The following is a 72,089-nucleotide window of genomic DNA, read 5'->3' as shown; positions in this document are numbered from 1 at the left end:
ATGCCCTCAATAATTGTTCACTACAAATGTTCCTTTTGATGAAATAATCTGATATCTGATGTTTCCTTTCGCTCCACCTTTTGTTTTAGACTTGCAATATCGATTGTTTATCTTTTTCCACACACACTCTTTGTGGAATGTGCATTATCTCAACGGGCTTGAATGTCAATATTCCATTCTATTGAGACATTTCCTTCAATATTGCCCCAAAGTAGGGGGAATTTTCTGTTCCCGTTTTTGGCGGGCAGGAATGGCGCGGGGGCGGAGAATCGAAGGGGAGTCCCAAAACAGCCTTCACACTAATGGGATTTCCCCACTCAACTGTCCCTGCAGCAGCCCCTCCCCCCCACCTCTCCCCTGCCAGGGATATAACGGGTTTCCTGTCACGCAATGATGGTGAAGTGAAGTAACTGAAATAATTCGATATTGAAACTCATATTAAGATGTACCTCTACAGCTTTGGGAATAGGTAAATGTAGTTTGGATATTAATAATGTAGTGTCATGTGAGAGTACCTTTAAGAAATGGGTCTTTATAAATGGGTGTGTATATAAATATCTGTCGTGAGAGTACCTTTAAGAAATGGGTGTTTACTACTGCAGTGATGTCAGAGAGTGGGTGGGGCTGGGCTGTCTGTCAGCTTTTTACTTTCGTTTTTGAACAGGTTGCAGGGTGTGTTTTAGTTTCGTTTTCAGAGCTGGATAGCTGCAGTCACAGCCAGAAGGTGTATGAATCTCTCTCTGTAATCTAAAGACTGTAAATCGATCCTGGTGATTTAAAACTAATAGCAGTAGTGGCTTTAACCTGGTGTGCTTCTGGTAAAAGGTGCTTTAAGTCTTATGGATGTTAAAAGGAAAGCTTGAAGGATTACTTAGTGTTGTAGTCTTTGGGGGTTGTATTTGAGTTAATGGTTGCTAAGATGTTCACTGTATGTTTTTAAAAGGTTAACTTGAGTTCATAGAATAAACATTGTTTTGCTTTAAAAAATACGTTTCCATTTCTGCTGTACCACACCTATAGAGTGGGCCGTGTGCTCCCCATACCACAATCTATTAAAAGTTGTGGGTCAGATGAACTCCATGATACACTTTGGGGTGCTCGAAACCCTGGCGCATAACAAATTGGGGGCTCGAGCGGGATAAAAGTCTATCTATTGGATTGGCTTTGTGAACTTAAAGACAGTGAGAGGTGAGCATATGGTGGGTGCTTTTCAGGTATGGTATTCCAGTTTAAGTAGGGGTGTGTTGTGGACAATGGCTCTTTCGGAGGCTCATAAGTTTTTGGGGGTGGAGACAGTCACACGCAGCACCTTACGGACAGAGACTAAAAGCAGACTGTTAGATTTGGTAAAAACATGGCAGTTAACATTACCTGACAAAATGCGAAAGAATGAGGTAATTATGGCGGTAGCTAAGCATTTAAAGTTGCCTGAGATACAGTCTGACTCATTAGAAATGGCAAAGATCCAATTGCAGATTAAGCAATTTGAACATGAAAAAGAAGTAAAGCAGCTTGAATATGCAATGAGAGAAAAGGAAAGAGAAAGGAAGATACAGATCAGAGAAAAAGAAAAGGAGAAAGAAGAAAGAAACAAAGAAAGAATAGCCTTAGCAGAACGAAAAGAAAAAGATAGAGAGGGAAGGGAAAAAGAGAGAGTTTGAACTTCAGAAAATGGCTATGAAACATAACAGTCAGTTCAAATTGGCAGACGTAAAGGGATACTTACAGTTGGTGGATAGTGATGAGGATTGTGAGAAAGAGCATCAAAGTCGAAGGCTTGGTGGGGATCTATTTAAATATGTCCAAGCATTGCCAAGGTTTGATGAGAAGGAAGTGGAAGCCTTTTTCAATTCATTTGAGAAGGCAACTATGCAAATGAAATGGCCACAGGACATGTGAGTATTACTGATTCAAACAAAGGGGATAGGGAGGGCTAGTGAAGTGTTTGCATCACTACCGGAGGAGGTATCTGGGACAAATGAGGAGGTGATAATATCCATCTTAGGTGCATATGAACTAGTGCCTGAAGCCTACAGACAAAGGTTTAGAAATTTAAGGAAAGAATTTGGTCAAACATACATGGAGTTTGAAAGGCTCTAACAGAGTAATTTTGATAGGTCGATAAGGGCGTTGAAAATAGACCAAACGTATGAAGCTCTCAGAGAAATTATACTTTTGGAAGAGTTTAAAAATTCAATTTCTGATGTAGTGAGAATTCATGTGGAAGAGCAGAGGATTAGAACTGCGAGATTAGCAGCAGAAATGGCAGATGGTTATGAATTAGTTCCTAAATCGAAGCTTGGTTTCCGACATCAGTTTCAGCTTGTGAGGGATAGAAATTGGGGACATGAGAAATACTCAAGTGGTAACGGTAAAGGTGATCTGATGGGAGATAATAAGCAGAGTATACCTCAGATTAAAAAAGAAATCCAGGAGGATGGAAAAGAAATGAAAAATTTCCAATGTTTTCACTGTAATAAACTAGGCCATGCAAAGTCACAGTGTTGGTGGTTGAAGAAAAGCACTGGGAAGGCTGATGTGGTAAAACAGGATAAGACAGTAGGGTTTGTTAAAGTGGTAAAGGAAAGCCCAAGTGAAGCGAAGGAGATGCAAAAGATTGTACAGCCTGATCAAGAGGTGATTGATAAGAAGGTGCCAGATCTCTTTAAAGAGTTTACTTGTGTGCGTAAAGTTTACTCATGTGTATCAGGAGCAGCAGATAAAGAAGTCACAATTTTAAGAGATACGGGAGCTAGTCAATCTTTAATGGTAAGAGATGAGGAGTGATGTAGTTTGGGAAGAATGTTGCCAGAAAAGGTGGTAATATGTGGAATTCAGGGTGAGAGGAGTAGTGTTCCATTATATAAGGTGAGGTTGAAAAGTCCAGTGAAAAGTGATGAAGTGGTAGTAGGAGTAATAGAGAAACTATCTTGTCCAGGAATACAGTTCATCTTGGGCAATGATATAGCTGGATCGCAGGGGGGAGTGATGCCTACTATGGTTGATAAGCCAGTGGAAAATCAGACAACTGAAGAGTTGAAGGATAATATCCTGGGATCTTTCCGGATTGTGTAGTAACAAGGTCGCAAAGTCACAGGTTAAGACAAGAGAAGAAATCCAAGAGTGAATATGAAGTTGAGGTGCAATTATCAGAAACAATTTTTGATCAGATGGTTGAAAAAGAACAAGAACAGGTGGAGGATGAGGCGGATAGTTTTAGTTCAGGAAAATTGGCGGAGTTACAACAGAAAGATATGGAAATAAAATGGATGCACTTGAAAGCATGCACGGAAGAGGAATCTGAGTGTATACCAGAGTGTTATTACCGTAAAAGTAAAGTCTTTATGAGAAAATAGAGACCTTTACATATGCAGGCGGATGAAAAGTGGGCAGACGTTGATCAAGTAGTATTGCCGGTACGGTATTGAAAGGAGGTGTTGCAAGTTGCACATGAGGTACCAGTGGAAGGTCATTTGGGAATAAGGAAAACTCAAGCCAAAATCTAGAAACATTTTTATTGGCCTGGACTACATAAAGATGTAGTTAAATTTTGTCAATCATGTCACACATGTTAAGTGATAGGGAAACCTCAAGCAGTGATAAAACCAGAGCCCTTATTACCCATTCCAGCATTTGAGGAACCTTTTACAAGGGTCCTAATTGATTGCGTAGGACCGCTTCCCAAAACAAAAAGTGCGAATCAATACCTTTTGACTATAATGGATGTGTCTACTAGTTTCCAAAGGCCATTCCAGTATGTAATATTACAGCTAAAAAGATTGTGGAGGAGTTACTTAAATTCTTTATTCGATATGGACTACCCACAGAAATACAATCAGATCAAGGATCGAATTTTACCTCAAGGTTATTCAAAGAAGTTATGGATAGCTTAAGAATAAAACAATTTAAATCAACTGCGTACCATCCAGAATAGCAGGGAGCGTTAGAATGGTGGCATCAGACATTAAAGACAATGTTGAGGGCTTATTGTCATGATTATCCAGAGGATTGGGATAAAGGAATTCCATTCATACTGTTTGCAATTAGGGATATACCTAATGAGTCAACCAAATTTAGTCCTTTTGAACTAATATTTGGTCATGAGGTAAGAGGACCACTTAAATTGATAAAGGAAAAATTGGCGAGTGAGAAATCAGAACTTGCATTGTTGGATTACATGTCATATTTTAGGGAACGATAAATAGAGCAGGTGAATTGGCTACACAACATTTAAAAGTTGCACAAAATGTGATGAAACGGGTAGCGGACAAGAAATCCAAAGTTCGTAGTTTTGCCAATGGAGATAAAGTTTTAGTGTTGTTACCAGTGGGAGGTGAACATTTAAAAGCAAGGTTTTGTGGACCTTATCAAATTGAAAGGAAATTAAGTGAGGTGAATTATGTGGTAAAAACACCAGATAAAATGAAGACTCACCGAGTGTGTCATGTGAAAATGCTTAAAAGGCACTTTGAAAGGGAAGAAGAGAAAAAGGAGGAGGTTTTAATGATTCTAACTCAAAGTGATGAACCAAATCCAGATGACTGTGAATTTGACATACCTCAAATTAAATTGGTAAACGAGGATGTTCTTAAAAATTGGGATAAACTGTTGCGTTACCTTCCAGAGGAAAAACAAACTGGCCTGAAAGAGTTATTGATATCACATGGGCAAGTTTGCAGAGATAAATTGGGAAGTACTAAAATGGCTATACATGATGTAGATGTGGGAAATGCTGTTCCAATCAAACAACATCCATACAGAGTTAACCATTTAAAATTGGCACAGGTTAACAAAGAGATTGAGAGTATGCTTAAAAATGGCATAATTGAAGTGGGTTGCAGCCAATGGAGCTCACCCATAGTGATGGTACCAAAACCAGACGATTCCCAACGGTTGTGTGTGGACTATAGAAAGGTTAATGCAGTTACAAGAATGGACTCTTATCCTATCCCACGTTTGGAGGATTGCATTGAGAAAGTGGGACAATCAACTTTTATTTCTAAACTGGATTTACTTAAAGTTTCCTGGCAGGTACCTTTATCCGAAAGGGCGAAGGAGATTTCAGCTTTTGTGACTCCAGATAGTATATACCAATTCAAAGTTATGCAATTTGGCATGAAAAACGCACCAGCCACATTTCAACGGATAATTAACAAAGTAATTTCAGGATTACCCAATTGTGCGGTATACATCGACGATCTGGTAATTTTCAGCCAGACATGCACAGAACATTTGAAACATCTGATGGAGTTATTCGATCGACTTCAGGAGGTGGTTTTGGTGATAAACCTAGCCAAAAGTGAATTTGGAAAAGCCCAAGTCACTTTCCTTGAGGAGTTTCCGATGCCCTCAAGACGAAGGGAAATAATGCGATTTCTTGGCATGAGTGGATTTGATCGAACATTTGTGCAAAAGTTTTGAAGGATGAGTGCTCCACTGATGGACTTGCTGAAGACACGTCGAAAATTTCAGTGGACATCGGAGTTCTAACAGGCATTTGACTGCCTGAAAGCTGTGATAATCAATGCTCCTGTGTTGGAGAATTACAAGGGACTCTGTGATCAGTTTGAACTAAAGTATCTGACTTTGAAGAGACATGCCGAGGCGTAGAGGAATGGATGGATCGTGCAGAGACCTTCTTGTTCAAAGAGACTGTCAATCGAGAAGGATTTCAGTTGGAGGAAGAAAATGAAAAACAAGTGGACGATATTATTATACCTGTTTGTGTGTGTTGTTTTTTGAAACAAAAAAGTATATTTACTGTGTGCATTTCTTGAAGAATGGTTAAAAGTTGAAAAATGAAACCATCTTAAAGTTGATGGTTTATTTTCTTCTTGGGGGCAGGTGTCATGTGAGGGTACCTTTAAGAATGGGTGTTTATAAATGGGTGCGTATATAAATATCTGTAGTGAGAGGACCTTTAAGAAATGGGTGTTTGCTACTGCAGTGATGTCAGAGAGTGGGTGGAGCTGGGCTGTCTGTCAGCTTTTTACTTTTGTTTTTGAGCAGGCTACAGGTTGCTAAGATGTTCACTGTATGTTTTAAAAAGGTTAACCTGAGTTCATAGAATAAGCATTGTTTTGCTTTAAAAAATACGTTTCCATTTCTGCTGTACCACACCTATAGAGTGGGCCGTGTGCTCCCCATACCACAATCTATTAAACGTTGTGGGCCAGGTGAACTCCATGATACACTTTGGGGTTCTCTAAACCCTGGCACATAACAGTAGTTTGAATATTAATCATTTTAAAGTCAGCTATGAGAGCCTTTCAGGCATGATGGGAAAGCTATCCAAAGCAAAGCATTAAGGAGATAGTTGAGAAGAGATAGAATTATCCCTGCTGTGTGTCAGGAAGGCAACACTATGGAGATTAGGGACTGTCTGTGTAAGTTCTGTAACTGATTTATTGATGAATGTGTGAGGCCTCCTGTTGCTCTATAACCAAAATATATAAATATGTTCCACAGCCCTGGTATGCGATCTATCTGAATGGGATCAGAGTCCCAGAATGAGCTTGTTTAACGGGGTGTTTCCCAGCACTCAGAGTGCTGAGAAACCCCATGCAATCGAACAGGGACTCTGTTACCATTTGGGTAGATTCAGGGCCTCAGCGGGATACTCGCTGACGAGGTCACACTTAGTCCCGTTTCCGGCACTGAGGAGCTCTTCTCACTGGAACTCCTCAGTGTAGGAGGAGATTGAGATGCCATTTTTAAATTGCGTTCCGATCTCTCGAACTTCCCAATGCAACCCCGAATCCCCCACAGCCCCAACTGATCAAAAAGGAGCCCTCAGGTCCGGCCCCATCCCCCTGCAGCTGCAAGGGCACCCCTAGGCCCGATCCTCATTGTGGGAAAAATGCCAGCTTGCCAGCTTGGCACTGCCACCCTGTCCAGGAGCAAGCACCTGGGGGGCCTCCAATCCCCTGGGATACCTTCATGAGTGCCGTTCATCTGGTCCCCGTTTGCGGAGACAAGCACTGAACGGCATTCGCCCGAGATCTCCAAGGTGAGCGGGTTAGATCCCAACGCCTTGGTTAGATCATGGTAGTGCATATTAGAGTGAGACTAGCTGTCTCACTTTAATAAGCAGATTTGTTAAAAGGTGATCTGTGCACAGTGGGCGGGATTCATATTGCGACGACTCGCGAGATCACGTTAGATCACGTTAGAAGAGGGATCTTCCGGCATTTACCAACTGCGCTGCTTTTCAGCTGTAACGTGACCAGTAGATCGTTCCCTTGGGAACAGGCAGACATTTTGTTGGAGCAGGGCTATGTTTCCAGATATGGGGCGGGATTATTCCCTACCCGGCGGGGCAGGGGTTCCCGGCGGGATGGAGTGGCGTGAACCACTCCGGTGTCGGGCCGCCCCAAAGGTGCGGAATCCTCCGCACGTTTAGGGGCTAGACCCGTACCTTTACGGGCTAGGCCCACCCCGGAGTTGTTGGTGCCCCACCGGCTGGCATGGAAGGCCTTTGGCGCCACACCAGCCGGGGCCAAAGGGACTCCACCGGCCGGCGCGAGTCCGCGCATGCGCGGGAGCATCAGCGGCTGCTGACACCATCCCCGCGCATGCGCAGGGGGGATTCACCTCCACGTCAGCCACGGCGGAGGCTGATGGTCGGCACATAGGAAAAGAGTGCCCCCACGGTACAGGCCCGCCCACGGATCGGTGGGCCCCGATCATGGGGCAGGCCACCATGGGGGCACCCCCCGGGGCCAGATCTCCCCGCACCCCCCCCCAGGACCCCGGAGCCTGCCCGCGCCACCAGGTCCCGCCGGTAAGGGACCTGGTTCAATTTACGCCGGTGGGACAGGCATAGAAACAGCGGGACTTCGGCCCATCGCGGGCCGGAGAATCGCCGGGGGAGGGGGGGGGCGGGGGGGGGGGCCTGCCGACCAGCGCGGCGCGATTCCCGCCCCTGCCGAATCTCCGTTTCAGGAGAATTCGGCGGCCGGAGGGGGCGGGATTCACGCCGGCCCCCGCCGATTCTCCGACCCGGCGGGGAGTCGGAGAATCCCGCCCCATGCTTATGAATAACATCACAGTTAGTGCAACACACTGACTTGAGTGGTTTCAATCTTTGACCACAACACCGTGAAAACCATCATAATACATTAACATATACTTAGTGGGCCTCCCCACTCTGCCACCCACCATGTAGCGAATTCCCCTCACCGCCCCCGCCATCATGACGTCACATCAGGAGGGCTTGCAAAAGGTTTGGAAAAATGGGAAACTGGTTAACATAACCTGCTGGGCACGTACAGGTAATTGCGGCCCCCCAGGGGGAAGAGGGTCATGTCCTGGCGGTAACCTGGCAGTGCCCTGACATTGCCAGCAGAGGGGATTCAATTGGAGAGGTTTGGGGTGGGGGTGAGGGGCTTCTCTGGGTGAGGTGCGGGGGGGGTTTTCATGTGGGAGATTCCTGGGGGATGCGGCTGGTATGTGTTTTCTTTTAAATTTATTTTTAGATCAGAGTGCCCTTTTGTCAGGGGCCGAAGTTGCTGGCAGGGTAAGCGGGGTGGCATGGTAGCACAGTGGTTAGCACTGTTGCTTCCCAGCGTCGGGGTCCCAGGTTCGATTCCCGGCTTGGGTCACTGTCTGTGCGGAGTCTGCGCATTCTCCCCGTGTCTGGATGGGTTTCCTCCGGTTTTCTCCCACAAGTCCCATAAGAAGTGCTGTTAGGTAATTTGGCCATTCTGATTTCTCCTCTGTGTACCCGAACAGGCGCCAGAATGTGGCGACTGGGGGCTTTTCACAGTAACTTAATTGCAGTGTTAATGTAAGCCTACTTGTGACAATAAAGAATATTTTAAAAATTCAGTCTGCACCTCCCAGCGTGACACTGTGGGGCCTGCCTCATCTCTTCATTTTCACCCAAAGGAAATATGATGAAACCTGCCGCGCCTGGAAGCCCATCAATAAGGTTTGCCTGTGAGATGTGTTTTTGAAAACTCTCCACTATTCTTAGAAGTCCCCCTATACCAAAAAGGGTCAACATTCTAAATGGTGATCAGGGAGTCTCACTCCCCGACTCCGATGCAAGCTTCAGTGGGTGCTATTCAGGTCAAACTATGTTTTCAAGTTATCCCCGGTATAACCCATACCTTCACCGAAGATTTCATCTACTTGCCACTTCGTAGCATCGATCCTGGGTCCCGCATTGCTAAGTAAGTAAAGTAGACTTTGGAATAACCACTATTTCAGGTTACATTAAGTTATTTTATTATTATATTTTTTCTTTTAAAAGCTGCAATTACTGTCTTTACAGAAAGGTACAAAGATCTTGCTTCTGTATCCTTCTGGTTGGTTGAAGGGACCTTCAGGCCCACGTTGACAATCAATCTTCTTTAAAGTCTGGTCTTCTTTAGATGTATTCGCTGGTTAGCTCGGTTGCTGTGTCCTATCTTTCCCATGTACTGAGCTGTGAGAGCTGACTCTGCTGGCTGTCTCTGAGCTGACTCTGGCTCCTCTTTAAATTCTTGTCTTCCTTAGATGTATTCGCTATTTTAGCTCGGCTGCTATGCCCTGTCTCTTTCCCATGGCCGAGCTGACTGTAATCTGACTCTGAACTGCTTGTTCCTTCTCTGCTTCTCTCTCTCTCCCTCTGAGTTCTGGTTCTGGTTCTGGCTGTTGGTCCCTTTCTTTGGGTTTATATATTTTTCTAACAGTTATCTAGTTTTTATGACTTAATTGTAAAGTAACATGTTTCACTTTTATTGTAAAAAGTATCTTTGATCTAAACTTTCTAATCCAACTAAGTATTCATTTTGACATAACCTCAGCTCATAGATCTGATTATATTGTTTCCTTTGTGATGTTCAAAATGCTTTGACTTCAAGAGGTGTTACTTTTAATTCCTGTCATTTCTATAGTTTTATTTTCCAATTGTGTCCTCAGCTCATAATTTTGACTTTGATTTTGGCGTTAAATTATGTTTCTTGTAGACTGATAGTCTCCAGTTATCTTTAATTTACCTGGTATTAGCAAAATTTCACACCTAGAATTCAACTGAACCTCATCCTTTTTATTCCAGCTGCTAACTAAGATAGTTAATTTCAATTAAGGTGTGAGCCATTGTTTTTGGCTTCATTCAAAATAATGTTTGTCTTGTTGACCAAGGATATCTGCATTTTACAATCCTGCTCTTTGCAGCTGCTGTTAACCCTTTGTGGGATCTTTCCCTGCATCCTCTCATGTTTCTCTCAGACCTGATATTGCCAGACTTCCATGTTTCACATGACACATCTTTCCATATTTTCAATAACAGATGTCACTGACACAATCAATTTCATGAGTGGGATTTTCTGCACTCCATCTGCGGCATGTCTTGCAGCGGCTGGGGCGGCCGGTACCTGACAGCGGGATCTTCCCGCTGCTGTCAATGGATTTTTCTGTTGTTTGCAGACTCCACTGCCAGGGAAGTTTAATTGTCCAGTGACAATTCTGCACTGTGTATTTCTGTGATTCTGTGATGAAGATGCCCGAACATTTCTCACCATGGTACGAATAAAAGATGGCAGGAGCTGCCTTTAGTTGGAGAAAATGCAACTTTAACAACTGAAAAATACCATGGCCGGGATTCTCCGAAATCCCGGCGAAGTGTTGACGCCGGCATAAACACCGGAGTGGTGTACGCCGGCGTCAATAGGCCTCCTGGCCTACGATTCAGCAGCCCTCAGGGGGCCAGCATGGCGCCGGAGTGCTGCTCCAGCGCCGATACGCGGCCCTGCACTGCTGCGACGGTCGTCCCCAGGCTGGCGGCGCGCAAAATGGCGGAGCCCTACAGCGGGCCCGCGCGGAAGGAGGTAGATCGCAAGCGCCCGCCGATTGGTAGCCCCCGATCGCGGACCTGGACGCTGCAGAGGGCCCCTCCCAGAGTCTGATCCCCCCCCCCCCGCTCCCCCACCAGGACGGCCACCGCGGTCGTGGGTCCAAGCTCACGCCGGGTGGTACCAGGTTGGAACTACGCTGGCGGGACTTGGTGGAATTCGGTGGGAATTCGGCAAGTCGATCGCGGAGATTCGTCGCGGGGGCCTCTTTCAGCTGCCACCGACTTCCGCCGCGTTGACCGCGCGGGCCGATTGCCACCAATTCTCCGGCCGCCGGAGAATCGCGTCCCAGTGTCGGAGCGGTGTGTCGGGAATTTCCCGCATCACCGCCGATTCTCTGACCTGGCGCGGGCTCGGAGAATCCCGGGCCATGCTCCAAAATCACCATTTAAACTATACAGACGCTTATTCAACTTACAAAACATTCCCGCTACTTCTGGCACCTCTGGCTCCTCCTTGGGAGGCTTGAAAATCTCTTCCCTCTGGAGGTGATTCCCCTGAAGAAATGCAACTTTTATGGGTGCGATTTACCAGCCTCATCGCGTCCGACTTGGTGACGAGGAATCTTGCGATGGAATCTTTTGAGAATCGCAATCTAGATGGTGCCCTCACTGGGCATGATCCAGATTAGCATACTTAAATGAGCCATTTGGCTTATTTAAATATGTCTGAGCTGGATCCTCCTGGTGCCCAGGACTTAATAGCCACACAAACATGGACCAGGCTTGACGGCACCTGGGGGTGCCTCCCAGGTGTTTAGAGACCCTTGGTGGTGTGCCTCTGGGCAGGTTGGTACTCTGGCACTTCCGCTGGCACCCAATCACATTGGCATGACCAGCCTGGCACCTTGGCACCGTCATGTGGGCACCCTTTCAGTGTCACCATGGCAATGCCTGTGTGCCCAGGTGGCACAGCCAGGTTGACAGGGGTACTGCCAGGATTCCAGGCTTGCACAGCCAAGGTGCCCTAGTGGCACTGCCCATGTGGCAATCCCATGGTGCCAGCATGTCAGGGGTTGGGCCTGGGGTGCCATGCCCATAAGAGGTCAGTGAGGGGGCCTGAGTACCTCATTGGAGATAGTTGGGTGCAAATTCTCCTCCATTCGTCTGTCAGGAATTTCATCAGTGTTCCTAATCCAGTCCCATTTCGTTATTACCTAATCCACAGCGGTTTGCTTGCCCTTGCCATTTTTGCCGCAAATAGGATAAATCTAGTTGCCATATTTGAAAAGTGTAACAAAGATGTACCCTGATCCTGTCCCATACTTTTAAAATTTATTGCCACAATACAATTACATTCTCTGCCCGGTGTCATAGAACAGGTCAAGGTGGTGTCCTTCAATATTTAACACAAAAGTCACATTGAACCTTAACCTGTTCAATAATGGTATTGCAATCTTTATCAACTGTTCCAGCATCTTGCAATAGATCTTTCAATTTCTGTGACGCTGTATGTGCGAAGTGTCTGTGTAACTTCCAGATAGTCCTTTTCTTGTCCAACAAACTTTCATCCCCAAAGGTTAATAATGCTGCTTGGTCTCCCCGATGAGAAATATATGGCCTTCTCAATGACAGGCAATAATTGTATAAGATGCAGATCAGTGTTTTTCCAGAACACAATTGCTTTGTCATTCTCCATGTCCAATTTCATCTGCATTTTCTTCCATCGAAGATTTGCTCACCAATGAAGGCATCTCGGGCGGCACGTGGCACAGTGGTTAGCATTGCTGCCTACGGCACTGAGGACCCGGGTTTGAATCCCGGCCCTGGGTCACTGTCCGTGTGGAGTTTGCACATTCTCCCCGTGTCTGCGTGGGTTTCACCCCCACAACCCAAAGATGTGCAGGATAGGTGGATTGGCCACGCTAAATTGCCCCTTAATTGGAAAAACAAATAATTGGTTACTCTAAATTTAAAAAAAAACAATGAAGGTATCTCCCAAGAGATCACATCAGTATTGATGAAGAGACTGATTCCAGCTATTTTATATGGGACGGCTACTTTTCTGGATGACATTAGCGTGTTGTCATCCAAAAATCGAAAGCAATTGGAGCTTCCACACTCCATAACCTTCCACCCATCTGCCTTATCGAGAGATTTCAGGTGGCAGTGAAGCCAAAACCACCCACTCACTGGAAGTGCAACAGCTGTCTAAAACAAATCAACAACCAAAATCATCACCGCATTCAAAATCCCAGTGACCAACACAATTCCTCTGTGGCAAGCACCATCATCATTCACAGCATTAGCAAAACGGCTACCGATCCTCCCTTTTGCTGGGGGCTAGCAGGAAGGCAGCATAGAGCACCCGGCTCTAGCTGCCGATACGGCCCAGAGAATTGCCGGGTCCGTGGCCGCGCATGTGCACGGTGGCAGCCTGCAGCGGCCGTGGCGTGCAGCATGGCGCCGGACTGGCGCGGACCCAGCTTGCCAAATAGTGCCCCCCCCCTTTGGCCGGCTCACGAGCCCCGACCGACCTCCCAGCATGCCCCAAGCCCCTCCCAAATTCCCCCTATCCCCCAACTGTGGCGGCGCTGGACTGAGTCCGCAGCCGCCACGCCGAGTTCCCAACAGGTAAGACGTTGAGAGACCCATGCCGTTGGGAACTCAGCTAGTCGTGAGCGGAGCATCGGGCGGAGGGCCTCAGGTAACGTCCTGAGGCCGTCGATACGGCGTGCAGCGTACTCCTAGACTACGCCACTTTGGAGGGGGTGGAGCATTGCAAAAACGGCACCGTCCCCAATATCGTCAGAAACGGGATTCTCCGGCCGATCGTCCAATGTTTTCATTTTGTTCTAAACTTTTCAGGAAATTCATTGTATAATGATATTTAGAATCGCAATACCACCAATTAAGGCTGCTTGTGAGGATTCAGATGATGATCTTCCCAATGATGGGGAGTAGGGAGATTCTTCGGTAGTTTCCACACTCTGTGTGGAAACACCGTTTTGCCCCTTTCTTGAAGATGGGAACGATGAATGCATCTCTCATCGCATCCAATCCGTAAGCATCGCCTTCGGATGCCTAAGAAAGAGTGTTTTTGATGACCGTGACATCTGTGCTGATACCAAGATCCTCGTGCACAATGCAATCATCCTCCCAATTCTTCTACGTGGCTGAAAGACTTGGGCTACATAAAGACATCACAAGGCCTTGAAGAGGTACCATCAATGCTGACTGAGGGGGATTCTCTGCATTAGCTAGGAGGACAAGTGTACTAACATCAGTGTCCTTGATGCTTCCAAGAGCACCACCATCAAAGCCATGATCATCCAAAACCAACTCCGCTGGGCCGGCCATGTCAGAGTCCTGACTGCCAAAGCAAATCTTCACCCAGCCCAAGGAAGGCTCTCGAACAGGAGGAAGACAAAGGAAGAGCTTCAAAGGCACCCTGAACGCTTACCTCAAGAAATGTAACATAGACACCAGTGCCTGGAAGACCCTTGCATAGAACAGTCCTACTTGGAAGAACTTCCTGTTTGAAGGGACACAATTCATCGAAAACACCCGACAACAAGAGGAAGTCCGGAAAATGAGCCTGAGAAAGGAATACCAGCGATGTTGAATCCAAGGACCAATCGCACCTTACGGAAATACCTTCCAAGTCTACGGTTCAAGATGCGGCTCTAGGATTGGGCTCCTCAGCCTCGCAAGGACCCACAGAACCCATGACCAGTGACACGGATTTTCTCAAGTAGACAATCATAGTCGTTAGCAAGTGGTCGACAAAGAAGAAGCATTTATAAAACTCCTTAATATACCACTCCATGCACTAATCATCTGTTTTCTAAAATCCATAAAAAGGTGAATATGCTTCCAACAAATCATCCCTTTTGTAAAATTTTCCAAAAACTGGATTAGAAGGATTAATCTCTCTTCAGTGTCTAAGTCATCCACATCCAATTCTGAAAATACTTCACTACTGATCTTACTTTTGACAAAGCCAAGGCAACACACCGCTTCCTCCAGAGCAGTGAGGTAACTTGTGTCCACATTTCAACTTCATTTTCCCATTGCCAACGTGTTTCTTTCTCCAAACAAAAAGGTGAATAGCTAAAGTCTGAGATTTTGCATCGCGCTTCCGCCGTTCTGTAACTGAGGTTGTCGGGTGTGGTATGCTTCCCCTTCTCTCAGGGGATAGACACAAACACTTCTTATTCAACAATCAATCACCACAGGTTAATGTTCATCCTCTGGTACCATGTTAAATTTAGCAATCATGTGTTGAGGAAAGAATGAGCCTGAAGGCAACCTATACCTTAAGACAGGTTTATTTACAAGCCTGCAGGGTCCAGACAGAGGCCAAACTTTTCCTGCCCTTCGTTCCAGAGGGATAATCAGATCCTATTGACCACGAACCCTCACCCCCCACATTGGGTACCCAAGCAGCAGAGGGTACAGGGCTCGCAAAACCCCACAGACATTGGCGGGACTGGAAGATTCCGCCGCCGTCCAATAGCAAGCCACCTCTGCTACGATAAAACACACTTGGGGGGGGGGCGGCTGGAAAATCCCACACACAGACACGTGTGGGTGGAAAATTACCCAAAGATATTCAGGGCGGCATGGTGGCACAGTGGTTAGCACTGCTGCCGCATAGCGCCAGAGACCCAGGTTCAATTCCGACTTTGGGTCACTGTCTGTGTGAAGTTTGTATGTTCTCCCTGTGTCTGTGTGGGTTTCCTCTGGGTGCTCCGATTTCCTGCCACTTTCCAGAGATGTGCAGGTTAAGTGGACTGGCCGTGATAAATTGCCCCATAGTGTCCAGGGTGTGCAGTTTGGTTTACAGGAATAGGGTGGAGTAGACAGGGGACTGTACATGGGTAGAGTGCTCTTTCTAAGTGCTGGTACAGACTCGTAGGCTGAATGGACTCCTTCTGCGCTGTAGGGATTCTAACATTCTACCATTCTTCTAACATCCAATTCCGCACTCCCGCGACACCCAGTGTGAACAGCTTTTCGTACTGTAATAAAGCCCTCATATTTACTCAGTTGGGGAGAGCTGCTCTTGATTACCAATTTAAAGCATGTACTCAATTGCAGCACAATTCCAACTTGAATACACACTGCCCTACTTGTAAAATTGAAATCCAGGTCTTATTTCTTTATTGAATTTGAGAGTATGCTTTTCCTCAAAGAAGAAACATAACTCCTATGATCCAATCCTCTTGTGGAGTAATGGTCAAAACACTTGAGTTGTGAGAGAAAATGCAGATATATTAATAGAGGTAAATAAACACTCCAATAAATACAATGATTCATTTGTTTCTAGGATTAGAGTGGGCAGGAGAGTTTGGTGTCTCTTGAGGCAGCAGGGAAAATCATTGAATAGAATTTATGCAGGGATGAATAATGTCAATATTTTACTTAAGTATTTGTGGAGATCAAGAAATACTTATGGAGAGCCTTCCCAAGGACACTTAATAAGCAGACTCAGTGTACAATAGGCTTGATAATACAGGGGTTGTGGAAGGAACAAACATAATTTTCTGCTCTATGTTTTCTTATGTGTTTAGGTAAATTGGAGGAGGACAACTTGGTATTGGATCAGAATCTAACAAGTGAACACCACTTTCTTGATATAGAACCATTGAATCCTACAGTGCTATTCGCCCATTGAATCTGCACTGACCCTCCGAAAGAGCACCCCAACCCAGGTCCACTCCCCCCCTCCCCTCTCCCCCCCCTCCCGCACTGTCCCTGTATCTCCACCTAACCTTTGGATACTAAGGGGCAATTTAGCTTGGCCAATACACCTAACCTGCACATCTTTGGACTGTGGGAGGAAACCAGAGCACCCGGAGGAAACCCATGCAGACACGGGGAGAAAGTGCAAACTGTACACCAAGGCCGGAATTGAACCTGGGTCCCTGGCACTATGAGGCAGCAGTGCTAACCACTGTGCCTCTGCACCGCATCCCCCCCTCTTCCCCTTCCCCCTGGGTTACAGGGATATCTCTGTTCCGAATCTAATTACACTGGCATCTGTTAACATGCTGCTGCCATGAACATATCTTCCGAGTTTGATATTAACAAGACTTCTGCTTTGGGAGTTACGGCAAAGCTTCTCAGTTCAATTCCTTTTCTGCTCATGTACTTTGCCCTTTTATATAAGCAGTCCAGAAAAGGGTAATAGATATTACAAATGAGTTAGACAATATTTCATTAATAATATCCATTTGTGTAAAGTCCATGAGGTAATAAATAATTGTCACTGTCCCAAGGCACTGAGGCTGCAGAATATGAGTCATTTATTGTGAAGGACAGTCCAGAAAAATGGATGTTACCAATATTGTGCTTAATTTGTGAAATTGAGTGCGAGTAGCTTTGCGGTCCTGGAAGATTGAACTGGTACGAATCTAATTCTGTTGGATAATCATAATGTCATGATCACATGCAACACAATACTTGTCATTCTGCGATATCCTGTTCCTTACAATAAAACCTCTGATGCATGGAAATGATTGCACTTCAACACCTGATCCCAATACTTTACAATGATAGGCTCAACGTCATTCAATTGCTAAATATAACTTGAGATGAGCCTTAGGAAAGAAAATGATCGCGAACTGTCGACAAAAGAAATCATTGCAGGAAAGAACCTTTAGTATCAGTACCTAATTTCCATTGACGTGTAAGTTCAATTGCACTTTTCCAATAGGCAATGCCTTCAGGTCAAAGCAAAGATTGGCTTTGCTTTTATTCTGCTTCCTGATGAATATGTGCATGGGGTGCTAGCAATAGAGCTTTGTGCTGTTTGAAGCCCATGATGTGCTTTTTTTTTTACTCCCTGAGCTTCACCAAAATGTTATCTACGCAGCACAATCAGGATTATGCTTGGGTCAGTCTGGGCAACATTGTTAGAGCACTTTGCCTGAAACACAAAGGATTTCAGGTCTGTGATCTATTTGAGGACTTCAAAGCTATACCGATATTGACATGCAAGTGCAATACCCCATAGTGAGGATGGATATTGTTCAACGCGTGCTCCTTTGGTTCAGATGTTAAACTGAGTCCCACCTATCTGCTGAGCAGACATTAAAGATGTCTTCATGCCATTTGATGAGGAACATGTCATTCTCCTGCTCTCCTAGTCAGCCTCCCTCTGTCATTTGAAGGATGGATTAACTAGTTATTGCTGTTTGTAGGGTAGTCCTGTTACCAGAATGATTGCGATACCATGCCTACTGAGGTACCCTCAATAACGACGCTTGGAGTGTAAACGGTAAAGAAGGCTTTATTAGACTAAGAACTATGCTAGAGCTGAGACATGTGCTGACTGCTGCACAGCCCATGAGGCAGCCCTTTATATATGGCTCACAGACGGGCGGAGCCAGAGGCGGAATCCCCAGGGTTCCAAGCCCGGTCTTAAAGGGGACATCACCTTACATGATGATAAGGCAGTAACCGTTCATCACATTCACCCCCTGTCTAAAAAGAGTCTGGCGGGGGTGAAGTGCCATCATAGGTCCATCCGTCTCGGTGGCCGGATCGTCCTCATTGACCTCCTCAGTTCGGGCGGTGGTGCGGCGGGCACGGACGTCCCGGTTGAGGGCACATCCGGGAGCACAGCGGTCGGAGCTTCTGTCCGGGTCGGGGCAGGGGGACTAGGCAGGGCCGGGGGTAGCGGTGCCAGTGCCGGCAGGGTGTGTAAAGGGGGAAGCGCAAGGGGGGGCGTGCGGTAGATGCTCACCAACGGGGGGTAGGGCCGGAAGGAGGTGTGTTGTAGGGGGCACCGGGTCCTGCGGGAAGGGGCGTCTGTGGTGGGGGATCCTGCGGGTGCCAGATCCCGGAGGGAAACCGTATCTTGCCTGCTGTCGGGGTACTCAATGTAGGCGTAACTGGGGTTGGCGTGGAGCAGTCAGACCTTTTCGACCAGGGTGTCTGTTTTATGGCTCCTCACCTGCCTCTGGAGAAGAACAGGTCCCGGAGCCATCAGCCAAGGTGGAAGCGAGACCTCGGAGGTAGACTTCCTGGGGAAGACAAACAATCGGTTGTGAGGGGTCTCATTCGTGGCCGTGCAGAGGAGTGACCTAATGGAGTGTAGGGCATCGGGTAGGACCTCCTGCCAGTGGGTGGTTGGGAGACTTCTCGACCGCAGGGCCAGAAGGACAGCCTTCCACACTATCGCGTTCTCCCTCTCCACCTGCCCGTTTCCCCGTGGGTTATAACTGGTCATTCTGCTCGAGGCGATGCCTTTGCTCAGCAGATACTGACGCAGTTCATCGCTCATGAATTATGTACCCCGGTCGCTGTGGATATAAGCGGGGAAACCCAACAGGGTGAAGATGCTGTGCAGTGCCTTAATCACAGCGACTGAGGTCATGTCGGGGCAGGGAATGGCGAATGGGAAACGGGAGAACTCATCGATCATGGTGAGGAAATAGGCATAACGATTGGTGGACGGGAGGGGCCCCTTGAAGTCCACGCTCAGTCGCTCAAAGGGATCCGAGGCCTTCACGAGCCGAACCTTGTCTGGCCGGTAGAAGTGCGGTTTGCACTCCGCACAGACTTGGCAGGCCCTGACCATGGCCTTGACCTCCTTGGTTGAGTAAGGTAGGTTGCGGGACTTGATAAAATGGACGAGCCGGGTAACCCCCGGGTGGCAGAGGTCATTGTGGATGGCTTGCAGGCAGTCCTCCTGCGCGTTGGCGCATGTGCCGCAGGACAGGGCATCTGGGGTCTCGTTGAGCTCTCCTGGACGATACTTGATATCGTACGTGTAGGTGGAGAGTTCGATCCTCCACCTCAAAATGTTATTGTTTTTTATTTTGCCCCGTTGCGTGTTATCGAACATATAGGTGACTGACCGTTGGTCGGTGACAAGGGTAAACCTCCTACCGGCGAGGTAGTGTCTCCGGCGCCGCACAGCCTCCACAATGGCTTGTGCCTCCTTTTCGACTGCAGAGTGTCAAACCTCGGAGGCCGTGAGGGTTCGGGAGAAGAACGCTACTGGTCTGCCTTCCTGATTGAGGGTAGCAGCCAGGGCGATGTCTGATGCATCACTCTCTACCTGGAAAGGGATGGTTTCGTCCACCGCGTGCATAGCGGCCTTGATGATGTCGGCCTTGATGCGGTTGAAGGCCAATTGAGCCTCAGCCGAGAGGGGAAAAATGGTGGTCTTTATGAGTAGGTGGGCTTTGTCCGCATACTTGGGGACCCACTGGGCATAATAAGAGAAAAGCTCCAAGCACCGTTTGAGGGCCTTGGGGCTGTGGGGGAGAGGGAGTTCCTTAAGGGGGCGTATGCGGTCGCGGTCGGGACCTAGGACCCCGTCTTCCACGACATAGCCGAGGATGGCTAGCCGGGTGGTGTGGAAAACGCACTTGCCCTCGTTATAGGTCAGGTTAAGGGCTCGGGCGGTCGGGAGGAACTTTTCGAGATTAGCGTCATGGTCCTGCTGGTCATGGCCGCAGATGGTGACATTGTCCAAGTACGGGTATGTAGCCCGCAAACCGTACTGGTCCACCATTTGGTCCATCGCCCTTTGAAAGACGGAGACCCTATTTGTGACACCGAAGGCGACCCTGAGGAAATGGAAGAGCCGGCCGGCTGCTTCAAAGGCAGTATAGGGGCGGTCTTTTGGTCGGATGGGGAGCTGGTGGTAGGCGGATTTGAGGTCGACCGTGGAAAAGACTCGGTATTGGGCGATCCGATTTACCATTTCCGCGATGCGAGGAAGGGGGTACACATCAAGCTGCGTGAATCGGTTTATGGTCTGGCTATAATCCACGACCATCCGTTTCTTCTCCCCGGACCGGACTACCACCACTTGCGCTCTCCAAGGGCTGTTGCTAGCCTCAATGACCCCCTCTCCCAGTAAGCGCTGGACCTCTGACTTGATAAAAGCCATATCTTGGGCACTGTAGCGCCAACTCCTGGTGGCGACGGGCTTACAGTCGGGAGTGAGGTTCGCGAATAGAGAGGGGGGTGCGACTTTCAGTGTCGCAAGGCAGCATACCGTGAGGGGGGGGCAAGGGTCCGCCGAACTTCAGTGTCAGGCTTCGGTGGCTGCACTGGAAATCCAGTCCGAGCAGCAGGGGGGCACAGAGGTGAGGGAGGATATAAAATTTGAAACGGGTGTATTTGGCGCCCTGGATCGAGAGATCCGCAATACAGTACCCCTTGATTTGTACCGAGTGGGACCCGGATGCGAGGGCTATGGTTTGGGATGCGGGATGGGTGCGTAGGGAGCAGCGCCTTACCGTTTCAGGGTGGATAAAGCTCTCCGTGCTCCCGGAGACGAAGAGGCATGCAGTGTCACGCCCGTTGACCTGGACCTGCATCATAGAGTTCTGCAGGTGTTTTGGCCGAGTTTGGTCGAGGGTGATCGCACCCACTCGCGGGTAGTCGGAGTCCTCAGCCGAGTCGGACTCGTAAAATGGCCGCCGCCGTCGGTCGCACGTGTCGGGTCGAGAAGATGGCCGCCGACAAGATGGCCGCTCCCATGATTTGCACGAGGCTGATGATGCGTCAGAAAGGGGCATGTCGGGTCAGTGCGCAGCAGCATTGAGAGGCCTGCGGGCCTGAGAGCCTGATCTTTGGGCCAGCTGTTCTTTGTTTTTCTGGCCCCTGGGTCTGGCCAGGCCGACCCTCGCAAAATGTCCTTTCTTCCCGCAGTCGCTGCAGATCACGGAGCGGGCTGGGCAGCATGAGCGTGGGTGCTGGCCCTGCCCGCAGAAGTAGCACGGTGTGCCCCCATGGTGAGCGGGTCACCGCGTGGCGCAGGCCTGTAATACGGCTGAGTCTGAGGAAGTCCGGGGGGTCTCGCAGAGTCCGCGGGGTACGTACCCAAGTTATGTCAGGTCACCTCCAGCGAGGAGGCGAGCGTTAACGTGTCCTGGAGGTCTTTTGCCCCGTTTTTGAGCAGCCACTGCCGGATGTAGGTCGAGCGGATGCCGGACACAAAAGCGTCTCTGATGTGCAGGTTCATATGGACTTCCCCTGTCACATCCTGATGGTCATAGTCCCTGGCAAGCGCGGTGAGTTTCTCGACGAATTCGTCCAGCGATTGCCCCGAGCGCTGCCGGCAGATAGAGAGCAGATGCCTGGTGTGTACCTCATTGATGGGTTTGACAAACCGCTTGCAGAGTAACTCGACCGCCTCTTCATAAGTAGTCACCTTTTCGAGCGTGGCGGAGATTCTGTGACTCACCCGGGCATGGAGTAGACGCAGCTTGCGTGGCCCCAGGATGGGAGTCTCTGCGGAGTCCAGGTAGGCCTCGAAGCACCGTAGCCAGTATTTAAAAATTTCCTTCGCCTCCGCCGTCCGTGCTTCCAGATTGAGCTTCTCTGGTTTTAGGCCTGCGTCCAACCTGAATCTAGTTTAGTCTAATAAATTAAGGTACCCTCAATAACGACGCTTAGAGTGTAAACGGTAAAGAAGGCTTTATTAGACTAAGAACTATGCTAGAGCTGAGACATGTGTTGACTGCTGCACAGCCCATGAGGCAGCCCTTTATATATGGCTCACAGATGGGTGGAGCCAGAGGCGGAGTCCCCAGGGTTCCAAGCTCGGTCTTAAAGGGGACATCACCTTACATGATGATAAGGCAGTAACCATTCATCACACCTACAAACAAATCCTGCCTTAATCAAAAGTAATTTATTGGCTGTGAAGTGACTGGAGATGTTTTTCAGAGGGCTTTATGTCGATAAAGTCTCCTTGGTCCAGGAGTGGAGGCTAAGAATGGTTTGCAGGATGTACCATCTGTCCTCTGCACGAACAAACGACACAGCTACGTGTGGTGCATGGCTGTGTACGCAATACAAGGAAAGTGAACATATGGTTTAAATGTGCCTGTCAAGCTGTGAATAAACAGAGGCCAGAATTTAGTGCTATGCTCGATCTTGGGCTATTTTCAACTGGGCAGGACTTCAGCCAGCTGAAAGGATATGCCCCGACCCCAGCCAATTTTAATGCCTAGGGACACCTGCGTTTTTCAGGCAAGCGTCACAGCATCTGCTGAAGAATCTGTGAGAAGGAGGCAGAAACTGCCAAGAGGCAAGCATTAAGTACAACCACAAGCTTCCATGTGGCCTTGTAAGTTTGTCTTTTTTGTTTAATTACCGCCTAAACCCAAGAATATTGCAATGACTACCACAGGCCTTTGGTAATTTAAATTCCAAAAATCTCCTCTACTTCCTGTAGCGATGGTGAGCATCAGGATGAAATCTGTGCAAATAGATGGAAAACTTCAGATGCCACATTATGATTTACACAACATGCCCATCCATATATATCTGAGATGTTCTCTGCCCTCATCCAGCAAAGCAGTTCCACAAGAATTTCCGTCTAAGTCATTTGAGCGGCCAGCCTGAGCCAAGATACTTGTAACTGGTAAGTTTATAAAATGACACTGCCAGTGTAAGGAACAGGTCAGGAATTCAGGTGCTCAGCGACTTTTACCATGTCAGCTGTCAGTGGGTGAGAATTCGCACTGAAAGCCCCATTTCAGAAAATCATCTTTACCCATGGCAGATTTAACTTTTGTGAATATCTGTTTTGGTTTGCCTAATGTTATGGGCCAGGGTTTAGAGAGCCCCGAAGTGTATTACCTGACCCACAACTTTTACTAGATTGTGGTATGGGGACCACACGGCCCACTCTACAGGTGTGGTACAGCAGAAATGGAAAAGTATTTTTTAAAGCAAAACAATGTTTATTCTATGAACTCAAGTTAACCTTTTTAAAACAGTAAGAAGTCTTACAACAGCAGGTTAAAGTCCAACAGGTTTGTTTCGATGGCACTAGCTTTCGGAGCGCTGCTCCTTCCTCAGGTGAATGAAGAGGTATGTTCCAGAAACATATATATAGACAGATATAACATACAGTGAACATCTTAGCAACCATTAACTCAAATACAACCCCCAAAGAATACAACACTAAGTAATCCTTTAAGCTTTCCTTTTAACATCCATAAGACTTAAAACACCTTTTACCAGAAGCACATCATGTTAAAGTCACTACTGTTATTAGTTTTAAATCACCAGGATTGATTTACAGTCTTTAGATTACAGAGAGAGATTCATACACCTTATGGCTGTGACTGCAGCTATCAGGCTCTGAAAACGAAACTAAAACACACCCTGCAGCAAACAGCCTAAAACAAAAGTAAAAAGCTGACAGACATCCCAGCTCCATCCACTCTCTGACATCTCTACAGTAGTAATCACCCATTTCTTAAAGGTACTCTCACTACAGGTAAATATATACACACCCATTTATAAACACCCATTTCTTAAAGGTAATCTCACATGACACCTCCCCCCAAGAAAAAAAACACCATCAACTTCAAGATGGTTTCATTTTTCTCCTTTTCACCATTCTTTAACAAATGCACACAGTAAATAAACTTTTTTGTTTCAAAAAACAACACACGCAAACAGATATAATAATATAGTCAATTTTCTTTCATTCTTCTTCCTCCAAATGAAATCCTTCTCGATTGACAGTCTCATTGAACAAGAAGGTCTCTGCACGATCCGTCCATTTCTTTACACCTCAGCGTTTCTCTTTAAAGTCAAATACTTTAGTTCAATCTGATCACAGAGTTCCTTGCAATTCCCCAACACAGGAGCATTGGTTATCACAGCTTTCAGGCCGTCAAATGCCTGATGAAAGTCCACTGTCAATTGAAATTTTTGACGTTTCTTCAGCAAATCCATCAGTGGAGCAATCACGCGACAAAACATTTGCACAAATGTTCGATCAAATCAACTCATGCCAAGGAATCACATTATTTCCCTTCACCTTGAGGGTATCGGAAACTCCTCAAGGAAAGTGACTTGGGCTTTTCCAAAGTCACTTTTGGCTAGGTTTATCACCAAACCCCCCTCCTGAAGTCGATCGAATAACTCCATCAGATGTTTCAAATGTTCTGTCCATGTTTGGCTGAAAATTACCAGATCGTCGATGTACACCGCACAATTGGGTAATCCTGAAACAACTTTGTTAGTTAACTGTTGAAATGTGGCTGGGGTGTTTTTCATGCCAAATGGCATAACTTTGAATTGGTATATACCATAAGAAGTCACAAAAGCTGAAATCTCCTTCGCCCTTTCGGATAAAGGTACCTGCCAGTAACCTTTAAGTAAATCCAGTTTGGAAATAAAAGCTGATTGTCCCACTTTCTCAATGCAATCCTCCAAACGTGGGATAGGATAAGAGTCCGTTCTTGTAACTGCATTAACCTTTCTATAGTCCACACACAACCGTTGGGTAGCGTCTGGTTTAGGTACCATCACTATGGGTGAGCTCCATTGGCTGCAACCCACTTCAGTTATGCCATTTTTAAGCATACTTTCAATCTCTTTGTTAACCTGTGCCAATTTTAAAGGGTTAAGTCTGTATGGATGTTGTTTGATTGGAACAGCATTTCCCACATCTACATCATGTATAGCCATTTTAGTACTTCCCAATTTATCTCCACAAATATGCCCATGTGATATCAATAACTCTTTCAGGTCAGTCCGTTGTTCCTCTGGAACGTAACTCAACAATTGATCCCAATTTTTAAGAACATCCTGGTTTTCCAATTTAATTTGAGGTATGTCAAATTCACAGTCATCTGGATTTGGTTCGTCACTTTGAGTTAGAATCATTAAAACCTCCTCCTTTTTCTCTTCTTCCCTTTCAAAGTGCCTTTTAAGCATTTTCACATGACACACTTGGTGAGTCTTCATTTTATCTGGTGTTTTTACCACATAATTCACCTCACTTAATTTCCTTTCAATTTGATAAGGTCCACAAAACCTAGCTTTTAAAGGTTCACCTACCACTGGTAACAATACTAAAACTTTATCTCCACTAGCAAAACTACGAACTTTGGATTTCTTGTCCGCTGCCCGTTTCATCACATTTTGTGCAACTTTTAAATGTTGTCTCGTCAATTCACCTGCTCGATTTAATCGTTCCCTAAAATTTGACACGTAATCCAATAATGTAATTTCTGATTTCTCACTCACCAATTGTTCCTTAATCAATTTAAGTGGTCCTCTTACCTCATGACCAAAAATTACTTCAAAAGGACTAAATTTGGTTGACTCATTAGGTGCATCCCTAATTGCAAACAGTACGAATGGAATTCCTTTATCCCAATCCGCTGGATAATCTTGACAACATGCCCTCAACAGTGTCTTTAATGTCTGATGCCACCTTTCTAACGCTCCCTGCGATTCTGGATGGTATGCAGTTGATTTAAATTGTTTTATTCCAAAGCTATCCATAACTTCTTTGAATAACCTTGAGGTATTTCTGTGGGTAGTCCATATCTAGTAATGAATTTAAGTAACTCCTCCACAATATTTTTAGCTGTAATATTACGTACCGGAATGGCCTCTGGAAACCTGGTAGACACATCCATTATCGTCAAAAGATATTGATTCTCGCTTTTTGTTTTAGGGAACGGTCCTACGCAATCAATTAGGGCATGTGTAAAAGGTTCTTGAAATGCTGGAATGGGTATTAAGGGCACTGGTTTTATCACTGCTTGAGGTTTACCTATCACTTAACATGTGTGACATGATTGACAAAATTTAACTACATCTTTATGTAGTCCAGGCCAATAAAAATGTTTCTGGATTTTAGCTTGGCTTTTCCTTATTCCCAAATGACTTCCCATTGGTACCTCATGTGCAACTCGCAACACCTCCGTTCTATACCCTACCGGCAATACTACTTGATGAACTTCTGCCCACTTTTCATCCGCCTGCGTATGTAAACGTCTTCATATTCTCATCAAGACATCACTTTTGCGGTAATAACACTCTGGTCGATTTCGGCGGGAGAATCAGCTGGTGAGTCAGTTTCAGCGGGAGCATTGCGGAAGTGGCTGCTGGGAGGGGCAGGCCAGTCGATTTCGGCGGGAGAATCAGCTGGTGAGTCAGTTTCAGCGGGAGCATTGCGGAAGTGGCTGCTGGGAGGCGGGAACAGGAAGTCGACCCGCGGACGTCTGGGAAGACCCTCACCAATAAATTCTGGTGGAGAGGAAACCCGAGACACTACACATGTAGTGTCTCCCACCCGCCCTCCTCCTCTAACCTAATAATAAAACCCATTGGTCTGAGGTAAGTACCATATTTTATTATATTATTATTTTTTATAAAAATTTAATTTAGTTGTTAGCCAGATCTTGGTAGAAAGTAAGAGGAATGGCAGGGAAGGGAGTGCAATGTTCCTCCTGCAGGATGTTTGAGGTGAGGGATGCAGTTAGTGTCCCTGCTGATTTTACCTACAGGAAGTGCTGCCATCTCCAGCTCCTCCAAGACCGAGTGAGGGAACTGGAGCTGGAGTTGGAAGAACTTCGGATCATTCGGGAGGCAGAAGGGGTCATAGATAGCAGCTTCAGGGAATTAGTTACACCAAAGATTGGAGATAGGTGGGTAACTGTAAGAGGGACTGGGAAAAAGCAGTCAGTGCAGGGATCCCCTGCGGTCGTTCCCCTGAGAAACAAGTATACCGCTTTGGATACTTGTGGGGGGGACGACTTACCAGGGGTAAGCCATGGGGTACGGGCCTCTGGCACGGAGTCTGTCCCTGTTGCTCAGAAGGGAAGGGAGGAGAGGAGCAGAGCATTAGTAATTGGGGACTCTATAGTCAGGGGCACAGATAGGAGATTTAGTGGGAGCGTGAGTGACTCACGTTTGGTATGTTGCCTCCCAGGTGCAAGGGTACGTGATGTCTCGGATCGTGTTTTCCGGGTCCTTAGGGGGGAGGGGGAGCAGCCCCAAGTCGTGGTCCACATTGGCACTAACGACATAGGTAGGAAAGGGGACAAGGATGTCAGGCAGGCTTTCAGGGAGCTAGGATGGAAGCTCAGAACGAGAACAAACAGAGTTGTTATCTCTGGGTTGTTGCCGGTGCCACGTGATAGTGAGATGAGGAATAGGGAGAGAGAGCATTTAAACATGTGGCTACAGGGATGGTGCAGGCGGGAGGGATTCAGATTTCTGGATAACTGGGGCTCTTTCTGGGGAAGGTGGGACCTCTACAGACAGGATGGTCTACATCTGAACCTGAGGGGCACAAATATCCTGGGGGGGGAGATTTGTTAGTGCTCTATGTGGGGATTTAAACTAATGCAGCAGGGGCATGGGAACCTGGATTGTAGTTTTAGGGTAAGGGAGAATGAGAGTATAGAGGTCAGGAGCACAGATTTGACGTCGCAGGAGGGGGCCAGTGTTCAGGTAGGTGGTTTGAAGTGTGTCTACTTCAATGCCAGGAGTATACGAAACAAGGTAGGGGAACTGGCAGCATGGGTTGGTACCTGGGACTTCGATGTTGTGGCCATTTCGGAGACATGGATAGAGCAGGGACAGGAATGGATGTTGCAGGTTCCGGGGTTTAGGTGTTTTAGTAAGCTCAGAGAAGGAGGCAAAAGAGGGGGAGGTGTGGCGCTGCTAGTCAAGAGCAGTATTACGGTGGCGGAGAGGATGCTAGATGGGGACTCTTCTTCCGAGGTAGTATGGGCTGAAGTTAGAAACAGGAAAGGAGAGGTCACCCTGTTGGGAGTTTTTTATATGCCCCCTAATAGTTCTAGGGATGTAGAGGAAAGGATGGCGAAGATGATTCTGGATATGAGCGAAAGTAACAGGGTAGTTATTATGGGAGACTTTAACTTTCCAAATATTGACTGGAAAAGATATAGTTCGAGTACAATAGATGGGTCGTTTTTTGTACAGTGTGTGCAGGAGGGTTTCCTGAAACAATATGTTGACAGGCCAACAAGAGGCGAGGCCACGTTGGATTTGGTTTTGGGTAATGAACCAGGCCAGGTGTTGGATTTGGAGGTAGGAGAGCACTTTGGGGACAGTGACCACAATTCGGTGACGTTTACGTTAATGATGGAAAGGGATAAGTATTCACCGCAGGGCAAGAGTTATAGCTGGGGGAAGGGCAATTATGATGCCATTAGACGTGACTTGGGGGGGATAAGGTGGAGAAGTAGGCTGCAAGTGTTGGGCACACTGGATAAGTGGGGCTTGTTCAAGGGTCAGCTACTGCGTGTTCTTGATAAGTATGTACCGGTCAGACAGGGAGGAAGGCGTCGAGCGAGGGAACCGTGGTTTACCAAGGAAGTGGAATATCTTGTTAAGAGGAAGAAGGAGGCCTATGTGAAGATGAAGTGTGAAGTTTTGGTTGGGGCGATGGATAGTTACAAGGTAGCGAGGAAGGATCTAAAGAGAGAGCTAAGACAAGCAAGGAGGGGACATGAGAAGTATTTGGCAGGAAGGATCAAGGAAAACCCAAAAGCTTTCTATAGGTATGTCAGGAATAAGCGAATGACTAGGGAAAGAGTAGGACCAGTCAAGGACAGGGATGGGAAATTGTGTGTGGAGTCTGAAGAGATAGGCGAGATACTAAATGAATATTTTTCGTCAGTATTCACTCAGGAAAAAGATAATGTTGTGGAGGAGAATGCTGAGCCCCAGGCTAATAGAATAGATGGCATTGAGGTACGTAGGGAAGAGGTGTTGGCAATTCTGGACAGGCTGAAAATAGATAAATCCCCGGGACCTGATGGGATTTATCCTAGGATTCTCTGGGAGGCCAGGGAAGAGATTGCTGGACCTTTGGCTTTGTTTTTTATGTCATCATTGGCTACAGGAATAGTGCCAGAGGACTGGAGGACAGCAAATGTGGTCCCTTTGTTCAAAAAGTGGAGCAGAGACAACCCCGGCAACTATAGACCGGTGAGCCTCACGTCTGTAGTGGGTAAAGTCTTGGAGGGGATTATAAGAGACAAGATTTATAATCATCTAGATAGGAATAATATGATCAGGGATAGTCAGCATGGCTTTGTGAAGGGTAGGTCATGCCTCACAAACCTTATTGAGTTCTTTGAGAAGGTGACTGAACAGGTAGACGAGGGTAGAGCAGTTGATGTGGTATATATGGATTTCAGCAAAGCGTTTGATAAGGTTCCCCACGGTAGGCTATTGCAAAAAATACGGAGGCTGGGGATTGAGGGTGATTTAGAGATGTGGATCAGAAATTGGCTAGCTGAAAGAAGACAGAGGGTGGTGGTTGATGGGAAATGTTCAGAATGGAGTACAGTCACAAAGGGAGCACCACAAGGATCTGTTCTGGGGCCGTTGCTGTTTGTCATTTTTATCAATGACCTAGAGGAAGGCGCAGAAGGGTGGGTGAGTAAATTTGCAGACGATACTAAAGTCGGTGGTGTTGTCGATAGTGTGGAAGGATGTAGCAGGTTACAGAGGGATATAGATAAGCTGCAGAGCTGGGCTGAGAGGTGGCAAATGGAGTTTAATGTAGAGAAGTGTGAGGTGATTCACTTTGGAAGGAATAACAGGAATGCGGAATATTTGGCTAATGGTAAAGTTCTTGAAAGTGTGGATGAGCAGAGGGATCTAGGTGTCCATGTACATAGATCCCTGAAAGTTGCCACCCAGGTTGATAGGGTTGTGAAGAAGGCCTATGGAGTGTTGGCCTTTATTGGTAGAGGGATTGAGTTCCGGAGTCGGGAGGTCATGTTGCAGCTGTACAGAACTCTGGTACGGCCGCATTTGGAGTATTGCGTACAGTTCTGGTCACCGCATTATAGGAAGGACGTGGAGGCTTTGGAGCGGGTGCAGAGGAGATTTACCAGGATGTTGCCTGGTATGGAGGGAAAATCTTATGAGGAAAGGCTGATGGACTTGAGGTTGTTTTCGTTGGAGAGAAGAAGGTTAAGAGGAGACTTAATAGAGGCATATAAAATGATCAGGGGGTTGGATAGGTTGGACAGTGAGAGCCTTCTCCCGCGGATGGATATGGCTGGCACGCGGGGACATAACTTTAAACTGAGGGGTAATAGATATAGGACAGAGGTCAGAGGTAGGTTCTTTACGCAAAGAGTAGTGAGGCCGTGGAATGCCCTACCTGCTACAGTATGGAACTCGCCAACATTGAGGGCATTTAAACGTTTATTGGATAAACATATGGATGATAATGGCATAGTGTAGGTTAGATGGCTTTTGTTTCGGTGCAACATCGTGGGCCGAAGGGCCTGTACTGCGCTGTATTGTACTATTTTCTATGTTCTATGTATACACTCAGATTCCTCTTCCGTGTATGCTTTCTGATACATCCGTTTTAATTCTATATCTTTTTGTTGTAACTCCGCCAAATTTCCTGAACTAAAAATATCCGCCTCATCCTCCACTTGTTCTTGTTCTTTTTCAACCATCTGATCAAAAATCGTTTCTGATAATTGCACTTCAACTTCATCTTCACTCTTTGATTTATCCTCTTGTCTTAACCTGTGACTTTGTGACCTTGTTGTCATGATATCCATATTAACATATCATGGTGCAATCACACACACACACTGATGGACAGGTAGATGGACCAATCAACACACACACAACATCACAGCCAATCACCAGTGAGAACACACGTACTATAAAACAGGGAACACCACAGTTCCCGCTCATTCTACCAGGAGATAGCTCAGAGCTCAGAGCTCACAGCGTGCCAATCAGACATACACCATGTGCTGAGTGCCTCTCTAAGATAGTGCTAAGGGCTGGTTCCACAGGTTAGCTGGTGAAGTACGAACCACAGCCAGAAGTAAATAGTTATTATTGTACAGAATAATAAAACAGAATTGTACCATCTACAACCGTGTTGGTTCGTTTGTGTATCGGCACACCCAACACGACATGGTACCAGGTCTGGAAACTCGCCAGCGATTGTGAGGCCTACCTGTGCCTCTTCAGAGATCTGCCATCCTGCGCCATGGACACCATCAGCTCGCCGCAGCCGCTCCAAATCGCTGGAAATCTCGACGTCAACTGGAAGCTGTTTAAACAGCACTTCCAGCTCTTCTTAGAAGCCACAGACAGGGAGAATGCATCGGACACCAGGAAGATCGCCCTCCTCCTCTCCACGGCGGGGCAACACACCATCCACATCTACAACTCCCTGGCATTTGCAGAAGACGAGGACAAGACAAAGTACAAGACGGTCCTTCTAAAATTTGAGGAACACTTCAGCGTCAAAGTGAATGAGAGCTTCGAGAGGTACCTCTTCCAACAGCGCCTGCAGGGTAAGGATGAGCCTTTTCAATCTTATTTGACACACCTCCGTATCCTCGTGCAGTCCTGTGGCTATGAGGCCACCTCCGATTCCATGATTCGGGATCAGATAGTTTTTGGGGTCACCTCAGACACCCTACGCCAGCAGCTCTTCAAAATAAAGCACCTCACCCTAGCCACCGCCATCGAAACCTGCGTCCTCCACGAAAACGCGACCAGCCGGTATTTCCAATTGCAGGCGGCCGAATCGTCACGGCAGGGCTCCTACGAGGCTGAGCGGGTCCAGTTGATCGAGTTCCTCCCGGCCCGCGGCCCAGACGAGGGCGGCCATTTCACGTGCTTTCCGAGGCCTCCCACACTTGTATGCGCCAAAAGAGGGGACGTCGACGCAGAGGGACGTGATGAGCAGGTGCGCTCTATGCAGGACCGTACTGCACATGCGCGGTGGCGCAACGAACGCCATGACATCACGTCGTGCGGCAACTGTGGATCCGCACACTTAAAGCGGCAATGTCCAGCCAAAACACGACAATGCCTCCGCTGTGGCAGGATGGGCCACTAAGCTGCCTGCTGTCGAGCAGCTCAACCTGCCAACGCTCCGCAAATCCGCCAGCCTTTCAGCTTCCATACATCGAGTCATACCCTGATTACATACAGACCGGTGATACCGACGACCGGGAACCCTTCCGCGTTGTGGTAATAGACAAGAATCGGATGTCCCCAAGTAGGACCCACCAGCTGATGCCAGTGCACAGCGTTAATCCGGGCGATGAATGGTGTGCCACCCTAACGGTCAACCGATCACCAATCACATTCCGCTTAGACACTGGCACCTCCGCCAATCTCATTGCATGGTCAGCCTTCCACACCTTGAAGGTCAAACCACCGATTCGGCCATCCCACTGTCAGTTGGTCGATTACAACGGTAATGTTATCCCGGCTATGGGGTCTTGCCAGCTCGAGGTTGCACACAATTCATACACAGCCACACTGTCTTTTGAGATCGTTGGATCCTCGAAGGACTCTCTGCTAGGCGCACAGGCGTGCAAGATCCTCCACCTCGTTCAGCGGGTACACACTCTGTCTCCAGAAGGCACGTCCGATTTCCCGGATGCAGACTTTAGGGCGCAGCTCCACTCGCTCCTCGCCCACAACCAGGAGGTTTTCGAGGGCATAGGCACACTTCCCTACACTTACAGAATACGGCTCAAACCAGACACCACCCCGGTCATTCACGCACCTCGTAGAGTCCCAGCACCACTCAAGGACCGCCTCAAGCAGCAGCTGCAGGATCTGCAGGACCAAGGAGTGCTTTCCCGGGTCACGGAGCCAATGCAATGGGTCAGCTCCATGGTGTGCGTAAAAAAGCCCTCTGGCGAGCTCCGGATCTGCATCGACCCGAAAGACCTGAACAATAACATCATGAGGGAACACTATCCCATATCCAAATGGGAAGAAATCACGAGCGAAATGGCACGGGCTAAAATTTTTACGAAGCTTAATGCCTCAAAGGGTTTTTGGCAGATTCAGCTGGATCAGTCCAGCAGGAAGCTGTGCACTTTCAACAGATCCCTTTGGCAGATACTGCTACAATAGGATGCCGTTTGGCATCATCTCGGCATCCAAGGTGTTTCATCGAATCATGGAACAGATGATGGAGGGCATCGAAGGGGTGCGCATCTATGTTGACGACGTCATCATCTGGTCCACCACACCACAGGAGCACATCAGTCGTCTCCAGCGTGTCTTTGCACGGAAATGAGATCACGGCCTGCGCCTCAACTGAGCCAAGTGTTCTTTTGGCCAAGCTGAGCTAAAGTTTCTGGGGGACCACATATCCCGGTCAGGGGCGCGGCCGGATGCCGACAAAGCGGCAGCTATTGCAGCCATGCCGCAGCCGGCAGACAAGAAGGCAGTGCTACGCTTTCTCGGAATGGTCAACTTCCTGGGGAAGTTTATTCCCAACCTTGCCTCGCACACAGCGGCTCTTCACCACCTGGTCAAGAAGACTACGGAATTCTAGTGGCTACCCGCACACCAGAAGGAATGGGAGGAGCTCAAGATCAAGCTCACCACCGCCCCGGTATTGGCGTTCTTCGACACTACTCGAGACACAAAGATCTCGACTGATGCCAGCCAGTCCGGCATTGGGGCGGTACTCCTGCATCGGGACGACACTGCATCATGGGTCCCGGTCACCGATGCATCGCGGGCCATTACCCCCACAGAACAGCGCTATGCGCAGATTGAAAAGGAGTGCCTGGGTTTGTTAACCGGCATCGATAAATTCCACGACTATGTGTACGGTCTTCCGCAGTTCACCGTGGAGACCGACCATCGCCCCCTGGTCGGCATCATTCAAAAGGACCTCAACAAGTTGACCCCTCGCCTCCAGCGCATTCTGCTCAAGCTCCGGAGGTACGACTTCCAACTTGTCTACACTCCGGGAAAGGACCTCATCATCGCGGATGCCTTGTCCAGAGCGGTGAGCACACCGCCCGAATTGGGGGGGTTTGTTTGTCAGGTCGACTCACAAGTAGCCTTCACAGCGGCCAATCTGCCGGCTACTGATGCAAGTCTGGCCACATTCGCCGTGAGACTGCGGCTGACCCCCTTCTACAACGTGTGATGCGCCACATGATGGAAGAGTGGCTCAAGGGGCAGTGCCCACAATTCTACACTGTCCGGGACGACTTGGCCGTCATTGATGGTGTCCTCCTAAAGTTGGACCGGATCGTGATCCCACACAGCATGCACCGGCTTGTCCTCGAACAATTGCACGAAGGCCACCTCGGGATTGAAAAGTGCAGGCGGAGGGCCCGAGAAGCTGTGTACTGGCCGGGCATCAGCGATGACATTGCCAACATGGTGCTCAACTGCCCCACCTGCCAAAAGTTTCAGCTGGTGCAACCCCCTGAGACACTTCAGCCCCATGAGTTGGTAACGTCCCCCTGGGCAAAGGTGGGTGTGGACCTTTTTCATGCGCTCAGCAGGGACTACGTCATTATAATTGACTATTTTTCCAATTATCCGGAGGTCATACGCCTGCACGACCTGACATCATCAGCTGTAATCAGCGCTGGTAAAGAAACCTTTGCTCGCCATGGCATTCCGCTTACCGTCATGTCGGACAATGGGCCCTGTTTTGTGAGCCAAGAATGGTCTTCTTTTGCCGCTTCATATGGCTTCACACACGTGACGTCCAGCCCTTTGCATCCCCAGTCGAATGGCAAGGCGGAAAAGGGCGTCCATATCGTGAAGCGGTTCCTCTGCAAGGCTGCTGATGCCGGATCTGACTTCTGTTTAGCCCTGCTGGCCTATCGCTCGGCCCCACTGTCCACAGGCCTCTCACCAGCCCAGCTGTTGATGGATCGCACCCTCAGGACCACTGTGCCGTCCATTCATGTTCCTAAACCCGACCATGCTCCAGTACTGCAAAGGATGCGACAGCAACGTGCTCAGCAGAAGGTGGCACATGACACTCGGGCAACTGATCTTCCTGTCCTGGCGCCTGGAGACAACGTCCGCATACACCTACCAGAGGGTGGCTGGTCGGCAACTGCCAAAGTTCTCTGCCGCGTGGCTCACCGCTCGTTCCTGGTTCGCATACCTGATGGCTCCATTCTCCGGCGTAATCAGCGGGCCCTTCGGCTGCTTCCGCGCTCGCTACGTGATCATGCACTGGTGCCACGCCCTCCTGTTGTCCCTGATGTCGACTTCGTGGAGCTTCCTGCCACTCTGCCTATTCCTCTCTCGCCCGTGGCCAGGCCCATTCCTCAGCCGGTGGATCCTGACCCACCCTTGAGGCGGTCAACCCGAATTCGTCACCCACCTAATAGACTTGACTTATGAGCCTGTTAGCACATTGGACTCACTGAATTGTTGTGCAATAATGTTAACGTGTTTCTTCTTTGTCGTTCCAGGAGTTCTCTTTTGATATTTGTTAATTGCACCTGTTTTGTTTGTGGTACAACCTCATTGCTCTGTTGCACCTTACACCTTCCTATGTATATAGTTTAGCCTCATGTACATGCTGTAAATATTGCACACACATACTCAGCTGCACTCAGTACACACCAATATTTATTACCACGTAGGCACATATCCTTGTGAAAAGGGGGGATGTCATGATATCCATATTAACATATCATGGTGCAATCACACACACACACACTGATGGACAGGTAGATGGACCAATCAACACACACACAACATCACAGCCAATCACCAGTGAGAACACACGCACTATAAAACAGGGAACACCACAGTTCCCACTCATTCTACCAGGAGATAGCTCAGAGCACAGAGCTCACAGCGTGCCACTCAGACATACACCATGTGCTGAGTGCCTCTCTAAGATAGTGCTAAGGGCTGGGTCCACAGGTTAGCTGGTGAAGTACGAACCACAGCCAGAAGTAAATAGTTATTATTGTACAGAATAATAAAACAGAGTTGTACTATCTACAACCCCGTGTTGATTCGTTTGTGTATCGGAACACCCAACATGACACTTGTTACTACACAATTCGGAAAAATATTCGTCCTTCAACACTTCAGTTGTCTGATTTCCCACTGGTTTATCAACCACAGTAGGCAACACTCCCACCTGCGATCCAGTTATATCATTACCCAAGATAAACTGTATTCCTGGACAAGATAGTTTCTCTATTACTCCTACTACCACTTCACCACTCTTCACTGGACTTTCCAACCTTACCTTATATAATTGAACTCTAATCCTCTCACCTTGAATTACACATATTACCACTTTTCTGGCACTATTCTTCCCAAACTACATAACTCCTCATTTCTTACCATTAAAGATTGACTAGCTCCCGTATCTCTTAAAATTGTGACTTCTTTACCTGCTCCTCCTGATACACATGAGTAAACTTTACCCACACAAGTAAATTCTTTAAAGAGATCTGGCACCTTCTTATCAATCACCTCTTGATCAGGCTGTACACTCTTGTGCATCTCCTTTGCTTCACTTGGGCTTTCCTTTATCCCTTTAACAAACCCCACTGTCTTATCCTGTTTTACCACATCAGCCTTCCCAGTGCTTTTCTTCAACCACCAACATTGTGACTTTGCATGGCCTAGTTTATTACAGTGAAAACATTTGAAACTTTTCATTTTTTTCCACCCTCCTGGATTTCTTTTTTAATCTGAGGTACACTCTCTTTATTGTCTCCCATCAGATCACCTTTACCTTTACCACTTGAGTATTTCTCATGTCCCCAGTTTCTATCCCTCACAGGCTGAAACTGATGTTGGAAACCAAACTTTGATTTATGAACTAATTCATAATCATCTGCCATTTCTGCTGCTAATGTCGCAGTTTTAACCCTCTGCTCTTCCTCATGAGTTCTCACTACATCAGGAATTGAATTAATTTTTAAACTCCTCCAAAAGTATAATTTCTCTGAGAGCTTCATACGTTTGGTCTATTTTCAAAGCCCTTATCCACCTATCAAAATTACTCTGTTTGAGCCTTTCAAATTCCATGTATGCTTGACCAAATCCTTTCCTTAAATTTCTAAACCTTTGTCTGTAGGCTTCAGGCACTAGTTCATATGCATCTAAGATAGATTTTTTCACCTCCTCATGCGACTCAGATACCTCCTATGATAGTGATGCATACACTTCACTAGCCCTACCTACCAGCTTTGTTTAAATCAGTAATACCCACATGTCCTGTGACCATTTCATTTGTTTCGCTACCTTCTCAAATGAAATGAAAAAGGCTTCTATCTCCTTCTCGTCGAACGTTGGCAATGCTTGGACATAGTTAAATAGATCCCCACCTTTGACCTAGGCACTCTTTCTCACTATACTCATCACTATCATCCAACTATACATTTCCCTTTACGTTTGCCAATTTTAACTGACTGTCATGTTTCATGGCCATTTTCTGAAGTTCAAACTCTCTCTCTCTTTATCTTTGTCCCTGACCTGTATCTCCCTTTCTCTTTCTTTTTGTTCTGCTAGGGCTATTCTTTCTGGTTCCTTTCTTCTCTGTCTTTTTCCTCTCTCTCTCTTTCTCTTTCTTTTTCCTCTCTCTCTCTTTCTCTTTCTCTTTTTTTTTCCTCTCTCTCTCTTTCGTATTCAAGCTGCTTTAATTCTTGTTCCATTTCTTTAATTTGCAACTGCATTTTTGCTATTTCCAATAAGTCAAACTGTATCTCAGGCAACTTTAAATGCTTAGCCACCACCATAATTACCTCATCTTTTCGCACTTTGTCAGGTAATGTTAACTGCAATGATTTTGCCAAATCTAACAGTCTGCTTTTAGTCTCTGTCCGTAAGGTACTGGGTGTGACTATCTCCACCCCCAAAAACTTCTGAGCCTCTGAAAGAGCCATTGTCCACAACACACTCCCTACTTAAACTAAAATACCACACCTGAAAAGCAACCACAATATGCTCAGCCCTCACTGTCTATAAGTTCACTAAGCCAATCCAATAGATATACTTTTATACCCCTCGAGCCCCCAATTCTTTATGGGTCAGGGTTTAGAGAACCCCAAAGAGTATCATGGAGTTCACCTGACCCACAACTTTTACTAAATTGTGGTATGGGGAGCACACGGCCCACTCTACAGGTGTGGTACAGCAGAAATGGAAAAGTATTTTTTAAAGCAAAACAATGTTATTCTATGAACTCAAGTTAACCTTTTTAAAACATACAGTGAACATCTTAGCGGCCATTAACTCAAATACAACCCCCAAAGAATACAACACTAAGTAATCCTTTAAGATTTCCTTTTAACATCATAAGACTTAAAACACCTTTTACCAGAAGCACATCAGGTTAAAGTCACTACTCTTATTAGTTTTAAACCGCCAGGATCGATTTACAGTCTTTAGATTACAGAGAGAGATTCATACACCTTCTGGCTGTGACTGCAGCTATCCAGCTCTGAAAACGAAACTGAAACATGCCCTGCAACAAACAGCCTAAAACAAAAGTAAAAAGCTGACAGACATCCCAGCTCCACCCACTCACTGACATCACTGCAATAGTAAACACCCATTTCTTAAAGGTACTCTCACTACAGATATTTATATACATACCCATTTATAAAGACCCATTTCTTAAAGGCACTCTCACATGACACTAGATATGTGGAAAATTGGCATTTTATGTAAGGAATTTGCAATCCTCCTGGCCTTTAACAAACGTTTGCAAACACGATTTGTATAATTGTTTTATACTGGCCATGTTCTCACTTACTGTGTAATTGCATAGTCCTGTTTCCTTTAGTTGAGAAATGTGTAGAGTCTGTTGCAACAGCAATCTATTTTCTTCAGAATCAATGAGAGAGAGCATGAAGAAATGACTGACTGCTTAATGTTTCAATATATAAATCTTATTAAGATTGATAGGCAAGTTACTTATACAGGACGTAAGTATTGTAAAATAGACCAATGCATGTTTTTTGCGAAACAAATTGGTGTTAAGGTGGTCTCCCTAAACTAACTATCATCAGAGTTAATACTTCATCCATTAGATTGCCAAAGATTCAATTGTATAGCATGTTTGACAAGAGCTGAAGATCGAACAGCACTCATTAACAAAATGACACACAAGCTGAAAAGCTTAAAAACATTAGCGGCACTGTCTTCACAGAATAGAATCAAATCTCACAGCATGAAGGGAGGCCATTCGGCCCATTGTGTCTATGCTGTCTGTTTCTTCGAGCTTTCCAGTGATTCTTAGTCCCTGAATTAGAGTCGGAGTCTTCTGACAGCTCTGATTTACTTACCCGGATCGTTATCAGGATATTTTAGACAGAGAAGTCCTCGTCGAGCTCCTGGGTGACTACACAACTGAACGTCTCCTTCGCCCTGACTCTCCCCTTGATTCCTCCCAACCACCCAACGCCCCCCACCCCCCCCCCCCCCCCCGATCTGACCTCACCTCACCTCTTGACTCCACCACTGATGCTCCAACTCTCCGTCGACCCGACCTGTCCTGACCTTACGTAGTGGGTCCAGAGTGGCTTCCTGTCAAATTTTGAAAAAATAGTTGGCAGTTAACTGTTAGTCATTGTTAACTGGTGCATTTTCCATGCCTCTACTAATCAGAATCCACTTGCCAATCAACCAAAATTATTTTTTCATTCAGAATAAATTTGCTGTTTCCATTGACATTCGCATTCTTGTAAGTGCAAGATGAAAAGCCTCGACAAAATGTATTTTTTCAGCAATGTTAATGAATTATTAATAGGGTAATTTGTCACAGAGTAAATGAAAAGGAATGGTTGGCGGTGACAGGAGGGTCAGTAATCAGAGGGCACAGACTTAAGGTAAGTGGCAAAAGGATCAGAATCAGCATGAGGGAAAATATTGCGGTAGGTTTCTACGATGTATAATGCATTACCTGGATGGGTGATAGAGTCAAAGTCCAGAGGTCCCCAGTTACACAGATGCCAGTCTTGAGCCAATTCAACTCATCCTGCGTGATATTAAGAAACAACTGAAGGCACTGGATACTGCCCTGATAATATTCCGGCAATAGTACTGAAGATTTGTGCTCCAGAACGTTCCGCATCCCTAGCCAAGCTTTCCAGTTCAGCTACAACATTGGCATCTACCAGGCAATGTGGAAAATTTCCCAGGTATGTCCTGTACACAAAAATCAGGATAGCTCACGTCACTCCAATATTCGAAAAGGAAGGTACAGAGAAAGCGGGGAATTATAGACCAGTAAGCCTAACACCGGTATTGGGGAAGGTTCTTGAATCCATTACCAAGGACTTTATAGCGGAACATTTAGAAAGCAGTGGCAGGATCAGTCAGAATCAGCATTGATTGATGAAGGGAAAATCATGCTTGACAAATCTGTTGGAATTCTTTGAAGATGTAACCAGTACAGTTGACAAGGGGGAGCCACAATCTGAGGATTCAGGGTAAACCATTTCGGACAGAGATAAGGAGACATTTCTTCACCCAAAGAGTGGTGAGCCTGTGGAATTCATTACCACAGGAAGTAGTTGATGCTAAAACATTGAATATATTGAAGAGGCGGCTGGATATAGCACTTGGGGAGAATGGGACCAAAGGCTATGGGGAGAAAGCAGGATTAGGCTATTGAGTTAGATGATCGTGAAGAATGGCGGAGCAGGTCCGAAGAGCCAAAAGGCCTCCTCCTTCTCCTATCTTCTACCTATCTATGTATTGATGAAAGGCCTGCTTTTGCAACCTTGCCGCTTGGCTGAGGTGTGGTGAAGATCAGTTTAAACCACCGCCATGACGTCGTCTCTCTGACTCATGAATGACGTTCGCATATGCGCAGACTTCTTCTGTTGAGCATCGCATTTCTGAATGAACTGCGCATGTCCCAAGGTGGAGTGTGCGCGCACAAGTTAGCTGCCGTCCCGAATGTGCTTCTTTGTTGCCTGCGACACCATTTTAACTCTCTCAACCTCATGGTGGACTTTTGCGCCCTTTTCCCAGGATAAAATTCCAAATATTGATTTCTGCTTTGCTCATGTGAAATACATTTTTCGATCGCGATTTTGAGCATTAGATCATTCTATCTTAGTAATGCTTCTCTCAGGCTTTCATTATTTAGTCCATAAACAATTTGATCTCTTATTAAAGAATCATGTAAATCAGCAAAATGACATGTTTGTGCTAGCAGTTTTAAGTCAGTGACAAAGCTTGTAATCGGTTTGCCGTATTTTTGTAACCTCTTATGAAACCTGAAACTCTCCAGTATTTCATTTGTCTGCATCTTGCGGTGGTCATCAAACTTCGCGATAATCACTCCAAATTTGCTTTTGTCTTCGCCTTCAGCGTACATAAATGAATTATATATTTCTGTAGCTTGCTGATCTGCCATTGACAGTAGTAGTGCTATTCTTCCAGCTTCAGAGGCTGTATTTAAGTAATGAGCTTCCAAATAGAGTTGGAACTGGTGTTTAAATAGTTTCCATTTTAAATTTAATTTACCGGTAGTTTTCAGATGCCATGGAGCTTATACGTTGGCAATCTAATCAATTTGTTATTGAGGATCCGTTTGCTGCAAAGACTTCCACAGTCGAACAGTCGGTATTGGGACTTTTTCATTCCTTTCCTAATCTTTCTACTAGTTATTCTTAAAGCTTTAAATCCTGGTACCATCTTATATTACAGGGGTGTAATATATATGCTACTCATTTGTCTTGCCGAGTTATACTTAAACTTGATGATAAACAGTCAAAGTCTTCCAGCTTTTTGACAAATTATTTATTGAGTAACAAAATAATATACTTGTGAGTTCTTTGCTTTAATACTTTGACCAGTAGTAGAATTAACTAAAATTGAATTAAATTAACAATGAATATAATACACTACACTCTGAGCTGGTCACACTTCTTTCCTCTAGCGATAACACACACGAAGAGAAGAAGAAGAGCAGGAAAACAGCTTGAGCTTGCTTATATAGATCCTGTTAGTGTTGCCATCTAGTGATCATCTGACTGTATTGACTGCACATTAAATAATCATGTATTTACATATACAGAGATCACTACACTCCCCACTGCTGAAACAATTTCCAAGCGTGGGCTAGACCGGGGAGAAACACCCCATGGCCCAAACAAATGACTACTAAGTGTGATCTGACCCAAAAAGACACCAGGAAACACCCAGCCAAACACGCACAAAATGACACTCATTTTCTGGGTGAAAACACGCCCCTGCCTTTTAGCGCTGACCATGAGGATGAGTTAGTGATACCAGTTCTGAATGTTCATAGCTTTGATTTTGTGCTCCAGAGATAAGCTGTGTACAGGCTACAGTTTAATATTTTTTTCACTGAAGCATCTGTTCGTTCCTAGTCCTCTATCTCAGCAGAGTTAAATGACTGAGTAATGGCTCATAAATGAAGATTTTATTAACTTAATCAGAGATGTAAAACACACAAATCAACCATTTGTTCTTAGGATACAGTCTAAATTTTCAATCCATCTTTGTCAGAAATGATGCCTATTTTAATTCATCAGGTTCTTGACAGTCACTCCCCACAGGCTGTGTGGAAGACCTACCAGCGTTGCTCTCAGTGTAAGCCCAAACAGAATATTCAACTGCTTTAAAGCTTTAATTGGTATGTCTTGCATGTCTTTTATTATCAGCTAATTAACTGGAAGCACCAGTAACCACAGCAGCATGAAGACCTTCTCATTACCATGGCAAATTTAATTAAGAATGTCTTTTACAACTCAAATGCACTTTTTAAATAATACCTTTTACCTCTTGCATATTAAAATGGATCTGGCGCCAACTTCTAATTATGACTGTTCAAGTTCTCAAGGATGTGAGTGCATTTTACACAATGTATATATTTAATGAGCCATCGAGATCTTCGTTATAATAAGGGGGTTGGACAGAGTGTCACTTCCCTGAAGCAGGAAAGAGCACCATTTCTCAATCTTTGAACCCCGACTGTTTAAACCTTTCCCAGCCATCAACCTCTCCGATTTTCTTTCTGCCAATTAGTGCCGAATGGGAAAGCAGTGTTATGAAAAGGGTTTGTGGCTACAGATTTTCCAAAGGCTGAACACATTGGAACTCACAAAAGAAGAGGAATTTTACCTTCAACTGTCTTGACTGACAGTTTATGTAAGAAGGTCCTTGACAGGGCAAATCTATAAGCACACTGGACCTGATCACATATTCTGGGCTTCCTAAGCCAAAGTGACTTTTGATGCATAATTAAAACTCTGTCATTTCACTAATAATGTTACTCTTGCAATCCATAGTGTAACAAAAACAGGGGGCTGGATTCTCCGATTTTCAGGCTGCGTCCGGAGGATCTGTGGTGCTTTACATCAAAAATATCGGCGGCTCCGACAGGTGAGGGGCTAGCAGCCACGCCGTACACCATGGCGCCGGCGGTGCGCGGACCCGACCTGCCAGATCGTGCCCCCTGGACACTCCCTCGCCAACCCCTTGGTCATCCGCCACCAGTCCCCCCAGCCCTCACCGAAGCCCCCCATGGCCTGCAGCACGGCTCCTGCCCAACTGTGGCGGCGCTGGACACAGTTCGCAGCCGTCACGTCGGGTCCCCTGTGCGGTCGGCAACTTGGCCCATCGGGGGCCGAGCATCGGGGGAGGGCCTTCAGGTACGTCCTGAGGCCGTCTCAACGGTGTGCTCCTCGATGACAGTGTTTTGGAGGGGACAGAGCATGCGAAAATAGGCATCATCCCCGATTCCATCATAAAAGGGATTCTCCATTCGATCACTTATTCCGAAATCGGCATTGGGGGTCGGAGAATCCCGCCCAGGCTATTTAGGCTGATTGATCTATTTTCCCTGCTGTAGGCCGGAGTTCTCCATCTGGACACACTAGCGGGATTCCCCATTCCCGCTGCAGTGAATGGAGTTTTGGCTGAGTGCCAAATTCTCCATTTTTGCTGGCAGTGTCAGCGAGGAGGACTCAGACTGGAGGATCCTTCAACCTCAAAGTACTTTGATGTCTGAACATGAAAAATATGAGCAATAATGTAAGGCATAAAGAGCATCTCATTTAAGTTGTCTCCCGACAGAGGGTAGAGGAGAGATATCAGATATCCAGCCGCTTCATGCAGGGTGATTTATCTAATTTCAATTATCCAGTTGTCACCGGCCAATGTTCATAACGTGCGCTGAAGCATATGTACAAGACAATGTAAAGTAAAGGATTAACATCAAAAACACGTGATGCTGATGTAATTATCTTAGAATCATAGAATTTACAGTGCAGAAGGAGACCATTCGGCCCATCGAGTCTACATCGGCCCTTGGAAGAGCACCCTACCTAAGCCCACACCTCCACCCTATCCCCAGTCATGGGAGTTTCCCTTTAAGAAATGTTTTTGTCTTATCACATGGCTACAGTGATGTCATTGTGTGGGTGGAGCTGGTTTGTTGCTCTGTGAGTTTTTACTTTTGCTTTCACATTTGGCTGCTGTAGACTCACGACAGAGATGTTTTTTGGCCTGTCTGTCTATTTTCAATTGCCCTTTTCTGTACCTGCCTTTCTCTCGCTTTTTGTTCTGCTAGGGCTATTCTTTATTTTTCCCTTTCTTCTCTCGCCTTTTCTTTTTCCCTGATGTATACCTCCCTTTCTCTTTCTTTTTCACTCATTTTGTATTCAGGCTGCTTTAATTCTTTTTCATGTTCAAGCCGCTTGATCTGGATTTGAATTCTTGCAATTTCCAATGATTCTGACTGTGTCTCAGGAAATTTTAAATGCTCAGTCGCAATTACCTCATCTTTTTGTATTTTGTCAGGCAATGTTAACTGCAATGTTGTTGCCAAATCTAAAAGCCTTTTTATAGTCTCCATTTGTAAGGTACTGCGTCTGACCTTCTCTGAGCCTCTGAAAGAGCCATTGTCCACAACACACTCCCTATTTAAACTTGAATATAACACCTGAAAAGCAAACACAAATATGCTCACCCCTCACTGTCTTTCGTAAAGGGACACTACATAACCCAGCAACCCCACCTAACCTTTGGACACTAAGGGCAATTTAGCATGGCCAATCTACTTAACGTGCACATCTTTGGACTGTGGGAGGAAATCGGAGCACCCGGAGGAAACCCATGCAGACAGGGAGAGGAAGTGCAAACTTCACACAGTCACCCGAGGCCGGAATTCAACCCGGATCCCTGGAGCTGTGAGGCAGAAGTGCTAACCATTGTGCCACCATGCCGCCCCTGTAACATCACATCATGTAACGTCACATGATGGAGTAACAGTGATCTGACGGGAGAAGTTCCAACCTCTTGCGGCGTTCCCAATGTGTATATAGTTGTTGCGAATAAAGACTACTGTTTTAACAAACTACAGTCTCGAGCAGCTCACTTTGAGAGAATAGACAAACCCCAAAGAACCCTGTCCATACCCTAAACACATGTCAAGATATAGACATCACGTAATTTTGCCCCCCTGAGATTGATGAATTTAGCAGCTGCAAAGGTAACTTGATGGTAAGATACTGGTTTAAGAAAAGCACCTTTTATTTAATTCAACTTAAGCAAACCATAAATAAATTGGTGAAATGATGGTTGTGACCATAGCTTTTTTTTTCTTTTCCGCTAGTATTTTTTACGGCAAATCTCGGAAATTTCTTAAGAGTCTCAGATTCATGTTTCCCTAATTGTTGCAGTGGAATGTGTGTCACCATCAATCATTCCAACCTCTTGCAGCTTCTTGGCAGTTATTAGAAAACCCAAGACAGACCAAGTTACCATCGATCATATCATAGAATTTACAGTGCAGAAGGAGGCCATTCGCCCCATTGAGTCTGCACCGGACCTTGGGAAGAGTTCCCTACTTAAGCCACACCTCCTCCCTATCCCGAAACCCAATAAGCCCACCTAGCCTTTTTTTGGACACTAAGGGCAATTTAGCATGGCCAATCCACCTAACCTGCACATCTTTGGACAGTGGGAGAAAACCAGAGCACCAGGAAACCCACGCAGACACAGCGTGAATGTGCAGACTCCGCACAGTGACCCAAGCCGGGGATCGAACCTGGGACCCTGGAGCTGTGAAGCAATAGTGCAAGCCACTGTGCTACTGTGCCACCCTATGGATTGGAACTTTTTATTTGACAGTCATCTCCACATTTCCTGGCTGCCATCTTTTCCGTTCTGCATATTGGTGAGCTTGTAGTGTTCAATGGCTTCTTTATTTTTACAGTTTTCAAGAACAATCATCCAATACCAGAGCCTGCTACCTTTTTCTCTTGCTGTGAGCCACATTTCTTTGAATCCTCGGCTGATTTTACGAACAATTGATTTTACAACTTTATTCATAGATTCATAGAGCATATAGTGCAGAAGGAGGCCATTCGGCCCATCGAGTCTGCACCGACCCACTTAAGCCCTCACTTCCACCCTATCCCCGTAACCCAATAACCCCTCCTGAATCTTTTGGTCACTAAGGGCAATTTATCATGGACAATCCACCTAACCTGCACGTCTTTGGACTGTGGGAGGAAACCGGAGCACCCGGAGGAAACCCACGCAGACACGGGGAGAACGTGCAGACTCCGCACAGACAGTGACCCAGCGGGGAATCGAATCTGGGACCCTGGCGCTGTGAAGCTATAGTGCTATCCACTTGTGCTACCGTGCTGCCCTGTATTCTTGCAATAGCACGAGAATCACTTCCTATAGACGCTTTATTTTATTAGGCAAACATTAAGATGAATAGTAAGCATTTAATGGCACTATTTCCAAATCACTGTGCTCCCAAACAGTAGAAGGAACAGATCTAAGAACCATTTGAGTGCTAAGTTGAATCAAAGGTCACTTGACATCAGGAATTGCAGCTTTTGTTAAACAGCTCAGCGCTACCCCTTCCTTCAATATTTTCCAAGCAACAATAGGGAGTTTAGTTGAACTCTTAATCTCAAAGCTAAATGCTTCAATAATGGCAAGACATCCTGTGCAAGGTTTAGAGATAAGTTGCTGTGGATACCAATTAGTATTCTGAGGAGACTTTTCCTTGCGGTGAGAATGTTGTCGTACATGTCAAATTAATTTCTTCAGCCATAACAAGATGCTAAATAGTGTCCCAGAGGCTATATAATGTAATATATGATATATTTGCATACATATAAATACATAATATATATATCTTCTTATAATATTTGTTTTTTATGGAACGTTAGCATTTTAAAACCCAACATCAAAGGTTAGAATAATGGTTGGTAAGTTAGGACTTTTGTTTTTGCTAACAAGGGAATCTACTTTCAATCCTTGTGTTGGATAAGAGAGTTAAGGCTTGTATCAAATGACACTTCTTATATGCTCAATATTCCAATCATAACGACTGAGAATGTGCTATGTAGAATATTAATTTATAACATCAGTGGCTGCTCATGTATGCCTTTACAATATAGAAACAATGAACCATCACAGTGCAGAAGATGGAGGCCATTTGGTCCATTGAGTCTGCACCAACCATCTGAAAGAACATCACACATAGGCCCACTTCCCACCTTATCCCTGTAAACCAAACTAACCTGCACACCTTTGGACACTAAAAGGCAATTTTTAACATGGCCAAACCACCTAACCTGCACATCTTCGGACTGTGTGAGGAAACTGGAGCACCCAGGGGAAACCCACGCAGATACGGGGAGAACATGCAAACGTCACACAGACAAGTCACCCAAGGCCGGAATTGAATCCGGGCCCCTGGCGCTGTGAGGCAGCAGTGATAACCATTGTACCCACTGTGCCATTGTTTCACTCTTTTGAAAAGAATATCTTTTGCCACGCACAAGACATTGGCCTCCAGCAGCTAGAATGTGGCATTTATGAAGGACATGAGCTGATGAGCTGTGTTTTATGGAGACACAAGGTACATTTAGGATAGCATGGTGGCACAGTGGTTAGCACTGCTGCCTACGGCGCTGAGGATCCGGGTTCAATCCCGACCCTTGGTCACTGTCTGTGTGGAGTTTGCACATTTTCCTCGTGTCTGCATGGATCTCACCCCCACAACCCAAAGATGTGCAGGGTAGGTGGATTGGCCACACTAAAATTGCCCCTTAACTGGAAAAAAATAATAATTGGGTACTCTAAATTTTTTTTTTTTAAAGACACCAGGTACATTGAGCTCTCAGGGAGAGGTCACATGACCCAGCTCTTGGGAGAATCAATACTTGATTTAAACCAACAGAGACAGTGCCACACAGGCAATAACTTCACCCTGTCTCTCTTTCTTCTGAAAACTCTTTCGTCAAAGCTGAGCTGTTGGTGATTTTTTTTTTAAAAAACCACCAGAAGATCGCATTGCTGCAAAATTAGATTTCTTAAAGGAGAATTCTGAATCAACCCGCCATGTCTGCAGATCAACTGGTCCAATATGAAAAGGGACCCTTCAGCTGTAAACAAACCATTAGACAAGCAAGAGTACTTTTTATCAAATATTATTCATTACTTGGCAAGTTTTTTAGAACTGATGTGCTGCAAGCCTCGAGTGGTGTCGGAGGGAATTATGGAATTATGTGTCTGTGTTATTTATGCATTAGTGGGCAGTTGGACATATTTGTATTTGGCCTTCTGGCTACAACTGGCAATAGACTTAGAAAGCAAGGTATTTTTACTCAAGAAAAGCATAAACTTCAAGGATATTGGAATCTGTAATACTGAGACATTTACAATTGCTCCATGTGGATAGATTATTTGAGTTGGATAGATTAGCGAACAGCAGGGGATATTATTATATGTTAAGTACGTTAGACGTCAGATCATACTTTTTAGAGGATTGCGAACCACATAAAATTACATCAATTTCAGCATCATCTCACATTGGGAGCTGTTCTTACTGATGGCTGAAGGCTTGGATCCTCAGTTAATGCAGCAGGCTAATTGAATATTAAGCCTTGGGAATTTGATATTACCTGAATGTTTCATTGATGCTAACACTTCTCAGATTGGTTGTCTCTGGATCACCATCTAAGCCACTAACCAGTCCACGTCATCAGGGAAATAACATTTGCAGCACTTAATTGGCCTATTAATACAAAAAGTAGTTGCTCCAGCAAGAACAAAGTCCCAAGGCGTAAACCCCAGCTTGGACTGCTAATTTTCAATTCTAGCAAGAATTAAACTGGAGATAACAAGCAACATCTCATTCTTGAAGGACTGCCAAGGACAAGCCTGGCTGGTTCATCGGAAAGCCCCGTTGTCAATTAAGATAAAAATGAAGTGTTGTTTGTGCTTTCATCATCGTCCTTGCATCCAGTCAGGATATATAAAGTACAGCAAGCTAAGCCATCAGGTTGTAATAAATCTATGGATGGGATCTTCTGGTCCTGCTGAAGGTGCCCCCCCCCCCCCCCCCCCCCCCCGCCACCCCCCCCCCCCCACCACCACCACCACCACGGCAGGCTCCCCAGTGGCAGAACAGGTGAATCACTCAAAATGGAGTAGACGGCAGGGCTGGAAGATCCCACCTCCGGCTAATGGCGACGCGCCTCACGGGGAGGAGGACCAGAAAACCCCACCCCTATGTCATTAATATGTTGCAAGTGTTGTTGGTGCCAGGATGGAGAGAGAATAAGAGAATAAGAGAATTAAGCAATGCTGTCCGAACGGTTTGGTTTGCACCTGACTGACAGTTCCCTTTTATTTTATAAATTTAGAGTACCCGATTCATTTTCCAATTAATTCCGTTCAATCCCGACCTTGGGTGACTGTGCGGAGTCTGCACATTCTCCCCGTGTATGTATGGGTTTCCTCCGGGTGCTCCAGTTTCCTCCCGCAGCCCAAAGATATGCAGGTTAGGTGGATTGGTCATGCTAGGGTGTGGGCCTAGATAGGGTGCTCCTTCAGAGGGTCAGGGCAGACTCGATGGGCCAAATGGCCTCCTTCTGCATTGAAGGATTTTATGAGTCTACTATAAATTGAGAGAGGGTAAGGTGCAGTGAATAAGACCTGGGTGCCCTCGTACACTAGTCGCTGAAGGTAAGCATGCAGGTGCAGCAGGCGGTAAAGAAGGGAAATGGTATGTTGGCCTTCAAAGTGAGAGGATTTGAGTACAGGGGTAGGGATGTCTTGTTACAATTATACATAGCCTTGGCGCGATCACACCTAGAATATTGTGTGCAGTTTTGGTCTCTTTAACTGAGGAAGAGAGCTCTTGCTATAGAGGGAGCACAGTGAATGTTTACCAGACTGATTCTTGAGATGGCAGGACTGGCGTATGAGGAGAGATTAGGATTTTATTTGCTGGGGTTTAGAAGAATGAGGGGGGATCTCACCTATAAAATTCTAACAGGCCTGGACAGGGTAGATGCAAGAAGGATTTTACCAGTGGCGGGGATGCCCAGAACCAGGAGTCACAGTCTGAGGATATGGAGTAGACCATTTAGGACAGAGATGAAGAGAAATGTCTTCACCCTGAGAGTGGTGAGCCTATGGAATTCACTACCACAGAAAGTAGTTGAGGCCAAAACATTGTATGTTTTCAAGATGGAGTTATATGTAGCTCTTTGGGCGAATGGGATCAAAGGATGTGGGGGAATCAGGCTATTGTATTGGATGATTGACCATGATCATGAGGCTCACAGGGCCAAATGGCCTACTCCTGCTCCCATTTTCTCTGTTTATATGATTTGGGTCCATGAATACAAATGCTTCTTTTCATAAGTACTTGAATTAAATGTTTGATTTCATATGAAATTAAGTAGTTGAAGGAATTTTTAGTATTGAATGTGCTTTTATGAAAGAGAGTATTTTTTTGAATAGTGAAATCATCAATTGATACTGAGAACATTATTTAATCTCTGCATGGCTCTTGAAGTCTTCTCAAGTAGATACTAGATGATTTGGCATAGAGTGTGCAAGGGAATTGGTTGGCATGAAAGGGCATTAATTGGCTATAAAGGGTCATGGGGTTTACTTGGGGCCATAGGTTGGCATAGGGGTTTTAAAGGGCCGTCGGGTGAATAGGGAGATGGTTTGGCATGGAAGGTCAACGGTTGTGGATGGGGGCATGTGGTGGCATAAGCTGCCATGGATGGGGCCTGGGGAGTGAATGGGTACATATGGCGTATGAGGACATATGAGGGGCGAGGACTAGATTTGGTTTTCATGTTTTTTCCAGCTAGGAGAAATTCCCAGAACACCAAGGCACGCCTGAAAGCAGCTTGCCTTGGCACCTGGCTGCCTGTGCACTCTTTCCGAGGACGGCGGATCTGAGTCCAGTTATCACCTGTAGCACTAAAATGAAAATACAACTGTCCAGGGCATTTTTCTCAACCCGTGTTTTCAGAGGTGGAAATTTTATCAACCCTTTGCTCCCATCTCATGCGTGAAGGTTCGGCTTCTGAGCTCCTCAATCAATGGATATACTGGGCGCAATTCAGCGGACTTTAAATTCCGCTGAATGGTGTGATTAGCGGGCTGGTTTTCATTGCTTACAGCGCCAATAAATATCCTATGCTTTGCCTTTTTTTTGGCCTGGGGGAGATTCTCTCCACCAAGGCTGCACTTTAGAGTGATTTCCTGCTGGCAGCTTGAGGTTCCTCATAGATTAAGTTGCCACTTTGTCCGGTTGCCCTAATCTACCACTCATCCCCCTTTCAGGCACCCTGTTTCTGACACCCCACTCACCCCCTACCTTGGGGAAACCCTCGGGAGCTCCCTCCCTCACCCACCTTAACCACCCTCTACCTGGTAAGGCCTCGACCAGGCCCGATCCATGGCAGTGCTAACGTGGGCACCCAGGAACCATGGCACCACCAGTCTGGCATCCTTGCAGTGCCCATGCCAAACTGGCACCCTAGCACCCCAGCACTGCCAGCCTGGTACCATGGCAATGCTGGCATGGCATTGCTAGGATGCCTGAGTGGCACTGCCCAGGTGCCAGACTGGTAGTGCCAAGGTGCCCAGGTGTGCGGGAGAGTACCACCCTTCCCTACCCCTGATTACTCGGGCATCGCCAATGGCCTGGAAACTCTCCAAGATGCTGTTACACTTGGTCCACGTTTCTGTGGACCAGTACTAAAAGGCGCCCTGGCGAGGTCTCGTAGGTGCTGCCGTTGAGTCCCAAGGGAGCTCTGTGTGAATCTGCCGAACATATATTTAAATGAACCGTACAGCTCATTTAAATATGCTGATTTGGATCACGCCCAATGAGGGCAAGATCCAGATTGAGATGTCTCGATCGTGAGATGCAATGGCCTCATCCTGACACCAAGTCAGGCACAACGAGGCCGCTGATTTGCACCCAATATCTTTCCATATATTTGACCATTACCCCTTAATATCTGGAAACATTGACAAATCCACTCCTAAAGTTCAGAGAGTACAATGCACTATTATAGTGGAGGAAACTTGTGCCTTGAGTCTGAGGAGGTAGGGGAGGCCCAAAATGAAAATTTTGCTTCAGTATTCACTAGAAAGTGGGACCTTATTGCTCATGAGAGCAGTGTGAACCAGGTTAATAGGCTCAAACAGGTTGATATTAAGAAGGAGGATGTGCTGGAAATTTTGAAAGCATCAGGATAGATAATCCCCTGGACCAGACGGGATATACCTAATGTTACTACGGAAAGCGAGGGAGGAGATTGCTGCATCGTTGGCAATGATCTTTGCGTCCTCACTCTCCACTGGAGTAGTACCGGATGATTGAAGGGAGGTGAATGGTGTTCCCCTGTTCAAGAAAGGGAATAGGGAAATCCCAGGGAATTATAGACCAGTCAGTCTTATGTCTGTGGTGAGCAAAATACTGCAAAGGATTCTGAGAGATAGAATTTATGATTATTTAGAAAAACATAGTTTGATTAAAGATAGTCAGCATGGCTTTGTGAGGGGCAGGTCATGCCTCACAAGCCTCATTGAATTCTTTGAGGATGCAACGAGACACATTGATGAAGGTCGGGCAGTGGATGTGGTGTATATGGATTTCGGTAAGGCATTTGATAAAGTTCCCCATGGTAGGCTCATTCAGAAAGTCAGGGGGCATGGGATACAGGGAAATTTGACTGTCTGGATACAGAATTGGCTGGCCGAAAGAAGACAGCGAGTGGTAGTGGATGGAAAGTATTCCGCCTGGAGGTTGATGACCAGTGGTGTCCTGTGGGGATCTGTTCTGGGACCTCTGTTCTTTGTCGTTTTTATAAATGACTTGGATGAGGAAGTGGAAGGGTGGGTTAGTAAGTTTGCCGATGACACAAAGGTTGGTGGAGTTGTAGATGGTGTTGAGGGCTGTTGCAGGTTACAAAAAGACATTGACAGGATGCAGAGCTGGGCTTAGAATTGGAGATGGAGTTCAACCTTGATAAATGTGAAGTGATTCATTTTGGAAGGTCAAATTTGAATGCTGAATACAGGGTTAAAGGCAGGATTCTTGGAAGTGTAGAGGAACAGAGGGATCTTGGGGTCCACGTACATAGATCCCTCAAAGTTGCCACCCAGGTTGATAGGGTTGTTAAGAAGGCATATGGTGTGTTGGTTTTCATTAACAGGGGGATTGAGTTTAAGAGCCGTTAGGTTTTTCTGCAGCTTTATGAAACCCTGGTTAGATCACACTCGGAATATTGTGTCCAGTTCTGGTCACCTCATTATAGGAAGGATGTGGATGCTTTGGAGAGGGTGCAGAGGAGATTTACCAGGATGCTGTCTGGACTGGAGGGCATGTCTTATGAAGAAAGGTTGAGGGAGCTAGGGCTTTTCCCACTGGAGCAAAGATGGAAGAGAGGTGACTTGATAGAGATGTACAAGGTGATGAGAGGCATGGATAGAGTGGATAGCCAGAGACTTTTCCCCAGGGTGGCTGTCACGAGGGGACATCCTTTTAAGGTGATTGGAGGAAGGTATAGGGGAGATGACAAAGGTAGTTTCTTTACACAGAGAGTGGTGGGTGTGTGGAATGCACTGCCAGCGGAGGTGGTGGAGTCAGAATCATTCGGGACATTTAAGCGGCTCTTGGACAGCCATATGGACAGCAGGAAATTGAAGGGGTGTAGGTTTGGTTGATCTTAGATTAGGATAAATGGTCGGCACAACATTGTGGGCCGAAGGGCCTGTACTGTGCTGTACTGTTCTATGTTCTAATTATGTCTCCTCATTATCCACCTCTTGGAACCTAGTTATCAGTTATAACCTAGTTATCCAGATGCAAAAAGGCAGCATTCCATCAAACTTGTTGATGTTGAAAGAGCAAATATTCAAAAGTCCAGTTAATAATACAAGGGGATAGATACGATTGTAACACCCATGGAATTCGCAGCAATGGGTGCAATCCTAAATGCAAGAAGTCAGGCTAACACCATTGTCCTCAAGAGTCTATGTGAGGCACCTAAACTTGTATCATGAATATCTTTCATTTAATTTTGTCTGTTTTGGTGTACAAGTAATTTTGATAATATTGTGTTAGCGTGACAGCATATTATTCCCTGTCTTCAAAATGCTTGGGAAACCATAATGCACATTTTTCAGTGAGCAGTGCATTGTGAGTAAGGATAATTGTCGAGACAGTCTAACCAACGATTTGTGGTGAAAACAGTCCAAGTTTTTCACTTGCCTTCAAAGATTTGTCAGTGACATTCAATTTTGATGACAGCACGGTATGAGTGGTACAGGATCAGCCACCTGCGATACAAACTGCCCAATTTTCATTTCACGCCCTTTGTGAAATAGATTGCTGATTCGCTGCTGCTTGTTTGGAGCTGTCAGCATTATGAATTTCATCCTCTTGATCTTTTAAAAATCTATAGTGCAAGAGCTTCTGTAAAAGTAACTTGTACGTGAGGGAATAACTAATTGCCCTTCCGTTTAGGTATGAGGATTTGAAAGGAGTTACTGCTGAAAAGATTGCAGCACATCAATCAACCAGAAGATCGTAGCTTCAACACCACCAGCAGGCAGTGGTTAACTGGTCTCCAACACAGGAAATATAGAAAGACATTCATGTACATGGTGAAATCAATAACTATATAGACTAATTTTTATACTCCTTTGCCTGACTTTTACCAGCATTATATAAGGAGGGGAATTTTGAGCCCGTGTTAGCCATCAGCGGGAACGCCGATGCGGGCGCAAAAACCGCGAGAGTAGGTTAATGAGATTCCCTTGTCGAGATCGCTTTTCCTGATTTTGCACGCTCTTCGCCGATGACATAATGAGGTTCCTGCCCAGGAAGGTCAGGATTGTCATTCAAATACATGATTCTGTATTTAACGAAGTCTCCCGCTGGGACCCCCCACCCCGGCCCACCCCACCCCGCCACTGGTGGCCAGCAGGGGCGGATCTACTATGAAACTAATGAAACTTAAGCTTCAGGGCCCCTAATCCCAGAGGGGTCCCAGAAGCGACTTTAGTCCACATTGCTTAAAAATTTTGGGTCTACTGTATGAGAAGGGGTTTTAAAAAAATAATAATATGAATAATATAGTGTAATTCAACACAAAATAATAGTTAAAATAAAAATTAAAAGGTTATTAAAGTATCATGTAGGCTAGCCGTAAATGTAAAAACGTTCAAATTAAGGATGTTTCATTCTGAATATATTTAATATAAAATAATTATAAATAATTTAAAACACTATTAACATTTATGACAGAAATACAAACAGTAGATGACGTGTCATAACCAAAAAAGGGGAGGTGTTGAAAAGGCAATCACAATGCTAACGTGAATTTTCAACGTGATAGCACTCGTGATAGCGATCTAGACAAGAATTTTTTTCAATAAAGTGTTCATAAGGATACAATATTTTAATTACCCCTGCTCAAAAATAAATGTTATATTTAGAAAAGTAAGGTAAGTAATAAAGGTGAAATAGTGTTAGATTAGCCTAAGCCTATTGTTTTTATGAAGAGGTGAACGGAAGGTAGGCTACGACCGCATAGCCTAGACTAATACTATATTACAAGTATTTATGAAAAAGTAATAAAAGGGTGAATTTGTGTTAAATTACAGGTGTTTATTATGAAAAATGTTCAAATAATGGTAAAATTGTGTTACATTACCTTAGCCTATGAGTTTTGGTGGCCTAGTCTTGCCTAACTTAGTCTAGCCTAGCGTAGACTAGCTTGAACATAGCCTAGTTTAGCCTATTTAGCTTATTTATTATAAATCTTTTAAAATTACCGATAGAAAACCATTCATTCACGACCTTGTTCAACAAAATACAACAAGTCCTGGGTGAACATAAGCTTTCACTTGAAAATATCCATCGCCAGTCCTACGATAATGCATCTCACATAAAGGGCTCGGAGAAAGGGCTGCAAGCACTCTTTAAAAACATTAACAGGTACACAGACTATGTACCATGTGCAGCCCATTCACTTAACCTTGTTGGAGAAAAGGCAGTGTCTACTGTACCTGAAGTTGTTGACTATTTTGGCATTTTGCAGGAGCTGTATGTTTTCTTTTCTGGATCTCCACAAAGGGGGGAGATTGTAAACACACAGGGCAATCTACATTTTTCTCTAAAGAGCTTAAGTGTAACTAGATGGTCTGCACACTATGAAGCAGTCCGAGCAATTAAAAATGGATATATGGGCATTTTACAAACTCTCAAACATATTTTTGAAGACTCAGAAGAGAAGCCTGAATGTAAACGAGATGCAAAGAATTTATACCACAAGTTGGTAAAGCTAGAATATGCTATTTTAACAGTCGTTTGGGAAGAAGTGCTGGAGCGTTTCAACAAAACAAGTAAGAAACTCCAAGTCCCTGGTTTTGATGTATTTGAAGGTTATCTTCTGCTATCATCTTTACTTTTGTTTGTTAAAGAACTCAGAGAAAATTCAGCCGATAGGATTGCACACTATGAATCAGAAGCAAAAGGTTTGTGTGAAGATATCAACTCAAGTTATTCTGATGCTTCCAAATGCATTGTTACAAGGAAACTTTCAGATGGAACAAGTGGTATTGCTTCGTTGAGAGGAGCTGACAAATTTAGGATAGAAGTTCTATATCAACTCTATAACTGCTTGATAATCCAGTTACGCAAGAGGATTGACCCATATGAGCAGATTGCGAAAAGGTTCAAGTTCCTCTCAGAATTGGTGAACAATTCTGAAATTGATGAGGACAGTATTAAACTTATAATATCGTATTACAAAGATGATATTGACCACAAATTAGTAAACGAGTGGTATCAGTTCAAAGAATATTTGCACCTTAGGAAATCTCAGAACACAAAAGAAAACACGCCATCTAAAATGCAATGCGCAGAAGTTCTTCAGCTTATTTGTGAGCAACACCTAATTGAAGTGTTCCCCAATATTACTACTGTGCTTAAGCTGTACTTGACAATGCCTATCACGAGCTATGAAGCAGAAAGGAATTTTTCAAAGCTATCCTTTATGAAGAACAAATTTCGGTCTACCATGACTGAGGAGCACTTAAATTCTTTAAGCATATTGTCTCTAGAAAATGACATTGTAAGGAAGCTCTCATATGACAAAACTGTACGTGAATATGTTGCTAGAAAAAACAGAAAAAAGAGTATTTTGTAAAATGTGCTTCATGTAGTATGTATTCTCATAAGTGTCTAAAATAAAAGAATATATTGACTGTGGTCTTTTCTATGTTTTATTTCATCATTCTATGATGCATCATGCATGTAAAGAACATTTCCCTAATTTTATGCCCCCCATAACCCAAAAATTATACAGCATAGGAAATTTTTATTCACACCAGTGACTTTGACATGTGAGATAATCCAGTACAGCAATTTTAATCAAAATCTGAGATGTAGTGGTTAAATTTTTTAAAATTTTGTGGTGATCTGTCGTGGAACAACCCCATTGAAGAAGATAACAGTGGTTACCCAGACATCGTTGGTGGTTGCGAAGGGACCCCCATAACAGTTCAAGTTTCAGGGCCCCAAAAATGTAGGTCCGCCACTGGTTGCCAGCGTGACTTCATGCCAGCATGTTTTACAACAGCTGTATAACAGCGAGAACCTGGTGACCTCACCTCCAATGGGGACATTGGAGGTGAATGCTCAAGTCACCATAACCCTCCAGGTCAGTTAAGCAGGGGCACCAGAGAGGACGATGTGGGATAAGTGGAACTCGGAGCTGGCAGAGGAGGGGTGAGGAGAGTTGATCACAGGCCTTAGTGGCACTTCACTGCTGTGATCCTCCAGGTCTCAAGGGGTCTGGCAGCTGGTGTGCATGGTTTCGCTTCTCGGGTTCAACATCCAGGGAGCCCAGAGGGGCAGAATAACACACCTCAGCTGCTACTACGTCCTCTGAGGTCAGGGGTCCCTGTGTGTCCATCCACCTATTGACAAGGTGGGCAGATTTTCACAAGTTTTCAGCCGATGGCATCCTCATAGCAAGAGAACACTGGGGCACACACGAGAGGCCTCAGCATTGGTGTGGGGGGTGGGGGAACAACCTTGCATGGATGGGGGTATTGGTGGGGAGGGGGCAATAGAGCTGGGCCGTCTACACCAGGAGTAACGTGGTATTACTGCATCGACAGTGGGGATGGGAGATACATTGCACTGCCATTCTCACGCTACATAGGGAGACAGTGCAGAGTTTGCGCAGGGGTTTGCGGAGCAAGGAACAGACATCCCCTGGGCATGGAGTGCACTTGCTGCACCAAGGTCGCCGCTGCGGAAGCCACCCTCGCAGTGTTGATGTCATTGTGTCAGAGTGACATCACCATCTCCTCAGACAGAAGGCGATGGGACTCCTCCAGTCTGCAAGGAAGGATGCTGCCATCCCTTCATGATGCTCGCTACTCTGCCTTTGCAGCTCCAGCAGCTCTGGGACGTCCGTACTCAAGGGCACATCATTGGCCTGTGGCTCAGCGGAGTCCTGGGCTCAGGCATCCCTCCATGTGCCGGTTCACTGGGCGGGCCTTGCCTCCACCTGCCGTGGACCTTCAGCTGTGAGGTGATCACCAGTGCATGACCCAAAGGCCTATTACTCAATCCCAGCAAGGTGTGAGAATCTGCACTGGTGGAGGGTGCGGGTGACAGCTATGATGCCTATTCCATGCTGGTCTCCGAGATGTTTGCCTCAGAGCTGCTCAGGTCTCTGGTTGCCAGGGTTGCGAGGATGGTGCGGGCTGATCTGCCGATTGACTAGCAATGGAAGGGAGTTGATGTTAGTGCGGTACCAGGGACACTGTTAGGAGGAAGATCACGCACATGAGACTTTCTTGGATGTGTCGAAGGTTCTCATTTGTGTCTTTGTGACCTCTGCACAGGGGCAGTCCTGCTCCTTGCCGGCAAGCTCAAGGGCTTCTTCCTCGAATGGTGTTAAGGTTTTGAGCTGCAGCATTTCTCCGGCCGGCTGAGTCCGCTCATGCCTGTTGTAGAATCATAGAATCATAGAATCCCTACAGTGCAGAAAGAGGCCATTCGGCCTATCGAGTCTGCACCAGCCCTTGGAAAGACCTCCCTACTTAAGCTGTGCTTGCGTTTTTCCTGCAATGAGACAGATGGGAAGAGTGTAAGTCAGAGTCGTGTCACATTAGATGGGGATGAAGTATGACATGTGTAGCCATCTGGGATGGCCACGTCCTGATTACAAAATGGACACTTGCAAAGAATGCAGGGAAAATTGGACAATGCTAAGAAACAAGCAGGTGCAAGCTCTGTCTGTTGATTAGAACCTTAAACTCTCAGACAGGACAGAAACTAGCAAACAATCTATATACTAATGAGCCATCTCCGGGGACAATAGGGAAACATTTAGATACACAATGTTAAGGCAGACTCCCCAGCGCCAGAAGAAGCTAAGACAAAGCAGACTGACAGTCACCAGGACACGCTCAGCGATCAGGGAACCACCCCTCTATTGGAGGAAAATCGATACAGATGATTGGGAAAGACCCAATTAGTTGAGGCCAAGTTCAAGGCCCGCCCAAAAGAGCGCAAAGCCCTTTTTAGTAAAAAAGGTATCCCCCAAGGGAGAATCTATCTCCTTTGGCTTTGGCTCTCAGCTAAGAGAGAGACCAGCCTAGCAGCTGCACCAGACCAAGTAAGTCCCAAGTCAACGCACGCTACGAGATAGACGCTCCTAGTTGCTACCCTGTAAACAGCTCAACCCAGCAGCCTCAGAACCGAGCAACGGCCATTGTTCCTCTGACTGAGTGGGCGCCCGAAGCTAAGTATAGGCTTTAGTAATAGTGGTAGTTTAGTTTGTCGAGTTTATGCATGAGTAGATTTGACTGTGTGTAAATAAATGAGCATTGCTTTTGAACTTACTAACTGGTGTATCGAGTCATTGATCAGTATTCGGTTCTGAACCTCGAAGATACCTGGCGACTCTTGAGCAAACGTGATTAAACAGAACCAAATTAAGAGACAACCAAAAGTTAGCAACACATGCATCGGAGGTGAATGGGAGCTGGACGGTGAGGGGAACCGGAGATACTGGGGGGTTTATGGTGGGGGTGGGCGGTGAATTGCAAGTGCTGTGACCATGCGAGGTGAGTGGGAGTGAGATCACCGTGATGGGATGAGGGGGGTGCTGAGGGAGACATGAGGAGGCAGACTTACCCCGGCTGCACGAAGCAGGGCATTCATCTTCTTACGACACTGCAGCCCCGGCCTCTTTTGGAGTGAGCTCGCGCTGACAATCGCGGCTTCAGCCACCCAGGCGGGGTTGGTCACTTTGCTGGAAGGACATCTGCCCAATCATGCATAGAGGGTTTCCCACCACTGCTCGACCCCATTGAAAGGTTTGCTGGGGCTCCCTGTGTACATAGAACATAGAACATACAGTGCAGAAGGAGGCCATTCAGCCCATCGAGTCTGCACCGACCCAATTAAGCCCTCACTTCCACCCTATCCCCTTAACCCAATAACCCCCCCCTAACCTTTTTTTGATCACTAAGGGCAATTTATCATGGCCAATCCACCTAACCTGCACGTCTTTGGACTGTGGGTGGAAACCGGAGCACCCGGAGGAAACCCATGCAGACACGGGGAGAACGTGCAGACTCCACACAGACAGTGACCTAAGCCGGAATCGAACCTGGGACCCTGGCGCTGTGAAGCAACTGTGCTACCCACTGTGCCACCGTGTTGCCCCGGTGGTGTAAAACATGGTGTTTTCCTGTCAGCCATCCCCTCCTGACTGGACTTGGCGGGGAGGCGTTTAAAAGGAGTGCCCCACTGATTACAGAAATTAAGTTGTAGCGGAGCGAGTGAATCAGACGCAGGCTGCAACGGGTGTGGTGTGAAGATTGTTGGGAAGGAATTTCCTTAAAGAGGTTCAGTATACAACAGGCTTTCTCGTCAATGACGCTGGCAAGATTCTCTGAAGTTCCCTCGCCAATGGCACTTGTGGTGTTCTTTGTGTTGCAAATGTTAGGATGGTCGGCGTAGTCTTCACAAAGACCACAAATAGCTTTAAATTGAACAAAGCTATATATTAACATTACTTACTTGGATTCGACACTTACTCCTATGTAATTCACAGATGATAATAAACATATAATCTACACTCATTTGCTACTAATATCTACACTATTACATGAACTATGGTCTGCTCTCACTCACTCTATATTTCCTTCAGTCTTTTCTCTAGCTTCCTCCTCAACCTCTCACCCCACAAGGCTTAGCAGCAATGTCTTATATACTTGTACATTGAACTCCCTCTAGTGGTTGATTTAGACATTACATTAACCCTTGCAGTTCTTACCTTTATGATAATGTCACAGCACTGGCATGATTCTCTCAGGTTTTCTCGCCGAAACCAACACTTCGAAAAATGAACTGGAAAATTCCACCCCGAGGTGGATTGTTTAACGACTTCCTTCCAACAGTAGGATAGGTGAGAATTTTTTAAATGCCAGAGATAGAGGGCGGGATTCACCGACCCCCCGCTGGGTCGGAGAATCGCCGAGGGCTGGCGTGAATCCGGCCCCCGCCGGTTGCCAAATTCTCTGGCACCGGATATTCGGTGGGGGCGGGAATCACGGCGCGCTGGTTGGCGGGCCCCCCCAGGCGATTCTCCAGCCCACGATGGACCGAAGTCCCGCCGTTGTCAACCCATGCCAGCCGGCGTGGATTGAACCACCTTTGGGACGGCGGGACATGGCGGTGCGGGCGGGCTCCGGGGTCCTGGGGGGGCGATCTGGCCCTGGGGGGTGCCCCCACGGTGGCCTGGCCCGCGATTGGGGCCCACCGATCCGCGGGCTGGCCTGTGCCGTGGGGGCACTCTTTTCATGGCAGAGGCGGAACAGACCCCCTCCACTGCGCATGCGCGGGGATGCCGTGAGCAGCCGCTGACGCTCCCGCGCATGCGCCGCCTGGCAAAGGCAGTTTCGCGCCAGCTGGCGGGACACCAAAGGCCTTTCCCGCCAGCTGGCGGGGCAGAAATCAGTCCGGCTCAGGCCTAGCCCCTCAAGGTGAGGACTCAGCCCCACTCAAGATGCGGAGACTTCCACACCTTTGGGGCGGCGCGATGCCAGGCTGATTTGCGCCCTTTTTGGCGGTGGTCGGCGGACATCGCGCCGATATCGGAGAATCCCGCCCAGAGTGAGAGAATTAAATGTATAATGGCGAATAAGAAAATGGCTGAGAATTTAAACACACTTTGGGTGGAATTTGTAGCTCGTGCCAGCAATGATAGTTGTGGAGGCAGGGGGAGGCAAAAAATCAATTTCCTGGTGGCGGGATAAACTGCAGGGAATTTTGATACCTAGATTTCCAAGGCTGGTTGAAGGTGGCTCATGCTTCCCGACAAACAAGATTGAGAACTCTATTTGCATGCATTAGCATACCATGCATGCTGACTAAAAAGTCACTTCACTGGAATTGAGTTCACCTTCCAATTTAAGTTCCCCCAAGCGAGAATTTTGAATGTTCAGCTTTACGAATGTGTGCAAGTGACATGCACCTGGAAAGCTTCAACCCGTCAACGAATTTGAGGTCCGTCAATGTTGCTTTTTCTTTCTCGGAGACCTCACTTAACTTCACTCGAGTGCTGTTATGCTGTAAGTGGGGGTGGTGGGGGGAAGTGGGGGGGGAGGGTGTATGGTGGAGGAAAGGTTGGAGAGAGAGGAGGCAGGCATATGGGGGAAGAGTAGGGAGACTATCTGGAAATGGGAGAGGGAAATCCAAAGAAATGGGGGAGACAATGTGCGGAGAACGGCAGGAGTGATGTGCCGGGAATGAGGAAGAGAGCGTGTCTTCGAGGGCTGGGTTAATGCTGGGGTCCTGAGGGGAGAACTCGGAGTTCTGGTGTTAAGAAGGACAATTCATAGTCACCAGGTGTGGTGTTCCCATATATCTGTTGTCCTTGTCCTTCTAGATGGTAGTGGTCATGGGTTTCAAAGTGCTGCCTCAGGAGCTTTAAGGAGTTCCTGCAGTGCATTTTGTAGATGATAACACTGTTCCTACTATGCGTCGGTGGTGGAGGGAGGGAATGTTTGTGGATGGGGTGTCAATCAAGTGGACTGCTTTGTCCTGGATGGTGCCAAGCGTCTTGACTGTTGGTGCTGCACTCATCCAGACAGGTGGAGAGTATCGCATGACATTCCTGATTTGTGCCTTGTTGATGGTGGACAGGCTTAGGGAAGTGCAGTGCATTTGGATTTTCAGAATGCTTTCAATGGGATCCCACACAAGAGGTTAGTAAGCAAAATCAGAGCACATGTGATTGGGGGTAATATACTGACATGGATAGAGGGTTGGTTAACGGACACAGAACAGAGAGTAATTAAAAATGGGTCATTTTCAGAATGGCAGGCTGTGACTAATAGAGTACAGTGCTTGGGCCCCAAGAGGCTGGTTTACTCAGCGGGCTAAGACAGCTGGCTTGTAATGCAGAATAAGACCAGCAGCACGGGTTCAATTCCCGTTCCAGTCTCCCCGAACAGGTGCCGGAATGTGGCGACTAGGGGCTTTTCACAGTAACTTCATTGAAGCCTACTTGTGCCAATAAGTTATTATTATTATTCAAAATCTATGTCAATAATTTGGATGTGGGGCTAAATATAGTGGGCTGGATTCTTCGGTCCTTCTGTTTGCCGATGGCAGGATTCTCTCTTCCCCCTGCTTGTCAATTGGGAAGCTACCCCATGCCATCGGGAAGACCATGGGCGGGGGTGCGCTACCTGTGGGAAAAGAGAATCTCAACGACCGGAGAATTCGGACAGTATTTCCAAGTTTGCTGATGACATGAGACTGAGTGGGAAGATGAGGTGTGAGGATGCAAAGAGGCTTCAAGGAGATTTAGACAGACTGAGTAAGTGGGCAAGAACATGGCAGATGGAATATATAATGTAGAAAAATGTGAAGTTATCCACGTCGGTAGGAAAAATGGAAATGCGGAGAATTCCTTAAATTGGGAAGTGCTGACATCCAAAAGAACTGAAATCACTGAAAGCAATCTTGCAGGCTCAACCAGCAATTAAGAAGCCAAGTGGTATGTTAGCCTTTATTACAATAGGATTTGAAGGGCAGCACGGTAGCATAGTGGTTAGCACTGTGGCTTCACAGCACCAGAGTCCCAGGTTCAATTTCCTGCTGGGTCACTGTCTGTGCGGAGTCTGCATGTTCTCCCCATGTCTGTGTGGGTTTCCTCCAGGTGCTCCAGTTTCCTCCCACAATCCAAAGATGCGCAGGTTAGGTGGATTGGCCATGCTGAATTGCCCTTAGTATCCAAAAAGGTGAGGAGGGGTTATGGGGATAGGGTGGAAGTGAGGACTGAAGTGGGTCGGTGCAGACCTGATGGGCCGAATGGCCTCCTTCTGCACTGTTTGTTCCATGATTTGAGTACAGGAGTAATGCTGTCTTACTGGAGTTGTATAGATCCATGATTAGACCACAGCTGGAGTAATGCAGTTTTGGTCTCCTTACTTAAGGAAGGGATAAAGGGAGTGCAACACAGATTCACCAGACCGATCATTGGGATGGTGGAATTGTCTTATGAGGAGAGAATGAGGAGACCAGGCCTATAATCTCTAGAGCTTAGAAGAATGAGAGATGATCTCATTGAAATTTGAAATTCTTACAAGACTTGGCAAAGTAGAAGCAGGAAGGGTATTTCCTCCCGCTAGGGGTCTAGAGCTAGGGGGCACAGTCTCAGAATAAGAGGAAAGCCATTTAGGACTGAGATGAGCAGGAAATTCTTTAGTCAGAGGGTGATGGGTCTTTGGAATTAGCGGGATGCGGAGGTTTAGTCATTGAATATATTCAAAACGGAGATTGATAGAGTTCTGTATGTTAATTATATCAAAGGTTATGGGGGTAGCATGGGAAACTGCATTAAAGTAGAACATCATTATGATCTAATTGAATTATGGAGCAGCTCGAGAGACCAAATTGCCCAGTCCTGTTCCCACGTTCCTATGTTTAAACATTTTTGAGATTGGTGTGACAGCCTGATTAAGAGATTATTTTTATTCTTTATTTTAATGGTGACTATAAATTTATCTCGTAAATGCTATTCAATATGCCACAGTGTTTTTGCAAGTACCATCAGATTAATGTAGAATACATCAGTCGCACCAAAAGTAAAATCTTTATTCCAAAACAAGCATGAAGCTACTGTCCATACTGGCACTCCGCATTTCACCTGAAGCTCTGCAGCACAGGAACAGGAGTATAAAGAACAAAGAAAAGTGTAGCACAGCAACAGGCCCTTCGGCCCTCCAAGCCTGCGCCGACCATGCTGCCCGTCTAAACTAAACTCTTCTACACTTCCGGGGCCCGTATCCCTCTATTCCAATCCTATTCGTGTATTTGTCAAGATGTCCCTTAAACGTCACTGTCGTCCTTGCTTCCACCACCTCCTCCGGTAGCGAGTTCCAGGCACCCACTATCTGGAGAGTAGGCCATAAGCCTGCTCTGCCATTCAATTCGATCCAAACTGATTTGTATCTTAATTTCATCACACATTATCCCCATTTCCATCAGCTAAAAAAGAACATTATCAATCCCTGTTTCAAAATTGTTCAGCTCTTTGTGAGAGAGAGCTCCAGCTTTTGTGTGAAGGAAAGCTTCCTGACATCAAATTCCTTGACAAATTAATACACTGGAAACAGCAAGAAGCAGAACAGTCCCACGAGTGTCAAACATAAGAACAACATCTGAAATATTTGTTTCTTTGAGAAATTGGAGGCTCCTATTTCTGACTGTGTAATGCATCATTTCAGGATCTATGATTCCTGCTGACATAAACCGCTTTCAGATTAGAATATGCAAAAGCTTTATTACTAATGCATAAGACACTGAAGTGAAGATATTGTTATCGGGTGCTTTTTTCTTTGCATTGCAGGCAGAAGTCTTACTCAGCATAGTCCAGTTATTAAAGAGTAATTGTATGGCTGCACACTGCCAGAGGATTTAAAATGATTATGAATTAGTGGGATGTTGGAAATGGCGGCATTTATTGCCTATTCTTAATTGCCCTCAAGAAGGTGGTGGTGAGCCTCCTTCTTGATCCACTGCTGTCCATGGGGTGTAGGTGAGGTAATTCCATGGGGCTGTTAGGTAGGAAGATCCAGGATTTTGATCCAGTGATGATGAAGGAATAGCAGTAGATTTCCAAATCAAGATGGAGCGTGACTTGGGGGGATGTTCCCAAGCGCTTGCTAGACATGTTCTAGATGCTAGAGATTGCCGATTTGGAAGATGTTGCTGAAAGAGCCTTGGGGGTTTGTTGTAGTGCGCCTCATAGGTGGCATAAATTGCAGACACTGTTGTGATGGAGCGTTCCATGATGATAATGCCTTTGAATATCAAGGGGAGGTCAATAGATTCTCCCTTGTTGGACATGGTCATTGGATATATTATTTGCCGCTTAACCACCAAAGCCTGAGTGCTATCCAGGACTGGTTTGTGATGCAGAGCAAGGCCAGCAGCGTGGGTTCAATTCCCGTGTCAACAGAGATTATTCATGAAGGTCCCACCTTCTCAACCTTGCCCCTCCACTGAGGTGTGGTGATCCTCAGGTTAAATCACCACCAGTCAGCTCTCCCCCTCAAAGGGCAAAGCAGCCTATGGTCAGATGCGTCTATCTTACTTTATCTTTCCTTCTGGAATTCAGCTTTTTTGATGCATTTGAACCAAGGTTGTTATGAGGTCTGCACCTGAGTGGTCCTGGCAGATTGGTCAGCCAGTTAATGGTACATAAATGTATCTTGATAACACTGTAGATGACACATTCCATCACGTTGCTGATAATTGGGAGTGGACTGATAGGGTTGTGATTAGCTACATTGAATTTTCCCTGCTTTTAGTCAACAGGATTTATCTTGGCAATTTTCAACATTATCAGATAAATGCCAGTGTTGTAACAGTTGTGATGGACAGGCAAACTGATCTTTATTTTTTCGCTGTCTGTTCGTAAGAAGAGATGTTTTCATTTTTGAAATTGACTTTGACATGTTTCCCCAAACTTTCTGTTTGTGAATTCAATTTTAGAGTGGTTTTCAGCAAACTCTCTTTAAGGTTAAATCAGAAACATAATTTATTCATACATTCAACCTGGGGATAGTCGGCATAACAACTTACACATAACCAAGCAAACAACGAGGCAGGAAAGCAAATAGTTTACAACTAGGAGTAACTTAGAGCAAAATAAAATAAAGAAAGGAATATTAACTTGTGTGAATTTTAGAGTTTAGAATATCGGAGTGCAGTGAGGGTTCCTTCATGGAGTCATTACAGGTCAAGCAGGTTCAACTAGCTTCAAAGTCAGTGATGACGCAGAAAGGTTGGTATAAAGAGATCAGGTCCACTTTACAGGTGAGGCAGGAATTTTTCAGAGGATCAAGCTTCAAGGAGGTTTAAACTTGAGGCAGGTTGTGTTATCAGCCGAGAGAACTGCTTTGGTTTTTTTAATTCATTTATGGGAATTGGGCGGTGCTGGCTGTGCCAGCATTTATTGCCCATCCCTAATTGTCCTAATTAAGAGTCAACCAGATTGCTGTGAGTCTGGAGTCACATGTAGGCCAGGCCAGGTAAGGATGTCCTTCCCAAAAGGACATTAGTGAATCAGATGGGCTTTTATGACAATTGACAATTGTTTCATGATCATTAGAATTTAATATAATTCAAATTTCTGCAGTGGTGGGATTTGAACCTGGGTCCCCAGACAATTACTCTGGGTCTCTGGTTTACTAGTCCAGTGACAATACCACTGCGCCACCGCCTCCCCATAAAGGTTGGTGGTTAACAGCAGACAACCTTTGGAGTCCAGGAGTACAATATTGAAACTTTCCAAAAAGCCAAAGGTGCTAATGACATGTGACATTGCCTATTGATGAGTCAGTTTCAGGTTAATAATCAGTTTCTATATCTGCAGTCAAAATCCATTCTTCCCCTGAGGAGACAAATGTTGGTTATTAGCACCTCTGCAGGTCTAACAAGTTTCAATGGCTTTCTCTCTTTGTTATATGTCCAGGCTGGAAAGACAGACCAATGGTTGCTCTGTTGTTTCATTGACTGTAATGGGTCCACGCAATGATATGTGTGAGATTACACAGGGTTGAGGTTTGTCCTGTAATTACTATTGGAAGTTTCCAGAACTGCAGCCAACTTGCAAATTATGTAGCAGGCATGTTTTTTGGTCCAGCAGAATCCATTTTTAAATAAGCAGAAAGTAAAGTTTGATTTAAACAATTTATAATCTCATTCATGTCTTAGGATGAAACAGCTTGGCTGGGGCATTGCTTATTCTGGAGCACAAGTCTTCAGCACTACAACTATGTACAGCTGGGGCTCAATGCATTTGCTGTGCCCAGTGCCGTTGATCATTTCTCGACATCGGGCACGGTTAATTGAATAGTCTGAAGATTGGTATCTATGATGCTGGGGACCCAGAAGAAGGCCAAAAAGGATCATTCATTTGGAACTTCTGACCAAAGATGGTTCAAGACGCTTCAATCTTGTCTTCTGCACTCATGTACTGGGCTTAGCTCTGTCTGAACAATGCACTTTTCACTGTTTAGCATGCTTATAGTCCCATGTTCTAGTTGCACCAGGTCAGCAGCATATTTTTAGGCATGCCTGGTGCTACTCCTATAGAACATAGAACATTACAGCGCAGTAGGCCCTTCGGCCCTCGATGTAGCGCCGACCTGTGAAACCACTCTAAAGCCCATCTACACTATTCCCTTATTGTCCATATGTCTATCCAATGACCATTTGAATGTCCTTAGTGTTTGCGAGTCCACTACTGTTGCAGGCAGGGCATTCCACGCCCTTACTACTCTCTGAGTAAAGAACCTACCTCTGACATCTGTCCTATATCTATCTCCCCTCAATTTAAAGCTATGTCCCCTCGTGCTAGACATCACCGTCCGAGGAAAAAGGCTCTCACTGTCCACCCTATCCAATCCTCTGATCATCTTGTATGACTCAATTAAGTCACCTCTTAACCTTCTTCTCTCTAATGAAAGCAGCCTCAAGTCCCTCAGCCTCCCCTCATAAGATCTTCCCTCCATACCAGGCAACATTCTGGTAAATCTCCTCTGCACCCTTTCCAATGCTTCCACATCCTTCCAATAATGCAGCGACCAGAATTGCACGCAATACTCCAAATGCGGCCGCACCAGAGTGTTATATAGCTGCAACATGACCTCATGGCTCCTAAACTCAATCCCTCTACCAATAAAAGCTAACACACCGTACGCCTTCTTAACAACCCTCTCAACCTGGGTGGCAACTTTCAGGGATCTATGTACATGGACACCGAGATCTCTCTGCTCATCCACACTGCCAAGAATCTTACCATTAGCCCAGTACTCTGTCTTCCTGTTATTCCTTCCAAAATGAATCACCTCACACTTTACTGCATTAAACTCCATTTGCCACCTCTCAGCCCAGCGCTGCAGCTTATCTATGTCCCTCTGTAACTTGTAACATCCTTCCGCACTGTCCACAACTCCACCGACTTTAGTGTCATCTGCAAATTTACTCACCCATCCTTCTACGCCCTCCGCCAGGTCATTTATAAAAATGACAAACAGCAGTGGCCCCAAAACAGATCCTTGTGGTACACCACTAGTAACTGGACTCCAGTCTGAACATTTCCCATCAACCACCACCCTTTGTTTTCTTCCAGCTAGCCAATTTCTGATCCAAACTACTAAATCACCCTGAATCCCATGCCTCCGTATTTTCTGCAGTAGCCTACCATGGGGAACCTTATCAAACGCTTTACTGAAATCCATATACACCACATCAACTGCTTTACCCTCATCCACCTGTTTGGTCACCTTCTCAAAGAACTCTATAAGGTTTGTGAGGCACGACCTACCCTTCACAAAACCGTGTTGACTATCTCTAATCAAATCATTCCTTTCCAGATGATTATACATCCTATCTCTTATAAACCTTTCCAAGATTTTTCCCACAACAGAAGTAAGGCTCACTGGTCTATAGTTACCGGGGTTATCTCTACTCCCCTTCTTGAACAAGGGGACAACATTTGCTATCCTCCAGTCTTCTGGCACTATTCCTGTAGACAAAGATGACTTAAAGATCAAGGCCAAAGGCTCAGCAATCTCCTCCCTAGCTTCCCAGAGAATCCTAGGATAAATCCCATCCGGCCCAGGTGACTTATCTATTTTCACACTTTCCAGAATTGCTAACACCTCCTCCTTGTGAACCTCAAGCCCTTCTAGTCTAGTAGCCTGAATCTCAGTATTCTCCTTGACAACATTGTCTTTTTCCTGTGTGAATACTGACAAAAAATATTTATTTAGCACCTCTCCTATCTCATCGGACTCCAAGCACAACTTCCCACTACTGTCCTTGACTGGCCCTACTCTTACCCTAGTCATTCTTTTATTCCTGACATATCTGTAGAAAGCTTTAGGGTTATCCTTGATCCTACCTGCATTCTCTCCTGGCATTCTCTCTTGCACGCTTCATTGAACCAGTGAACACAGAAGGCAAAGGGTAGCAGCAGAAGGGTGTTTTTCTTTTTAAAAAAAATAAATTTAGAGTACCCAATCCATTTTTTCCAATTAAGGAGCAATTTGCGTGGCCAATCCACCTACCCTGCACATCTTTGGGTTGTGGGGGTGAAACCCACGCAAACACGGGGAGAATGTGCAAACTCCACATGGACAATGACCCAGAGCCGGGATCAAACCTGGGACCTCGGTGCTGTGATGCAGCAGTGCTGCTTACTGAGAAGGGTGTTTTTCTGAATGGAAGCTTGTGACTAGTGGTATCCCACAGTGATCTGTTCCGGGGCATCTGTTGTTTATAGTATACTTCAACGATTTGGAGGAAATGCACTGGTCTGATTAGTAAGTTCGCGGATGACACCAATGTTGGTGGGGTGGTCGATAGTGTTGAGGATTGTCAAAGGATACAGCAGGACATAGATCGGTTGGAGACTTGGGCAGAGATATGACAAATGGAGTTTAATCCGGACAAATGTGTGGTAATGCTATTTTGGTACGTCTAATATAGAGGAGAAATATACTGTAAATGGCAAAACTCTTAGGAATATAGAAAGTCAGAGAGATCTGGGAGTGCAGGTCCACAGATCTTTGAAGGTGGCAACACAAGTGGACAAGGTAGTCAAGAAAGCATACGGAATGCTTGCCTTCATTGGACGGGGCATTGAGTATAAAACCTGGCAAGTCATGCTACAGTTGTATAGAGCCTTGATAAGGCCGCACTTGGAATATTGTGCACAATTCTATGGGGCAGTGAGGCTGCATTGGCGTTGGGGGGGGGGGGGGGGGGGGGAGTATTTGTTGTAATGATTAGTTTTCACCAAAACGGTGAACAGGAACTTGCTTGCTGGAGCAACAGTTG

This window comes from Scyliorhinus torazame, chromosome 12 (assembly GCF_047496885.1).
Source record: "Scyliorhinus torazame isolate Kashiwa2021f chromosome 12, sScyTor2.1, whole genome shotgun sequence".
Taxonomy (NCBI): Eukaryota; Metazoa; Chordata; class Chondrichthyes; order Carcharhiniformes; family Scyliorhinidae; genus Scyliorhinus; species Scyliorhinus torazame.
Note: the sequence above shows the minus strand (reverse complement) of the source record.